This window comes from Ostrinia furnacalis, unplaced genomic scaffold (assembly GCF_004193835.3).
Source record: "Ostrinia furnacalis isolate ACB-3 unplaced genomic scaffold, ASM419383v2 OfSCF1491, whole genome shotgun sequence".
In the NCBI taxonomy this organism is placed as follows: Eukaryota; Metazoa; Arthropoda; class Insecta; order Lepidoptera; family Crambidae; genus Ostrinia; species Ostrinia furnacalis.
The window spans coordinates 260015-332103 of NW_021131730.1; the positions used below are offsets into that span (position 1 = coordinate 260015).

Here is a 72089-nt window from a genome sequence, read left to right on the forward strand (position 1 = left end):
TAAGTTATTATTAAAACAATTATGATTCGTTGTCCATTTTAAAGGTCGCTGTGTTTAATATCGTAAAAAAAATGTCGATAATATTAAAGGACCACGACGTTAAATAATTATGCCACATTCTACAAAAAGAAGTGAAATCCCACCAAAACATTCTGTAAAAAACTAGCCAAGTCTCGATGGAGCTGCTTGTTTATCTCTAAAAAGTAATGAAATCTAGACAAAGTCGTGCCAAGTCTATGGTTCTTTACTGCGATTTCTTTATTATTATAGTTAATGTTGTGTGACTTGGCCGTTGAACAATCTTTATTAAGATAATCAATAATCATGCATAAGTATTATTGAAATACGCAGCTTTATTAAGCCTACAATTGACTGGTTATTAAATCAACGTTTTCCAAGTGGCAATTTTCCATCGTCAATGGGTAGCGGTTCTGGCAACAGATTGGTGCAATGGTGTCATGGAGCACCTGGTTTTGTCACCCTTCAACGGCCAAGTCACACAACATTAACTATAATAATAAAGAAATCGCAGTAAAGAACCATAGACTTGGCACGACTTTGTCTAGATTTCATTACTTTTTAGAGATAAACAAGCAGCTCCATCGAGACTTGGCTAGTTTTTTACAGAATGTTTTGGTGGGATCTTATATTTACGTTTTTCCCCGAAACGGCTGCTCGAAGATGCATCTGTTAAACGTAGGTCTGAAAACCTTTCTCCGAAAACCCTCAATCAGTTCACATCCGGCCCTACAGTTCTCGGTAACCACCACCCTACCAAAATTAAGGAAAACACCATGATTTATGCCATAGGCGGCGACGTTGAGCCCTTTTTTTGGCGAGACCAGACCACTTCAAACGTCAAGGGATGTTTCACAACCGAAAATCGTTCCTTGAACTTCGAGGTCGATGCCCTCCCAAGTGCGTCAGACGAAATAGTGCATAATTTAAAGTTTAATAAATCAACCTGTTAGACGCAGGCGCGGCCCGCCTTTGTCTTGGCGAATTAAATTTCTTTGAATTAGGCGCAGCATTGTATAGCTTGCAGCGAAATCAAGATTGATTTCAGAAAAAAACCTTTAAAAAATCTTCGGACAGTTTTCTGTGAAAGAATGTTAGCTGAATTATGTTTGTTCTCAAAGTAAGCTTTTTAAATTGGATTTTGGGCATGTCGCTTGGAAGGGATTTCTGTGAATTAAAAGCCATTAAAATTATAAAAAGTTTGAAAGCAAGATTTTGGATTCGGGAATTTATGCTTGTTATATTTTTTTATTTACCAAATCAACGTTTCAAATTCAATGGAATCACCAATTGTGAATTGCATTACTACGATATTATGTATATAACAATCTAATTCACTTCACTAATAAAAGTTACTAAACTTTTTTTCTGAATGTGCCGTTTACAATAAGTGGTAGCCGCTAAGTTCTAAGAAGGCTTCTAACATCTAACGCTTTAAAAAAGTGATTAAAAACGTTCATCCCTTTTATTATTTTTAATTTATTTTTGAGAGGTCAAAGATGTTTGTGAGATATTGAAAAGAGTTAAGGTTAAAATTATTTGGGTTTTTAGTCAGTTGGGTTTTTAAGTTGTTAGGAAATTGAAATCTAAAAATATTTTGAAGGTTTACCTTCAGATAAGAACCCAGAAAGAACTTTAAATAAACCCCATAAGTAAACTTATTCTTAGAAATAACACCCGCTACGTCAGCGTGACGTCATATCGTTCGATCCTGTTGTCTCTGTCTTAGAGAGGGAAGGCACGAGAAACCGGCCGCCCCGCGTGCCGCCACACTTTGCTCGGGCGCTTGGCTGTGACGGACGTTCTCTCGGTTCAGGGACTGTGATATTTGTGACCTAGATCATTATTTCTGCCATAGGCATATTTCTTTATTACGTTAATTTGATTTGTGGAATTATTGGTTTCGGTTATGTAATAAATCGATATCTGCTGGTGCCGTACATTACTTTTAAAAAAGCACTCTCACCTCTGATCCTTAAGATCAGAAGTGGGATTGACCACGCGTTCTAACCGTTTTTGCCATCTATTTTTGCCTTAGTTTGTGATTATCAGTGCAGTGTTAAAAGTTAAGATGACCAGGCGTTCGTCTAGATTAAAAAACAAATACGGCCTCTGTCAGTTTCTGGCTCTGTCCAGGCAGACGCCGCGGGTTTTTAATACCCAAGGCGTAGTGTTGGCATGCAAATATGGCCTCTGCTGACGGCAACGGGGTAGTAAGCACATTATGCAAACTTTGGGCCTCTTTTGTGCTTACTGTTCTAACTTGTCTACGGAAAATAGCATTCTAGAGCTAAATATTATTCGTAGGACTAGTCATTTATTTCCCACATTTGTAATTTTATTTTCACTAATTGATTTTTTATTATTCACCGTCTGAGTTTAGTTATTTTTAACATCAATTTTGGATCTCTTATCGCAATCACATGAGTGCACGCATGGGATTGTGCTAAAAGGCTGTGATCTTCCTAATATTTGTGAATTTTAACTTCAAGAAACGACGGTTTCACTTCGGTTCCTTGTAACTGTCATACATTGAACATACACCACTGACATTCCAGATGATAACCATGGAACCGAACATGGGTGAACCAACCTGGTGAGGGTCAGCCTCAAGCTGCACCTCAGGACTCCGAGCTTCAGCTTCCTGCGGACCAGGGCTGCGATGACCAGCCTTTGGCGGGTTCGAGCTGCGCAGACCAGTTTTCAAACGTCGGCGAGGTTATGCTGCGCGCTGAAGAAGCCGTGGCTGATGGGGAGCAGGCAGCGGTCGAGGACGCCGCACGATCAGGAACGGCCGTCTTAGAAATAACACCCGCTACGTCAGCGTGACGTCATATCGTTCGATCCTGTTGTCTCTGTCTTAGAGAGGGAAGGCACGAGAAACCGGCCGCCCCGCGTGCCGCCACACTTTGCTCGGGCGCTTGGCTGTGACGGACGTTCTCTCGGTTCAGGGACTGTGATATTTGTGACCTAGATCATTATTTCTGCCATAGGCATATTTCTTTATTACGTTAATTTGATTTGTGGAATTATTGGTTTCGGTTATGTAATAAATCGATATCTGCTGGTGCCGTACATTACTTTTAAAAAAGCACTCTCACCTCTGATCCTTAAGATTATATTATTAGATTGTGTGCACATAAATAAATAATAAATAAGATTGAATGCATACATACATTATACGAGTACATAATCCATTCGATCGGCGCAGGCGCAAGGTCGGACGCGCCCACGCTCGTGACGTCACGTGGCGACCTAGACATAGCAGGCTCGACTGAGATTATTGTCCTCTTACAGATAACATAATACTCTATCTTACATAATTTGTCCTTTGTTATGTTGATAATTTGTAGCGCTTTGTTGATAAAGAATACCTAGTACCCGTTTTGTCTAACTATGGAGAAAATACCTATTTCAATGAATAAAAAATTGTAACCAGAGTCTAAGTTTGATCTTGTCGCCTAAAAGCAAGATTTTGAGGCTGTGTTGAACACTATCGACGGCTATGTACCTACTTACACTTTATTATTAGTAACACAAAAACATTGAACATTATGGTGATGCGAATTCCTAACGGTCATGGAGAATTTTCCCTCAACGATCTTTGTGCAAGCCCATTCTTGTTAATTACTGTACCAAAATAGCTGCATTGTTGATTCAAACACAATTAACCAGTCAAGGTGTGTCGCTGACGTGGAGCAAGTAAGTCACACCTACCTACAGCAAAAGACCTGTGTTGTAAAAACGTCGGGTTTTCCGCGGAAAGCGGCGCGCGCGGGCCCGAGGAATTACCCGCGCTTTCCTGAGGCAAACCCGCGCACGCGCGATCGCCGCACGCGCCGCTTGCGTAACGTTATGTTGCTGGTTAGGCTGCTAATGGCGCTAATCGGACAACGACCTAGGGCAAGGAGCCGAGCCTTGATGGCTCTTATCATGTCATGTCGTTATCAAGTCCCTCATGTTGACATTGATAATTTTGTAGGTTTTAAAAAGTAGGCTTTTGTTGCACTGCATTGTTAATTTGTGGTGCAATATTGCATATGGTTAAATATTTTCCTTTTAGAAAAACCTAAAATGAGTACTGAGTCATTCTGCTTGTCTAATTTTCTAATCCAGAATGAAAAAATAAGAAAGCGAAATTACACTCTAATCATTTCTACAGATAACTAACCTGAGATTAAGAAAAATAAAGTTAGTACGTCAACGTAAAACCAACCCTTATAAACCCATTAATGAACATTTTATATGCGTCAAGTTTTAAAGTTTCATGGTGAAAATATAAGAAAGCTTGGCAAATCCCACTGCAGGACTAAAGATTGACAATTTGGTCAAAGGTTTCCACAGTTCTTTAAATTCCATGCTTATTTTATTGTGAATGTCATATGGAACATAAATTGTAAGTATCCCAAAACAAAATAAAATACATGTGGAGAATTGACAGTTCCAGTTGCACTTGCTTACAGAAAACGATCGTGTTCTATAAATAAATCACTTTGCATAAAGAATTATTCGCATGTAAATTACAAACAGAGCAGATTATGCGTTCGCGTTGACTGCAATTGACGTCAAACATGTACATTACCTTTACCGAAATACTCCACATTGTTGAGTATTTGCGTGTCGGTAAACCATGGAAACAAATAGGTCTTGTGTCATACCTACTTCAAATAGTAGCGTAATAATTATTTTTAGAAAGAACCAGTGGAAATAATACCTACACACAGGAATAGTTCTAGTGTTAGCTACAGAAAGGTCTAGGTAGGTGACATAAAATAAACCCAACAGAAAACCTACGTATTAGAAAAGCAATAAAAACAAGATGGCTAACACTGTTGCTAGGCCAGAGCATGCTAGAATCCAAAGACTAAAACCTAAGCTAGCACCATTAATCTTTCGCCAACAAGTTGGTTACTTTTCCGCTGAAATATTATATCAAGAAGGGAACCGCAATTCATCTAATTCACGTTACATTTTTGACAAAGAGATAATGGCAAAGTAGACGACTTGTAATTGAAGCTGATCAAACAATGACCTGCCACCTTGCAGTTTTACGGTGGCAGACTGGAGAAATTGATTTTCACGTCTGCACTCTTCACGGATTTCCCGTGTCGATGACCCCGACACCCTTTTGCATGAAAGGTTCTAACTAAAGTACGCTCCTACCAGACTTGTAACGAAGGTAGGGTTGCCAGGTCCAAAAACACAAAACCGGACATTTTACCCTAAATGCCAGACATACATAGTTAACTAGTATCATAGCTCATGAATGAGTACTATCAACTACCATCCTACAATCGGTAGCCCAATACTTAATCCTGATACGCGCCCAAGACAAGACAACCGGACAAGTCCGTAAAAAGCCAAACATGTCCGGCTAAAGCCGTACACCTGGCAACCCGAAACCCAACAGATTGGCTTGAAAGACAACATCGAACTTCAGTTGAATTCGACTGACTTCAGCCATTAATCGATATTAATTTAAAAAAGTTATTAATAAATGATGTGTTGTGAAAGGTAATGGCTCTGCTTTCTACGTGTACTGTGCGGTATAAACACGGATTAATTGTTATCGCTCAGCGTGCTCAGATGTGGGTAATTCTTCCCCCGACGGGAAAAACCGCAGGTTTGCGCAGGTGTAATACCTAATCTGACAGTTAATTATATCTACTTAACTATTAGGCGGGATTGTGTTTGTTGAAACTGTAATTATTATGTTTATTTAAAGAAGTAACTGTTTAATTTTAACTTTAACTAGCTGACCCGGCGAACTTTGTTCCGCCTTAATGGCAATAAATAAGCAGGGCCGGATTAACCATCTCGGGGCCCCTAGGCACAGCTCGTTTCGGGCCCCCCCTTTTTTTTTGTCGCGGAATAAATGTTTTGCGCACCGTCACTACTGTCGGGAAACAGGGTGATGAGTGGGACTCCCGCCGCCCTAAAAAGGGCGCTGCTCCGTCCTGAAAAGGACGGGGTATACCCACTAAAACCTCCGCGGCGTTCCGTCATCGCCCAAGTGGGGGTGTCGCGAGAATCGGGCCGTAGCCTTAGACTTCCGCGACACCACCGGCGACAGCTCGCCTACACGGCGGACCCTACACGCCCCCCTTGTGGGGGTCCGACGGGAATGGCCCGAAACGCCAAGCCGTTCCCGTCAGACGGAGGTGACAAGGGTGCCCCCGCACTCCCGGCCTGCTGGCCGCCACCTGGGGGAGAGTAGAACGGTCGTACAACCGCCTTCTCCACCCCCTTCTCCGCCTGCGGAGCGATGAGGCGAGATGATCGTTCTCCCGCTCGCGCTCCGCTGCCTCCTTCTGAAGGATGACCTCTTCGCAAAAGAAGGCAACCGCCATCCAGTATCCTTCACTTCCCAGCATGGCGTTGACCAGGCTCGGAAGCGAAAGAGGACACGGCACTGTTCCCTGTGCAGACCGCGAGGGTGTGCTGCACCGTGTCATCCGCCGCGCCGCATTTGTGGTACAGCGGGGATTCCTCTCGCCCGATCCTATGCAGATACGAACCGAAGCAGCCTTGCCCGGTCAGCACCTGCGCCAGACGGAACGTGAGGAACCCGTGCGGTCGTTCCAACCATTGCTGCATTGGTCCAGAACAGGACCAATGGCGTCCAGAGTGCGGCGGCCAAACTGCGCGCGAGTCATGTCTTCCTCAGCGGTCGATCATGATCTCGCGCTCTTCCTGCCTGACGGCGCTGCGCTCTGGTCTGCCATTCAGTGATAGATGACAGACAAGACCCCAGCTTTTAGCTCCCAAGGAGGAGTACGAGCGAGAACGCACGCCACAGCGTGCCCTACCGAGCGGTAGGTCCTTGCGACTTTCTGCGCTATGGCCCGCTGGGGCCTGCGCAGAAGGGCAGCATTCTCCCTCTTGTTGAGTGCGTCCGCCCAGATTGGGGCGCCATACAGCACCATGCTCCTCAGAACGCCGGCATCAAGTCGACGACACCTCGTTTGTGGCCCTCCCAAATTCGGGAGGGGCCAACTCAGTGCGCCAGCTGCCTTGAGGATGCGTGGCGCTAGCCCGTTGAAGTGCGGGCTAAAATGCCACCTCCCGTCAAGTGTGAGGCCCAGATATTTCATCTGGCCTTTGACGTCAATCCTAACGTCCTCAACCACAATGTGGGCGTCGGGAGGGGTGCGCTGGCGAGGCTCCAGAAAAAAGAGGGCCTCAGTCTTCTCCAGCGCGACTTTCAGGCCGAGGCGTCGTATTCTGCGAGCGACTAATGTGCCGCCCGCCGACGCCGGCGCCGAATGTCTTCCCCCGGGCAGTGACCAGAGTGTCATCCGCGTAGCATATGACACTCATGCCCGCGAGAAGGATGCCCCGGTGGAGTCAGTTGAAGCCTAGGTTCCACAAGAGTGGACCGAGCACCGAACCCTGCGGAACCCCGCTGGCTACGCGCCGCGCCGTTTGAGCTGGCTGTCTCTGTTAACATACAGGACTTCGCGGTCCCGTAAGTAATCGGCCAGCAGCGCTCGAAGCTACTGAGGCACTCTGTGATGTTTAAGTGCCTAGAGTATGGTGGAATGAGGGATGGTATTGAAAGCGTTGGCTATATCGAATAATACGGCCAACACTCCCTCACCCCTCTCCCTAGCCTCCGCAGTGAGGCTTTTTAGCCTCTGAAGGGCGTCGACTGTCGACCTGTCATGTAAACCAAAGCAGTAATGCCAACGTTACAAAAATGAAGTAGGTTCCACAATATCGAAATAATATGTATGACGATCGAATGTGTAATCCAAAATAAGGCGAAGTTTTGAGGTGGTTTGAGTTTTGTTGCATAAAAATAATCTTTAACATTTTTTTTTTTTTCATTTTTTAATCGGGAGTGCTGGGCCCCTGGTCATAGTGGGCCCCTAGGCACTGGCCTAAAGTGCCTTATGGATAATACGGCACTGTAAATAAGCAGACTTTTTTTATTTCGAATGGGATAAAAAGTATCCTATGTCCTTCTCCTGGCTCTAAACTACCTCCCTGACAATTTTCAGCTAAATCGGTTCAGCCGTTCTTGAGTTATAAGCGAAGTAACTAACACGACTTTCTTTTATATATATAGAAGATTAAGATTAATAAAGCTTTAGTTAAGATGAGAAAAGAAACTAAAATAAACGGCAGTTACTTAACTTCTTATATCAAAATCTGCTGTTTATTATAAGAAAAGTAGGTTAAGTGTTTTATATTGGTGTTTGCCTGGTGGAAATAAATAATAAGATGCTCTTTTTCTGTGGGCGTCCAACATGGTACAGTCAATACAATGTCATAAGGATTAATTCTTAAAACTAGGTACTTACTGCAGATTCGGGGTGACGTCTGCCGCCCCGCCAGCACTCGGTCACCTTCGTCACGTTTGCGTTACATGATATCTACAATGTAAAAAAAATATGGATTAGAGAAATGATGAACAATGATTTATTAGGTTACAAAAAAAAAGAAAAGATTTCTCGAAACTTCACCGTAGTGGATGAGCTACGATTAGAGGGAGCAGACCGGATGTTTGGGCACAAATACTAATTTACATTACATCCACAAAATGATAAAGGATCAGGTAGTGTAAAAAAATGGCAATTTACATAGTGGGCGCCCAACATGGCACAATTTTTTTTTAAAGTAGGTACCTATAAAAAATGAAAGTCAAATTGAATGTTACCTATTTGGAAATTGAGTATGAGAATACATTTTAAAAACTCACTTTTTTTTACTTATAGTGCAAGTCCAGGAGTGTGAGACGTCTGCTGCAGCGTCAGGTATTCCATCGCCTTCGACGAGTTACACGATATCACACATCTACAGAAAATAAAACACACGTAAGTAAGTTACAAAAAACCTATTGCTCAAGTCAAAGGAAAAAGTTTCTCTAAACCGCGCGGTGCTTTACAGAAAGAATACAGATTCCATACATAAATTCACAAAATGGTAGGTTAAAGACCTACGTTTTGACATTAAAATTGCTTTACATAGTGGGCGCCCAACATGGTGCAGTTAAAATGTGTAAAAACAATAACCACACTGGAATCTATTTTGAAAATCACCAACCTTATGTATTTATAAAAGTCAGGACGAGCTGGTGAGATGTCTGCTGCGCCATCAGCTTCTCGGTTGCCTCCATCGTGTTGATGTTACAGGATATCAGGTGTCTATAGAAAAAAAAACACGTATTTTAGCGAATAAAAACGAAATCAAGTAGTACCTACCTACAATAGGCGATTTTTCTAGATTTCGCCATGATGGATGTAAAATTATCTTACAAATAAGCAATCAGTCGGTAGAAAAGTCATGCCTAGGAGGCAATTTTAACTTGCGTAGGTAGGTTCTGCAAAATGAAAAAGGATTCCCTTTGTGAATCTTAATTCATGTTCATATCAGGCAATGTCTCTTCTCGAGGGTTGTGTTGATGTTTGCAATAGCCCATTAAAATTTAGACAAATAGACCCCATAGTAATTATAAAAACTTTCAAAGAACTAAATATAAAAAAGACAGAGGATATATGGGGCATATCAACAGACATAATAAAACCCATCATTCCTCTTATAGCTCCCCATTTAGCTCATATCTTTAATGAATGTATTAACGAAGGTCAATTCCCTACCCTGATGAAACATAGTAAAATCATACCATTATTTAAAGCAGGAGACAAAAGTGACCCATCCAACTTTAGACCTATATCGATACTACCTGCGCTCAGTAAAATATTTGAAAAAATTATTTTCAATCAACTACTGTCTCATTTTAACTTAAATAAACTGTTTCATGAAAAACAATATGGGTTCACAAAAGGGAAAAGTACGACCGATGCAGGGGTTGCTCTTATCAAACACATTTTCGATGCTTGGCAGGAGAAAAAAGATGCTATTGGTGTATTTTGTGACTTATCGAAGGCGTTTGACTGTGTTGATCATCAAACTCTGTTGTTTAAGCTAGAACATTATGGCGTATCAGGCAAGGCCTTAAGCCTATTACACTCTTACCTCTCAGACAGATTACAAAAAGTAAATATTCACGGAACTAACTCTTCGGGCGCCCCCCTAAAAATGGGAGTGCCCCAAGGCTCAATACTGGGACCATTGCTCTTTCTGATTTATATAAATGATCTACCTTTTTATTCAAAGGACCTTTGTGAGATAGTATTATTTGCTGATGACACTTCTTTAATTTTTAAAACTGACAGGCGTCAGGAAATATTTGACGACGTGAATAATGCTCTTTCCAAAGTATTAGACTGGTTTACAACTAATAATTTGCTATTAAACGCAAAAAAAACCAAATGTTTAAAATTCACTATGCCTAATGTCAAACAAGTTAATACTAATATTACAGTAAATAATGAACGCATTGAACTGATAAACTCTACTGTCTTTCTAGGTATTACCCTAGACTGTAAATTACAATGGGGCCCCCATATTGCTGCCTTGGCGGGAAGACTTAGTTCAGCTGCCTTTGCGGTGAGAAAGATCAGAAACTTGACTGATGTTGAAACAGCAAGGCTTGTATATTTTAGTTATTTTCATAGTATTATGTCTTATGGTCTTTTACTGTGGGGCTCAGCAGCAGACATAGAATCAATTTTCATTTTACAGAAAAGAGCTGTTCGGGCAATATACGGTCTTAAACCACGTGACTCGCTTAGAGAAGTTTTTAAAGAAATCAATATATTGACTGTGGCTTCGCAATACATATTTGATAACATTATGTATGTCCGTAAACATATACATTTATTTACTAAGAAAAGTGACGTCCACTCATTTAACACGAGACATAAGAATAAACTTGCTGTTCCATCATTTAGGTTGCATAAGATAGGTAATTCATTCTTGGGGAAATGTATTACCATATTTAACAAAATACCACACAACCTTGTCGAATTGCCAATAAACAAATTTAAGATACATATAAAAAATACCCTTATGTCCAAAGGGTACTACAAGGTTCGAGACTATATTGATGACAAGGATGCGTGGTCAGTTCAGTCTGCACATATTTGATGTACTTAAATTTGACTATTCTTACCGTTAGATAATTCCTGGCAATAAGTGGTGACTGAGTTTGTTCCGGCGTTTCTTCTCAGCACTTGCCATATGTTTGTCTCGAAGCGCTGGTAGGGCCCAAAAGATAAGGAGACATGTAAAGTGCCCCATAAGGGCTACCTTTTTCTTTTTTTTATTATTTTCTATTGACGTTCATAAGTGCCACTTGTGGTCTAAACTGAATAAATATTTTTGATTTTGATTTTGATTTTGATTTTGAACATGTTTTTTCTAATAGATAAAATTAACTACTTATGTGCTTTTAGGGCACGAAGCCTCGTTATGTAGACTACCTAACTACTTAAGTACCTAACGTTAAAAACGATTCACCGATCCCATCGTCCTCAAAATAGGGAAATAAAAAAACACCCTACTTACCTTTCATCTCAGCTTCTGTTCATTGTCTTGCAAATTCCCAAATCCATAGAAGCTCTGCAATTCCCACCCAAATGATCTTCAATCTTGATTCCGCTCCACACATTTTATAACTAAATTAGCAAACATTTTCCGGTAAAAAAAATATTTAAAATCATTAATAACGGACGGGCAAGATAAAAATGGCTACCTGCTGAATCTTTGTACTAAGGGTTAAACGACAAAATTAAACTACCCTCACCTAACGATAAAATTATATCCGAAGGCCCCCGAGAAAATTTTTACGGCAAGAAGAAAATACATGTCAATTTTCATTTCTACTTTGCTTTGACATTAATTAATTATTACTTAAATATTCTATCCTTTGACACCTAATTTCGTGCACAATAACTCACAACAAATTAAAATAGTAGTGAACTGATTTTTTTTTGGACCGACGACATACCGCTTGTATTTTAGAAGAAAAAAAATGGTGTCAAGAAATACATAATCATGCAGCTTTCAAATTAAATTTTGACCGCACAAATAATTAATTATTATTTGACCTGAAATTATTAACAAATATTTGCAGAAAGTTTAAATAGTTTTTTTTATAATATTATAGTTTGTTCCATTTTTTTTAAGATCACCACCAATCGGTGTACTTTTTATTGAAGGTTTTTGAAGTCGATTGAAAATAAAAGAAAATAAAAATAACAATAAAAACTTACACGTGCCAATTAGGTATTTAATAGGCAAACCGAAAATAATTAAACGATATAAAAACCAGTCGACCTCATGTTTGTCCAAAATCGCCCATGACGATGACCTCTCGGGTTTAAATAATGGCTGCTATTTTAGATCTATCATATTATCATTTCAGCCAATGCCTGTGGTGCACGGCCGCCACAATTTCCCGCCTACTTCTTCTTTTTTGTTGGCAATACCACAGAATAATAATAAGTACTACGTAGCAATACTCGTAAATTTCCCGCTTTTTTTCTTTTCTGAATTACCTACCTTTAAAATTAAAATTTACATTGCATGTAGCTAGTTATATCAGGAAATTCGAAACATGATTTATTATTTAGATTTTTGTACTGGAGAAGCAGAAAAGCTTTTATTTTGTATTTCTGGTATTCAATTTAAACCTGTAAAAAATAACGACAAGTGATTTCTTTGCTATGCTAAGGCATTTTCCCGCGTATACATCCCGTTATTTGCAGGATCCTGTTTAGTAGTAAATATACGTCTTTTAAAATTAAGGTCCACACGGAGAGGTAGACCATATAAGCTTTTGTGCTTTGTTTTACGTCTTCTATGCGATTCTTGCAAGAAAACAAGGAATAATGAGGGCTATCGTTTTAATACTTAACAGTTGGCACCCCTGGCGATTGACAGGCCTTACTCTACAGTGGCGCCATCTTGATGAGTGCAAATGCGATAGTCCTCCTACCACTTAAGCGCTCACAAGCTGGCGCCACTGTCTTCGCGACTAGCAAGTGACAGGACCTTACTCTACAGTGGCGCCAACTGGTGAGCGCTAAAACGATAGCCCTCATTGAAGAAAAAAAAAACTCGTCGAAATTATTCTGTGTTGATAGCGTACTTTTAATTGGCTCTAGAAAGTTAACGGTTGGTCCACAGATGAGAGAGAGTATGGGTTGGTCCTAGAAAAAAAAGTTATCTGAAGATTAGTCTTATTTTTATCTATTCTAAACATTCCCGGCAAAAAAAGCCAAAAATTCCAAAAAAATTTTTTCATAAAAAAATTTCTAAGTCTCGTGCCCCATAGCGCCCCGTTTCCTATTTACACTGACCTACGAATCCCGTTTGCAGTGTCCCGCAAAAAACCGAACCGCTCGAATTTCAAATACACATGTTTATGTGTGTTCACACAACAGTTCAGTTTTGTGCTTTAGACATACTCTCTCATCTGTGGTTTTGTCCTGCATTAGGTCCACTGGATTGCAGTGGGAACGAGAATAGATGTAAAAATACTTTTTTCTTCAAGGCTCTCGCGGGTTACGGACGGTATTACGTTTATGACGCTTTGTGACTACTTTACTCGTCATGATTACGTACTGGCTATTGGTATAATGTACTGGTCCCAGCTGATTCAACATTAATCTATTAGCTAATTTGCACACTGAACTTACCGCCTGACTCATTGTTAGTAAACAAAATAATTGAGCATGTCAGCTTGGAATGTGAAATTATATTTAATAGACAATAATTATGGGGAATCGCTAGCATGTCTCTTATTCACCACCATGAGCACCACGATGTCGTTGAGTCAGAGAACATGATCTGATAATTTTTATTGAAGTGTACGGCTTTTTTTAGAGAAATATTAAAAATAATAATTATGTATTTACCAATAACTACTTTCGTACAAATAATTTTATTATTAGATTAATTGTAAGTACCTATATGAAACCTTAAAATAAATTATTCCAATACCAAACGTGTAAACTACACGTAGGTAAACTGTTTGGTAACTTAAGTATTCATAATAACATAGTAATAGAATACTAAATAAATGCCTATTTAATCGTTATACATTATGTATTAGTTCACTGTGATTAATTTTAAAATTAAATTAATCAAGAATGTTTCTTTCCAGACCTTTAGCGCCATCTATCAATCTATAATACATAGTAAGAAGTTGAATAACAATTTTGCCAAAGCAGTTACGAACTAAGTTAGTGTAAGAAAAATGTAACAGATGGCGCTTATGTCATCATCTAAGAAGTTCATCTCGTATGAGCTCGTATGATTTTATTAGAATACCTAATTAATTAATTACAATTAATTAACTATAAATACAGCTGCTGCTTTGTATTTCTGACTTAGAACTCCTTTAGGATGATAGTTCTTTGAGGTAGCAAACACAAAAGACGTGCTCGGTTGAGGATAGTGTTAGTAAAATATTGATTAAAACATTATTAATAGTATTGAAACAAACGTTATTCCATAAAAAATATAAGATATATTCCAATCTGTTGGCACTTAAATTACACCTAAAATACTGCTTCTTGTCGGACATATTAAATATAAGTTTTTTAAATAAAATTAAATCCATTCAAAAGTACTTCGTTTGTGCGACAAAAATGAACAGTTTATCTATAGGTACTATTAATAGCCTTATAATAGAAAACATGGTTTACTGTATTTTAAACGTTATGATCATAATCAATAATGCTGCATTACATAATATTTTGCTATTAGAGAGTTATCATAGAGAGCAAGTAGTAATAGGAATCCTTATTTTCATTTGATATGAAACGATTAAATTGCAGAATAAGTGTTCCTGCCTTATTATTTTTAGTATAGTGGCTGTTTTAGTCCAGAGGACTCACTGCAACCAGTTTCGATGATGCTACGTCACAAGCTGATGTGGTACAGGAGTTGCCGCTTGTCACTCGCCCCTGGTTATGCTTGATGGTCGTCAATGTAGTAAGAGCTGGTGAGTTGGCCTTAATGATCATTGGTCATCTATCGTAGTCGCCAATTTGTTACACACCGCTTTAGCTAGTTCCTTTTGCTTGAGGTCTCTGTCGCGACCGCCATTTTGTCACTCCCTGTCGGTACGCTGTATATGCGTTCAGTTGTGCTTTAAGGTCACTGCTGCGGTGGCCGCTTTGTCACTCGCTGTGTTTAGTTGTGTTTGAGAGCAACTGCACGCAGGAGGATTTAATTAATGCTGCTGACAACGCCACTCTAGTAGCGGAGTTTTGGGCTCATACTCGTACTGTGTAGGTTTGTTGTCGACATGATAAGAAGGAGAAGAAGAATGGTCATTTATCCTGGCCGCTGCTTGTTATTGGCTGTTATGCTTGGTGGTCTCTTTTGCGGTGGCCGCTTTGTTACTCGCTGTCTAGTTGTGCTTGATGGTGAAGACCTCGTAGTCGCGCACGGTGAAGTTGTAATCTGGCGCGAGCGAGGCGGGCGCGCCGTCGCCGTACGAGTGCAGGTTGCTGTAGCTCTCGCTGTTGGCGTTGCAGTTGTTGCTGATCAGCAGGTCCGCGCCCGCGCCGAAGATTGGACCGCAGCTGGAAGGTAATAGGGTTGATTTTTGAATGTCATGTATACGTCAATGTTAAGTTAAGAAAGCAAACTACAAAAAAGTTTCTGGGCCAAACATTTTTGGAACAGACAACAGAGCCTACTGCAGATATGGCTGCAATGACGCTTTAGTGTATAATTGCTATTAAAATATCAGCAGGCATATATTTTAGCTTGATTTTGGTGCCAGTCTCATCGTCAGCTACAGAACGTCCACTGCTGAACATAGGCCTTTCTCAATGAGTTCTACATCACCCAGCGGTTTGCATCCAGCGCCTTCCTGCTACTTTTACATATATTCACTGGTCGATGCAGCGATGGGGACGGCCAGTGGGTTATGTGGGATTCTTCCCGCCTGCTCACTAAAAGCGAGGCCTACCCACTAAAGCCCAACGGTGTCCACCAGGGCCTAATGAAATGGAACCGCGAGTTATTGTTCTAGATTGGACATTCATCCGCAGCAAGAGCATGACTTGGGGGGTGACTTGTCACTTCTTATTAAGCTCTGACGATGCGGAGTGGTCACCAGGTGTTTCTCTGAGAGGTTTAGTCTAGCCAACACCAAGTCTAGTACTCACTCGGGGTGGTAGCACAGCGCGAAGGGCTTCTTATTAAGGTCTGACAATGTGAAGAGGCCACCACTTGTTTCTCAAAGTTTTATGCCCGTTTTCACCATCAATCCCTAATATTTAAGCGACACATTTATGATATGAAAATTCCTGTTATTTGTTACCATAGAGGTCACTTAAAAATTAGGGATTGATGGTGAAAACGGGAACTATAGTCTGGTCCGCTCCTTATCGCTGGCGCGTAATTATATTGCTGTCGCGACTGTGCGACGGGCGCCCGCAGTGAGCGTGCGAGCGCGACAGCAACATAATTACGCGCGAGCGATAAGGATGGGTAGCTTGGGGTCATTGGACAAAATTCTACGTGCTCGCGGACCAGACTATAGTCTAGCTAACACCAAGTCTATTACTCACTCGGGGTGGTAGCACAGCGCGACATGGGCTTCTTATTAAGTTCTGTTCTGACAGTCTGAAGAGGCCACTATTTGTTTCTCAGAGGTTTAGTCTAGCCAACACCAAGGTGTAACAACCAAGCAACTGCACTCAGGAGGATTTGATGAGTGCTACTGACAACGCCACTCTTGTGGCGGAGTTTTGGGCTGACACTGTGTAGGTTTGTTGTCGACACGAAAAGAAGAAGACCAAGGTGTAGTACTCACTCGGGGTGGTAGCACAGCGCGAAGGGCTTCTTATTGAGCGCGTACCGCTGCGGCGGGTCGTGCAGCGCGAACAGGCACGCGCGCTCCGCCGGCACGTAGCCGCCCGCGCCGCCGCCCGCCCAGCCCGCGCAGCAATAGCCGCCGATCACCTCGCCGCGCGATAACTGATCGTAAGCATATACGTTTAAGTTTCAAAATTGAAGAGATAAGTAGACAAAGGTGTTATCTGACAAAACTGAAGAATCGACTTTTTTGCATGAACATAGGTTTTATTAAGTGATGATAAAATCGACTAATGAGCTCAAAACACGCAAATTTTATTACGTGTCAAAAATACAGACCTTAACAAAGGTGTTGTCTGACAAGCATTCATACCAGATTAACTTTTTCAAACACTCATAATGCATTTTGAACTTTTTGTTAGTTAAGACCTTTGTCCACTCAACCTTTCAATTGGTTAGGCGATTATCCCGCTGCACCGCATTCCGGCGACAGATCAGGCGCGCGTGTTTTCTACAGCAGGCCCCGTGCGGAGCAGCATTTTACTGCAGATGCACGTAACCCCGCACTACGCGACGGAACACGGTGCAGTGTGATAATAATCTTAGCTCGACATTCTATCACGTTATTAAGACGCTATTATTGCTATTAAGACATCGTGATAGCGACATGGCACGTGACGACAATATTTGCTCTAAAAAACTATGTCTTAGGTAGGATTGGTCACCGCAGTCTGGAGGCATGGAACGCCATGTCTTATGTAGATAGTCCTGCGTACCAACGCAGCAGTTTTTCCAGCAGTTGAAATGAACAAATCAGTTGGCGACACTAGAATACGGTCCTGTCACTCGCTAGTGGCTAAGATAGAGGCGCCAACTGGTGAGCGCTAAAGTGTTCGGAGGACTATAGCCTTGCACTTACCAGAATGACACCACTATAAAGTAAAGTTATTGCCATTAGTGCCAACTGCTACTTGTACGACAGCCCCCATTGTGTACGTAGTTTACCTGCACCAACAGGAGTACCGGCGCGATGTTGTCGCAGTGCGAGTGAAAGGCCTGCGCCGAGAAGCCGTGTGTGGACGCGCGGAACACAAGCCGCCAAGACTGCTTAGGTGTGCCGCACCTGGAAACATTAAAGATTGATTAGTTATGAAGAAATACTAATGTTTACATTTAGCAATCCTACGGGCTGTGGCGGTCACTTAGTTTTCTCCTGGATCCCTCTCTCGATCACACAAGAAAATTCTGAGCATAGTATAACTGCTGGACAAAGGATTCCCCCAAACTATGGTAACATCTTGATACTAAGGATGGCAATATTGTTTTAAATTTTCATGGTCACTAACATAATTATTATTTATTATTATAGACGGGATTGCTACCATGTACCTCAATTTCAACTCAAAATTAAGGTACATGGTAGCAATCCCGTCAGTAATAATTTATACTATAGGCACTTCTGTTGTGTGAATAAACAAATGACGACCTTTACTGGTTCGTTAGGGAAAGGTAAATTGATGGCAGTAAACTCACCAGTTGTTGATGACGGCTTGGAAGGCACTCTTGTCTTGCTGCAGGATATGAGACCCGGCGAACATGTTCACTGCCAGACTGCAATTTCATAATTAAGATAACATGGATGAAAATCGTTAATAAAGAGTAGGTATGATGATGGTGGTACTACGTCTTTGATGCAAAGAAATTCTGTTTTCTTGACTTCTTCTTATGTAGGCTGTAAAAACTAAAGCCCGAATACTGACAGATAACAAGGTATGTGGTACAATTTTAGGGCATTAAATTATCATCATCTTCATCATTTCAGCCATAGGACGATAGGACGTCCACTGCTGAACATAGGCCTCCCCCAATGCTTTCCACGTTGATCGATTGGTAGCATATTTAGTATAATAATGAGTATAGCATCTTACCGTGGCTGCGTCCGCTTGTCTGGGTCTGGACGCGGCGCGGCGTGCAGCGCGGCGCGCCGGTAGCGCTCCAGCGACAGCTCCATCGGCACCGCGCCCGTCGGCTCCACCTCCTCCGCGAACACCGCGCTGTCTGCGGGGATAAACATAATACACTTAATAACATTTCTATTAGACCGGCAAGTCACCAAGTCTAGCTAGCTTATTTAGTATAGACTAAGTAACTAAGGCACTTGGTGACTTGCCGAGGGATTTCTACGCTCGTTAAATGCAACTATTGCTACGAAGCTTCTAAAGATACCATCATTTCAACCACACAAAGTCCACTTGCAGCCTTTATTATAAGGTCATTTGTTCACCTTGTGGATCAACCATCATCATTTCGTGAATAGACCTGCTTAGAAGAAGCAGAGAACTCATAAACTCATTTATTTTTGCAAATAGGCTTTTAAAAAGCATTTTTACACGTCCCAATATTAACCCTACCACTGCTTCGGTACAATAAATGGGCCAGTGCTGAGAAGAAGCAGCGCAAGAAACTCAGTCACTATTGTCAGCCTCCTTTTCAAGGGTTTACAGTCTTTAAAATATACAAATTAATTATAGTCATAAGTTGTATAAACCTTGTGCGTCATCATCAATAGATCTGCTTAGCAGCAACAGTGAAGAACTAAGCAGTGATAGTTACCGATGAGCAGCAGCCGCACGTGCTGCATGAGCGGCTGCAGGTGGTGGCAGACGCGCGCGCGCTCCTCCTCCGTCCAGTGCGCGGTGGGCTGCGTCACGCCGGCGCGCTGCTTGGCCCACGCTAGGGCGCAGCGCCACACCTCTTCTTCTTCAAGGCATAACTAGACAATGATTGTTATGCTTTAGTATTCATTTGGAATGTACGAGGCAATCAGGCAACTAGTAAGTTACCCGACATGAAAATTTACTTGAAACAAAACTAATTGTAACTATGTAGTACATATGTAAAGTGCTTTAATCACATTAGTTGTTCCTCTATCTAGATTCTCGATAAATATTACTCTCGAGAGTGATCATGTTTATGAGACAAAATCAATGACCACACACATAATAGGTATTAAAATAAGAGAGTTGACTGGTGGACATGTAGGTAGTTAGCAAGAAAAACAAAGAAAAATATTAATACTTACAAAGTCTGAAGATATTAGCTTGATGAGTGCTTCCTTGGGCAGATTGAGGAACGCATTTGTCTTGACACAGTCAGCAGCATTGTCCCCGATGAATGCAATACATCGCTCCATAAATGATGATGCACTCTTGCCCCCTGAAATATTTATCTATAGGCTGCAGAATACTGTTTTCCATTTTACTAACTTCTGCTAGTTGCCTTGTATGTATGTCTTTAAAATTCTTTATATTATATATTTATTTGAACGGCCATCTATTTTTTAATTGCATTACTTGTCTCCATGTAGACATATGAAACATGCATAGCCAACTCTCATTTTCTACCTGATCATAATATTAATATTGAGAGTAGGTTATAGCATGGCCTACTTAGTATAGTAAAAACTATTTTAAATATCATTTGAGCAGAATGACTTTCATATGTTGCATTGCAGGAAAATTTATTGAGTTGTGTGGCAATCAAAATAAATACCAGTTGGTGTGCAGCCTTGAAACTACATTGTTGTTGTGTGTTTAATAATTACAATTACAAAAAATGTTTAAAGGAATCTTGTAAAGTAGTTTGAGTGATCAAAATCTTTTTAGTAATATCTACCCGAGATAGTTGTGAGAATTAGTTACTAGCAGTTCTGGTTTATACTGCTCACAATTACAAATCATTCTAAAAGCTTTCTTATTCCCTAAATTACTGATAGGAATTATATTGAACTATTTTTGACATTATATTAACCACTAAACTTATAATTTGATGTAAGGGTAGACTAAATTTAATGTTCACACTCAATGTGAACATAATTAAAACACAGTATAGTAAAATCCTAAGTTTTAATTGGGACACTTAAAAAATAAGTTGCAGCTGACCCACAGTTGAAACATTCACACTTATTTACTAGGAATGAATACACGGTAATGTTTATAACCTTTTCAAATCACGTAGAAGCGTTTGGATTCACATTTTGGATTAGAGTTATATTATCGCCTTTCATCATAATCCTTCCGATTGGTTTTCTATTTTTGGTCTTCATGTGAACTTCTTCAGCTTCGTCCAAAACAATGTTCATGTATTCATCAAAACCCACGATGTGACCCTCGATTCTCAAATTCACGTTCTCGTACAACCAAATCTGCACCCGACTTCTGTTTTGTAAATATCTGAAGATGAGGTTGATGGGTTGCACCATCACCTTCTGGACTTTCGGTGGGCCTTTGTAAGCCATTTTTGGATTGTATTTTTCTAAAAATCCTTATTTTCTACGAAATATAAACCGCCAAAGCCGGCTTCACAAGCGTTGCGTCGCCTGTCAAAATGTTCTGTCAAAGACAAACAAGATGGCGGCGCGGCTTCGTTTTATGGGTGTGTTCACTATGCGTTTATTTTGTTTTAGTAAAATCACTATTAAAATACTAGCTCCACAATAAAGTATATAACCGTGGCATTAAAATGCCATTAGAAAACTCATAGAACGTGTTTGTTTGATTCCTTAGCCCGCTTTGAAAAATTGTTTCTTTTTTTACAGTTGGTTTGTTTTGCAGTGAAATTTATGAATATTTTTTTGTTTGTGATTTTTTTATTGAAACCATTTTGAAACAAAAAATCCCTTTAGTTTTTCGTTTTGAATGGCAAAAGTGTGCGATGGCCGGGAATCGAACCCGGATCAACTGCTTGGAAGGCAACTATGCTGACCATTACACCACCATCGCAACTGATGGTGGACGCGAAAATTTTCAACAAGGTTACCTGGTCGATCCTGTATTTCCATGGCTGCTGCAAGAAGTGTGCAGGCGCTTTCCACGCTGAGGGTCGAGGTAACGTGGTCTTCGCAAGCCGCGCGAAGGTCCTCCACTCCCAGATCAGCTGAGAGGGTCATCATCTCAAAAACACCGGAATCTTGAAGAAGTAGCTGTCAAAAACAGGTGAGTCCATATTTTGAGATCTTTTAATTGCTTCTACCTATTACATTTTGTGCGAATTTCTACAAACGAGATAATTATGTTTTATGCATCATCAATTTGTAAAAGTAAGGTAGGTACCTACCTACTACCTAACAAAAATGTTTTGCAAAAAGCGATTGTCAGATGTTATTTATTGTTATTGTTAAATTTAAAATTTGATTTTCAATAATTCAAAATCAATGCTAAACACTGAGTTAAATCGTAGCATCAATTTGCGTGAATGTTTTCCCATTATCATTTTAAGTTTACCATCACACCACACAACAAATAAAGTTTCATGAACCCCCAGAATTACACAGGTGAATGACACTTTGTACATAAAACAAGCGATAGATGGCGTTGCAAGTCTCTCGTTTTATGAACCAAAAACAAACCGATTGGGCGTCACAGTTTACTAAAATAAATTTTAGAGAAGTAGAAAGCGAAATAAAGGTTTTTTTTAACTACAAACCTTGCCGGTGTAGACATACTGTATAAAGAGGCGGAACGTATCGGGCTGCACGTGCGGCATGCGTATGGGGGTCGGCTGTGAGCCCACAGATGGCGCCACCGAGCAGCCGGGGATGCGGCACACCTCGCCGCGCTTTGTGTTTTGGAAGCTTTTACATCTGGAACAAGTGGAATAAGTATCTGGAATAAGTACAAATTAGATATTTTACTGATTAATGAACTTTCATTAATATTTCCAGCCGCTTCCGCCGCACAACCGCTTATGGCTGTATTTTTTATTTTAGGTAGGTAGGTAGTTTTAGAGCAAATGTTTATTGCGCGATCATCATGTTATTCACAATAATTAATCTATTTTGTTTTATATTGAATTAGGTTTACAACTTACCTACCTACCTACGTAATTTTTAATGATGATAATAATTGTGGAACTCCGTATAGGATGACTTTTAGGTCGCGTGGATAAAGTTTTTATTAGACTAAACTTTTGTCAGTACTTACTAAAGTGACTAATTTAAATTAAACTAAGCTGTGGGCGAATATTCTAATTTCTATTAAAGATTTGATAAGATTAAGTACCTACCTAGCTGCAGCGAATTTTGGCTGAGCGACTTTAAAAAAGTCATTATTCAACTAAGAATTTTTATTTTTATTTCAGAAAATACATGTCACTGTGTTTCACGCAATGAAATATATTGATTTTTAAAAGACGTTTTCAAAGGGAGATGTATCGCAAGAGATTGAAGACCTCAGTCATAAAAATTACCATTTCAAGATTTTCAAAAAGTTTTCCCTCAGTCGACTATTGGCCACCTAACTTTGTTATTTACCTTATTTTTATTATTTTTAAAGCAGAAAAAAATCGCTCGCACAGAGTAGGTCGTTAATGTGTTAAAGAGCCGATAATTTTGTAGAAACACAAATTGTGTTATAAACGGTCCTGCCCGAGGAAAAACATAAGTTGTCAAGCACTCGCAACTTCGCAAGTCGCAACTTATGCCCCGACTTCTAGGACTAGGGCCACCATGATTTGCGTTTAAAATAGTATATTTTCGTAAGCATGGAGTGGCTTTTATGGACATGGAAAATGGTGAAATTCCACATATCTATAGGAGCCTTTGGGGTTCATATCCATTTCTTCCTCTTCGAACATAGGCCTCCCTCCTCTTCAACCTTCCAAGGATTTCTGTCCCCGGCCACTTGTATCCATTGCCGGATGTTACTCTGTCCATCTTTTATACGGTCTTCTTCTGCATATTACTAAAATATTATTATTCTTTGTCATCCACATAGTTACCTACCTACAAAGTTTAATTTTTTATGAAGTCTGAAACGATAAAAAGACGTCCTTAAACTAAGTTTACTTGGGGGGTTTAATGTTGTAGGTTGAGATTTATCCCAAAATTAGGTAGGTCCTACGGACGACAGCACGTCTAGGTAAACACTGTAGTATCATCTTCTGTATTGTAGCTACTACAACTCTCTGATGAGCTGTTGTCTGTACCTATCTAATATTCACAGTGGAAAAAGCATAAAAAAATATCAATTTTAAGATTCCAAAGAACTGCTTGGTATTGGTGTCCCTACTGCAAAGTGCTCTCCGCTCGATAATAGCGTCTAAATTTATTTAAGTTCCCGATACCGGGACCGATAACTTGCGAGCTGCAGTGACAGAGCACTCTTTGATGGCGAACACCGTAATCGCATCAGATGGTCCATTAGAAGACTATGATCGGGCACTTCGCAACTGATTCGGTGGCTGAGCAGAAATTGAGCCGGATAAGCTTGTGGTAGATAGGAAATTCTGTGAGGCGACATTCGGTATTAATGCCAAAGATTTAAAGGTTTATTAAGTGTTATTTTTTTTGTTTCTCTAAATAATTTGAAATTAATATTGAGCCTTGAGAATAATCTGATAACTATGGACCTATTATAAGTCCGTGCTGATAACTTGATCTTTATCGTTAAATTGCGGAAATCTCGATCTTCATGAGTTTATTCTGCTATTACCATTATTCCTTTTTCATTTGGACGGTAAGAGTTTTGATTTTTATAATACTTACTTACACTGAATCATCTACAGCAAATTGCGTCTATTTCATCATAAACATTATTTGTAAGCAATAAAATTTTATGAGGTTGAGATTAGTTGCCTTGTTATTCTAACCCTAAACAGGTGAAACGCGTGTACATTTTCTGATACACCTACTTTTACGCGGATTGTTGACATCAACAATTTCCAATTACTCACTAACTTCATTAAATAACATGGTAGTAGCATATTTGATTCTCCAGACACCTTCATTAGAGTCAACCGCACGGGCCGCCCTTAGCGTGTCGCCGGCTGATTGGCCGATTGCTGGTCTAATTGGATTCCGCATACATGTCACTGCGTTTAATTAATTCCTACATCTGACAGTATTAAGATCCGTTTTAGTTCAAAGAGTTAATTGATCCATTCATGTTTCTCTGAAAGCTCTAAGGTCTAAAGTCTTTGGTCTACTTGATTGTGGGAGCTTAAATCGAAGCCAAACTGCATAAATTCTCTCAGGAGAGACTTACTTCAGCTGCAGGAGCAGCTGCTAACTTACATTTCACTATGATTTATCTAAGTATTTGTACGGATCGTTTAACAAAAGTTTCAGAGCGCTTAGCAAAGTAAAACAATGATAAAGCTCTCTAACTGAAAATTTTCAGTTTCACGATATAAAAGTCGACCCAATACTCAATTTGAAACTATTTTCATTAAGATAAATATAGAATAAGTTTGTTTTCTTATCCTCATAAATCCGGTAAGGCGATAAAACAGTTTACGTTCAATACCTTAAGTCTACTTTCCTTATTTTGAAAACCAATTCCCGCCATGAAAGAGGGTCAATGTAGCCGCTTTGCAAAATATTTGGACAATTAAAAAGTTTCGGTGCCCACGGGATTATGGGATCCAGAGCTTATTCCCACTTAATTGATTTATCGGCGCCTGCGCTGCGAGCGGAGTATCTCGGGACTAGGAAGACGGGACTTATGTTTATGCCCTAAGTGTAAACTGTAGGTACACTCGTTAAAAACTCGCAAATAACGATGAGGCAATGAATTTTATTTAATTTTTATCATGCTAAATATGATAGCTTCGGGAAATGAAATAAACGTCATGTAAATAGATGTAAGTAAATTCCAAGTACATACAATACAACCTGGATCACATGGGGCAATTTACTGTGTATTTTAGAATCTATAGCAGGGGTGGCCAACTTGATTAGACATAAGACCTACTGTTTACTAACGAAACCCTGGGCATCTACCACTTACATAGCTACTTCTTGAAATCTTAAATGAAACAGCATAGTTTAGTACACAATCATGTAGTATTTTTTGCCTTGCCACGATCGACTGGACTAATAGTCGCGATCGACCGGATCGGTCTATAGCTTGCTATTTATTTGAAATTTTATAATATATCCAGTTCATATGATGTTTATTAGATGGGCTGTAGGAATGTAGCGGGACTTAAACAGACGCTGCTAGAAGATGGTCGCTGCTCTATTCAGCAATGAGCCACGATAGGCGAATTTTAAGATCATCATCATCATCAACAGCGCTTTGGAGTCCACAGCTGGACTATGAGCCCCCTCTACTTACTATAGTGGAGGGTTTTGCCATAATTCCCACGCTTGGCAGGCGGGGAATTTTAAGATATATCTAACTGTATTATAAACCACTTAACTCAAAGGAGAGCACCATCTGCGCTTGCTTAATCTTTTGGAAGCGTTGTCTCCGCGGTAGCACGTTCCGAATTAATCACTTGAGGCTGCGATCGGGAATTTTGTACCGAATCCATTAATCTCCGTCGCGTGCGGTGCCTAGATTATTAATGAATTAGCCAGACACCAGCCCGGCTATGTAATAGCTGGTGGGAGCTATGTAATTAAGTTTGCTTAATTACGTCACTGACGTCCGACGCGAAATACAAACTGTAAGCAATGTAGCTTCATATTTTACGAGCGAAATATGGAGCTAGGAAATTGGTTTAAACGTGTAGGTACCTATTTCAGACAACATTTACTTTGTACCTAGGTAAATGCTGTTTAACTTTCATATATGGAAGCCTCAAATGAATCTTACCTATATTTGATTGAATTTATCGTACTCATTAACCGACTTCATACAAGATAGTAGTTAAAATTACTTTTCTACTACTAAGGGCTGAACAGAAAAAAGATTCAATGCTCAATACTAAATTCTTTATTCAACAGTGGGTAGATAGGTAGTTTAACTTTTTTTTTTATGGGACAGGAGGCAAACGAGCACACGGATCACCTGATGATAAGTGATTGCCGCCGCCTATGGGCGGCCACATTTTAAGTTTAACATAAATAAATATATTTGTAAGTAGGTATCAAAATGTCCTTTCTGCTTGTTGTTGTGTTACGTTATTTAATCTATGTTTGATGCCGCGCCGCGTGGCAGATGTTGATTAATGGCTTGCAAAAAGACCAGTAAAAATTACTTTCTCTCTTATTTTATGTTTACAACCAAAATAAACAAAAGCTGTTGACGCGAGTCAGAACCAGTTTGGGAAACTCAGCTTGTAGACATAAACGTGGAAATTTCAAATTTTGAAACAAAACCACAACTCCGTTTAATGTCCTAAAACTAGAACTACCAGGTAGTACGTTTTCAAACAAAACTTCTTCTACTTCTAGAAATAGTAGACAGTGGTGTAAGACTCGTGACTCGTGCTGAGTGAGTTTGCTGACCTCACGAAAAACACGCAGAGGCTATGTTAACAATAATTTTATTATAATTCATGGAAATTCTAGCGCGTCACACAAAAAGCAACTCAATCATTTCAGAGTTCAACAAAAACGTTTTCCTCTGCCCTGATTCAATTACGTGCCTTAGCTTTTATAAACCACGGACGGAGATGTAGATCTGTCTTTCAAAAGGGCCATTTGCATATCTTTTGTAACCGACTAGAGGACTTGACCTGACCCCATTCAGGAAGCCTTTTGTTTCTGACCAAATTCACTTTATTAGCTTTACAATTGTGTAATTGATTTCTTGTAGACTATTATTTCATGAAAATTGTACCGGAGTAACTCAATATTTTGATAGCAAGTCTTCTTCATTCTTGATTTCAGTATTTTCAATAAGATTTAAGGTCTAGTCAAATGTTGAATCCTTTTAAAACTCTTCTATTTCATGTTCATTATGATCATTAAGAATTACTTCTTCGGTAATCATCACTACTATTTCCCACTGACTATTTCCTACAATATTTTTCTTTGTGTGTCATGTCAAGTAGGATCTTATTGATTAATTCTTCTTCATTTCATTTGCTCCATCCTATATTATATTTTATTTCTTAAATCGGTTCCCACCTTCTATTCCATTCTACCTTAGGCACGTGAGATTAGTTTTGTAATATCATTCGCACAGCCAAAATTAACTTGTGATGTGTCGTGTCCAGCGTACGGGACGTTACAAGTAGGGTTTGCTCCCGGGAAATCCCGGTACTCATTTTTCCCGGGAATTCCCGATAATCTAATCCTTTATCTAGTTCCGGTACTGACGATGCAATTCCCGGGACTTTCGGTACTTTCGGGACTTCAATAATTTATTTTTAATAACAATTTTTTGACTAGATGCCATCATCTTTTTACGTACACACTACTATCCTTTTAAGACTGATTGTTTTATCTGATTGTACTTAGATACTACTTATTATTTCTTTCAACAGCGTGTTTTTTTATAAACCTAATTTAGTTAATTTATGTTTTGTCCCTAAGAGTAGGCGCACACCGTTGATTTTTCGTCGGCCGATAGTTTAGTCGGGCAGTTGATCAGTATGCTATGGGCATGTATGGGAGTGCGCACACTACGCCGATTCGATTTAGCCGATTCTTCATACAAATTAAAATCGGGCACAACTATCGGCCAACTAAAAATCAACGGTGTGCGCCTACTCTAACTCTTGTCGCTGCCAGTATTTGACATTGATAGAAAGTGAGAAAACATATTTTAACTAAAATAGGTTGGTTAAACGATTGTTGCTTTTTATGAATAATATGGCGGTTATGATTTTAAATAGGCATTTATAACTAGTTTTGTCGTGTTGTGTAACTGTTTGGACTGATTTATTATTAAGGTAACAAACCAATTGAACTGAACAGAAAAAGTTTAATATTTTTGTTAACCTATGTAAATTTTTATTAAAATTACGTTCAAATTAGGTAATTTGTTTTAATAAATAATAACCATTCACGGGGGTACCGAAATTCCCGAATTTCCCGGTTTTCCCGGTACTGGCTTAGACCTGGTACCGGGAATACTGTAACACTCCTTAGTACCGGGACTTGCAACCCCTAGACTTACAAGACACGACACCACCTAATTGACACCGACCCTTTTCTAGGGGAAGAAGAATTAATCAACAACTACCTACTCGAATCAGGGAAAGAAATTGATTCTCCGCCTATTAGATGTCACGACGGTGATCAATTTGCCTCTGAAACACATCTTCATCTCATGTCAGAAAATAAATGTAAAATTAAACCTCAATTCAAAACAATGGACTTTACATATTATGTAATTAATTGTAAAAAAATCATCGCCCATGTCAGTAGTGGATTGTCTCGGTATAGGGAGTACCTAATGGAAAAATATGCGCGGAATGCTATGGAATGCTACACAGCTATGGGCACGAATTAATTGCAATGTCTTCGTTGTTTAATTTCCCAGCAAATGCTTTACAGATCACCCCCGCGATTATTAGCGAACTAAACACAATTTGTATCAGCCGGCATGACTGATGACGCGACGCGACGCGCCGCGGTCTGCGCGCCCGCCGCAGACTGAGCAAGATTGATTGTCTTGCTTTTTGTTGGCACAACGTTTTGTGATTGTACAAGTTATTGTCAATTGCAAAATGTAACAGAGATACAACTTTCTGAGTAAACGCACCAATAGTTTCACTATCTCTACATTTTGTATTTTTCTACAGACTGGCTTTAATGTTAATGATAGACATAACAGACAGGCGGCAAAGGCATAACAATATACGTCCTAGGTGGCGCATGGTCGCCTCAATACGTTTCAATCACGATTCATAATATTTTGTCTCTCGTCCTGATAGGTAGGTACCTACTATGTAATATCGGATCTAACAATCATCATTAAGTTAATCTTAATATGGTTAAAGAAATTTATTCTCAAAAAAGACAAATAGTCACTTACATGAGAACATCATTTACATGAGTATTTAAATAGATCGTTCAAAACGCTTATTTTATTCATAGGTAGGTACTCATTTAGTGCATTCGTATTATTTTATTTTATTTTATTTTAATAATGGTCATAATACTTACATTTTTTCAGTGTTCCGTATCTCCTATACGGATGGATTTGGGCATTTCTACGGGGACGACCGATCGACCTACTGGGGCGTTAAAAGTACCTTTAAAATTGAAGTACGGACTTGAAAAAAATCACACGTATTTATAGGACTCTTGACTTGATGGAGAGCATATTTAGAAGACCGCCAGGTTTTATATCTCGCCTTGAAAAAATCCGAAAGTTCAAAAACGGGCGAAATTTGGCCTAAAATGGAGTGTCCGGTTTCCAGAATTTACTCGTTTTTGCTTCATAACTTTTGAAATAATAACTTCCCCATTATGAAACCCACATTCACAGAACAAGGGATAGTTAATAAAGCTATATAAATTAGTTTCTTTATTGCAAGTCCTTGGGTTTTAATACAGTAACACATTTAAATTTTGTCCGACGTGTGTGCCTTAATTCCGTGATTTTTACTTTTGTGCTCCTATATCACTAACAACGCACAATACGAACACCCACGCCTGATTCCCATAAACTAGCAGTTACACTCGAGTGGTCGAGCAGTATAAAAGAGGGATCAGTTGCTTTGAGGAGCATTTTTCAGAGGTTTGAAATCACTCAGAATTTTTGGTCACTGGTCATTTCTCAAACTATTTGAGTGCCATTTTAATCGTGTACAAACTGACGTCCTATATAATATCTTCGGTATAGTGTCAGGTCAATCTAGCTCTTGGGTTTTGCAATATTTGTTTTATGTTTAAGGTTAAGAATAAAATAACAAAGAGACCCTGTGTTGTGTATTTGTTTTATTTAAATAAAATTAAAATAATATATAAAAATTAAGAATTTATTATAGTTCCCTATTAAAAAATTAAACATAAATTGATTAGGATTTTTGTTTTATTCCATTGGTATTTCAGACACATAAACCTGAAATGAACCATCTAACTAATAGACCAGCAATCAGATATCAAAACGTTTTAAGTATTTATTATATTAATTATTGAAATACATTAGGTATTTCTTCATAATGTCATCAATTCTAAGTTTGCGGAGCGATTTTTATATTTGGAGATTCAGTTCTCAATTCCGTGATTCATTTTCTCAATTCGGTGCTCTCTCAATTCGATGCTTAACATTTCTCATAAACCACTTCACAATATTTAGTGACAATGCTATTTTTACATTCAGAATGCAGTAACATTTATTTTTTTGTATTGAAACTACTTAAAAAACTAAATATAAATTTTAGCACCGAATTGAGAAAAAATACACCGTACAGTAGAAATGCCCATTTACATTAGCATAGACACGCGCCTTAGTAGGTAATTTTGTTTAAAACTACCTGAATTTATAGTGCCGCGAATTCATGATTGATGAATCTGCGACCGCGGACCGCGACCGCGACGCGCATCCAGCAAAATGGCGCGCCCGCCGCAGCTGACGGGATGAAATTTTGGCGGGAATTAACTTAGAAATGGAAGGATTGTTATTCGTCTTTTGTTAGAAAATTACAGGTTTGACGGCGACGAGGACAAACTATATTGTTGTAATTCTTTAATAAATTACCACAAACTGTTGTAGAACTAAGTACCCATTCATAAATTCAAAGCACATTATCAAAAGTACCTTAATGAAAAAGGGCTACTATAAAGTCGATGATTAATCATCGATAATTTAAAAGATAAAAATGTTTGGGATGCGTTACTGCCTAGCTCGCATAAATATTTATAACATTGTACATTTTAAAGCCTGTAAACCTTTGAAAAAAAGGCTGACAATAGTGACTGAGTTTCTTGCGCTGCTTCTTCTCAGCACTGGTCCATTTGTTGTCCTGAAGCAGTGGTAGGGTTAATACTGGGACGTGTAAAAGTGCTTTTTTTAAGCCTATTTACAGAAATAAATGAGTTATATGAATTTTTTATTTGACTTTTAAAATGGTTTAAATCTTCGGCAGTTATCCTACAAATTAAATTGTTAAAAGGACGACGCACCGATGCATTAAGTACACCATCTTAATTTAGTTATACCACTATCCTAGGAAACTGAAATGAATATTATTATATAGGTACATAAGTAGTTTTCACATCCACCTAGCATTTAAAAGTATCTTTTGATCGACTATCGACGATTCACTCTGATGCATCAAAAATTACTACACAAAATGAAACAGGAGCGGCATTAAAAATATCTTCATTTACATTGAGTCGTCAGCCAATTCATCCTGGGGTCCCTACTCTGCAAGATGAATTCGATATGATGGCTTAAGTGTCTCTATCAGTCACGTTGGGTTTGTAATATGAGGGAGAGTGAGATGTGAAGCCTTATTGAAATAATATTCCAGAGTCGACCCCTTCAAAGTCAGATCGTGGCAGTTAATTCCCGCCATTCACACTCGCGCAAATTGTAGACTAGCTGGAGGGTAATTGGCTAATGAATTCCTATAGGGATGGGCTGAAATAAAATTATAAACATGGACGCTGACTGAAGCTATGAAAGAGAAAATTGGACGTTTAAAACAGATTCGCAACCGTCTCGAAGTTAGGTGGAAGATGTGTGAGATCTACAGTTAGATGATCTTTGATCAGGTGGAAATATCAAGTGGGTATTATTTTACCAAGAGAAAATCTTTCTGATAATTACAGTGGCAATAAGTTAGATATAAATAGCTAAGTAGGTATCGTTTATGCAGTGATAGCACAGAGTAAAGTTTGTTCACTCATGTGGTCATTCAGGTTAACTTTTAATATTTTTACCTAGAATTCTTCATTTTGCTTAGTATTTAACCAAACACGTTCGAGTCCTATATTAATATAATATTATTTAGTTTTCGTTCCAATAAAATATTTAAAAATAACCACAATTATTTTCAATCGTCAATATCTTTCGTCATCGCTGCGCATATTTTTCACGTTCTTTCAGTGATTTTAAGCGGCGGTGTCATGCAATCCGGCTGCAATGCAAATACTGCTGATTGCGCCATTCAAGGCTCCCCGTTAAAGTAATTTCATGATGCCCCAATCCGATAAACAGACATGATTAATATTAAAAACATGTTCGTTAAGAGCACGTCTGATTGGGAGGCACTGTTTGTTTTGGAAATAATGAGTATTATTATGTTTTTCCCAATCAATTTGATTGTCCTATCCACATACAATAAAAATATTTATTATAATATGCTTATGTTAAAACCAGCCCAGTCAGAAATTTTTGGAAGTTCACGAATTATTTCTCTCAAGTTGCTGACCAATTAATAGAAAACAATCTTGTTTCTTTATCTTGGTAGACTAGATAGAGAATGCCCCTCAGTTTAAAGGCACTATTATTTCACTATTTTCTTCGCGATAAAGTAGCATGTAATGAAAACAGCAAATACTTTAAAAGTGGACGTTATTAAAAATAACGCTGCGGCGGCAAACGTCAAGCGCAGGCGATGCGGCGCGGTGCGGTGCGATCCAATTTGCGGTCGCGACGCGCGACATACGTACTTATGCGACGCAACTTTGACTTAACGAAAGTTAGTTCCAGTCTATCGTAAAATAAATTATTTTTACGGGCGATTTTCATTGAGTCTGCAAAATGCTTCTGAAAGATCTCGGAATTCATAGGATCTTTTTTATATCGTTTTTCTCACAATTATTTTTCACTTCAAATATTTCTTAGAACGTTTTTTTACTGGCAGTACCTACCTAGGGATGTTCCGATACCACCTAAGTATCGATACCTACTCATTTCGATAATACTCAAATCTTTTTTCGATACTACTTAAATAAGTACTCCTAAAGTATCGATACTTACTGATATCGATACTTTTTGGAACTTTTATTTTGTTTTATTATTTTGAGGGTGCTATCAATGAACGTTGAAGGACAATAATTTAAACAAAATTGAGAAAACACATAATACACATAACACTGTTTACATTTTGCAACTGTATCGTTTGTTTTGGTAAAATGTGTCCATATTATAGATTTTGGTGGTGCCATGATAACATTGGAATAAACCGATGAATTTGATGATTACAATTAATAAAATTACTTGTAAACAATCACTTAACACTTTCACAATGGCGGAATGGCAAGATGATTTGCGGGTAGAGATGTGCCGCTGAGAAAGTTCTCGTTCCCGGCAATATTCCCAGTGAGAATATTCTCGAGAACCGAGAACGCTCCCGGGAATATTCTCAGTGTTCTCGACAGAATGCATTTAGTTTTCATTTTAATTTTGTTGTTTATGTGATATATCTGTAATGTTTCGATGTTTTATTAACTGGGCGTTAAGACTAGTCGTTATAAACAAGGCATGAAACGTGTGAGTGAGATATTGCTGTCTTGCTCACTCTTTTCGTGGCGAACGCGTACCGCGGCTTTAGGACTCGGCTACGGTATTTGAACATCAGTGTGCCTCTGAGTTTTAAGGCCCTTGCCACCCTAGCGGATTGCAAGCGGATTCAAAGCGGATTCAAAGTGGATTTAAAGCGGAGTGGCTACGCGACGGAGAAGGAGCGTGAAAATATCGTAAAGATTCCCAAAGGCTGCCCAGCCGAGCTGGATTCGATGATTGACTTTTTTTTCGAAGTTGGACCTACCTAACTGGACTGTTTGTCCCAGGTATACATTATTGTCAACAACCTCGAGTGTAGAGTCTCCAACTTATAGAGGAGTCGGTGCAACACGGTCTTTAGACATGATTTTTAAATCTTGTCCATGTTCATTTTGAGACCCACTTGTTAAGAGACTCTGTTGAGGCCATCGAGCATTGTGCCTAGATCTTCCACGATCTCAGCCATGACTACGATATCGTCTGATGTGTGGGTGATGTACTCGCCGTTGATATTTATGCTGAATCCGCTCCAGCCGTCTCCCTGTCTCACCCCTCGCTGCAACTGGATAGGTTTCGGGTCCTGATCTTAAAACGGACTGTCACTGTGGCGTGTTTGTACAAGCCTTTCAACTCTTTAATGTATCAATAGTCAATTTGGCACAGTTGAAGAGACTGAAGCACTGCCCATGTTTCAAACGAATCGAAGGCTTTCTCATTGTTCACAAACGCAAAGTGGCTGATTATATTCCATGATCTTCCGTATAATCTGCCGTTGCGTATATTATTATGGTATATGGTAGTTACTAAAGCCTTTTCGGAAACTGGCTTGTTCGGGGGGCTGAAAGTTGTCAAGCCTGCTAGCGTGACAATTCGTAATGACTATCGAAAACAGCTTTTAGACATGGCTCAGAAGCGAATTGGGTCTATAATTCTTCAACAAGGTTTTCTCACCTTTTTTGAAGAGGAGTATTACCATTCTTCTAAGTGTCGGATCAATCTAGCTAGCACTTATTTTCTATAAAAATGTGTCAAATGATCCGTCAGACAGGCTATCCACAACTTATCCAGAAGTGGCGAAACAGTCCCTTACTAAGCGATTGTGAAATATGCCCTTAATGTCAAATAAGAATAGTTTAAAAAACTAATAACACGCTTTTAATTACTAACAGCACTAAAAAGCCAAAAAACATCAGGACCCTGGACATCATCTAGCATTAAAGATCTCGAAAAGACATCCAATGAACTTAAAACTCGATGTGATTCCGCCGTTTCGTTTAGGAGTTCTTTTGACCACCTTCCAGTCCCATCATCAGACCAGCTGGTACCACAATATTGTATTGTCATTTCTTATCTACATATAATTGCCAAGTTTTATGATGATACAATACTTAGAAGTGCGTGTAATTCAGATTCTAAGATTCCATTACATAGTTAGTTACATACACGACGACCTAATAAGAGCGTGTTAAAAACGAAAAAATGGACAGTTACATTATTTAATTACGTGTAAAAAGAAATTTCTGTCATCTTACATATCATTAAAACGACATTTCACGACGAAAAAAATAAAATATAATAAAGGTGCAGTTGCCAAGAATATTGCCGAGAAAGTTCCCGAGAATATTCTCGGGAACACTGAGAATATAGCCTTTCACTGCAAATAGAGTGTATTGTTTAATATACACTTATCTAGTGACTTAATTTAATACTATTTTACTTAAGAAAGTTTGTTTATTTCCATTTGATAAACATGATTCTCAACCTTTCTCACTTAGGAGAACGCTCCCGGGAACGATCCCGAGAATATTCTCAGTTGAGAGAGCGTTCTCGGGAACGGCACATCAATATTTGCGGGCGGGTGCGGGTGTCTCCTTCTCTCGCTTTCGGCTCGGGCTCGGCTGAAGTCGGACGAATTCGCCTGGCCCAGCGCGAGACAACGCGTCACTCACGCCGCCACGCGACGAATACCGGTAACTCGGTAACCGATTAAAGCTGAATAAATGACTGTTTTTGCTCTCTCAGTTCTGTATGATGCGTTCTCGGTTTTTTTTAATTGTTTTCGGTTGTTTTGCTGATTCGATTCGATACCAAGTATTTTTGTTTCGATACCGATTATGTATCGCAAAATTGATTCGATACAATAAATACTTGGTATCGAATCAAAAGTATCGAGTACCTACTCGTATTTATTAGTATCGGAATATCCCTATACCTACCTACTGGTAAAATATTTACAAAAAAACATACACGTATAAAAGAATAGGTATCCTACCAATTTTATTGTTCGGTTAAAAAAAAAGGATCATTTCCTAAAATGAAAATAAATTAGAAAGAGTCAGTATTGTTACAGACACAATAGTCAATTAAAGTAGACAACATACTCGTAGCATCGTAGCAAGGAAGCTAATAAGCAGACCCTTGGTCGGAGACATGTCAAAAGCACGCGGCGCGTCGCGCGGTGCATTGAGATTGCGATCTTTATTTGACATGAACAATAACCGGAAAACTAGTGTTGTTTTGGGGGGAAAGATGGGAAATTGGTTTTTGAAAGGCAAACAAATTATTTAATTACTTGTCCTTGATGAAATGGGGGTTATGTTTTAAACTTTATCTGGTGGTTCTAGATCGAATTAAAATATTATTTCAAGATTTCCCAATAGATTTATTCGTATCGTGCATTATTATTTACATTCCTACCAACACCATTACAATTTGAACACGGTGATTATGATAATTAAATCAGCCATCAAATATTGTTTATGCAGATGAGTTGAGTAAATGTTGGTAACGGGCGGCTTCGGAATCTAATTGTACGATTATTTCCATACTAAACGCCTAAGATAAGCGTTTTGGGTTTAGTTAGTTTACATAAGTTAGGTAAATAAATTAATGAATTTGTATTTTTTTTTAATAAAATACAATGCTAAATACTAATGCTGTATAACTTTTCAAAGTTACTTGTGCCTGTACCTTGCAAGAGTTTCAGGCGAAAACTTAAAATAATTCCAAGTTAAAGTTCCCACTCGCTAGGTGTATGTCGCTGCGCCATGGAAGTTGCCACCTCCATCCGCGGCGCTGCGGTGCCAACTTCGCTCATTTGCGATTGCGACAAAACAGTTGAAAATACATTTCAAAGTTAATCACTTACTTTTTCAATAGAACGGAACAAATGAAGTACTGTTTCGGCTCCATTGTTTGATTTCGCGGTTTAAACGGATAAGTTCGGAACATACGCGACAATGGCAAAGTTGGTAAACTCATTTGTGGGACTGAAGCGGATTGTACAGGTATAATTTTATTATACGTTCACTTATTGTTCTTACGAGTCTTATTCTGAATGTACTAGTAAGAGAACGTTGTTATTTAAGATTAATTAATTTAAAGGAAATTCATATGGACTAACTCCGACTTTTTTTTGTTGTTCTACATTGTTTGTACCTACATTAAACGTTTATAATGTGCAGAGATTTCAACTCGCGTCTTCTAACGTAGGAGCCGAATGCTATCTCATTTAATTGTTGCTGTAAAGACTAGACTACATCTAATTCACTAAACAAATAACCATAATCTGAAGCTGAATATCGCAATCTCACCAGCAAAGCAAAGCAATAAAACAAACAGAACAATGACATGATTTCCCTGCAGAACCGAGCCGTTAGTTCGTCGTTGTTTAGCCGTGTGTATTAATGCCACAGCATTCTGTAATGAAACCATTCATCCCGCTCACAATTAGAGCGGAGCTATAAATTTGAGCTGAGCAAGCGAGTTGTGCTTGTGACGCATCGATCACCTTTCACTGTGGAAGTAATATCCGTAAGAATCTCGAAGTTACAGGAATCATTTATACTAGGTATACGAGTACAATCTTCGACCCTAGATATATATTATGTAGATTTTAAAGATGATCAAAGTCTCTTGATTGACTCTCCTCATCCAACAAATTAATACCACCTTCATTATACAGGATCTTAATGCCTGAATTTATAATTGTTTTTAGCCCTTTACTTTTATATTTTTTTTGGATCACTAGCATACTCATCATATAAGTGCGTGATGTTTTAATCTTGTACGAGTACATGGACGTAAGATCCTCTACGTAGTGGAGTCTTCTTGACCCCCTTACAAAGTTGTCATATCAGCAGGAAAAGATTGTGTCAACTATTACATTATTACAGCAGCGTTAATGAGAGCATTCTGAGCATTAATACGCGTGCAATTAGACCGATGCTATAAATTGAGCTGAGCGAGCTGTGACGTCAGCGGGCGACACATTGATCAACTCCCTCTGCTGCGGAAATTGAGTAACGTGCTAGCGTAGTTTAGATTTTCATGATTTTGTCAGGAATTTTTGCAATCGCAACGGTTATTGGGTAATTTTTGTTTCGAATTGTTTGTAGTAAATTCATACATTTTATTCGGGCTACCTGTCAACCCGATCGCAAGTAGACAAACATGTGGGCATAGTTTGATAAAGATTTACACGGTTTTGTTCCATGTTTATTGCAAAGATTTCTATTTCGTATCGTATCGCAAATGAAGTCGACTTTAGCGCATCTAAAGTTTAGTAAAATTTTGTGTTCCTTCATTTTGTCCATGAAAAAGATAACTTGTATTATAATTCCGGCTTCTTGAAAAATCTGCCTGCAATATCATAAACAAAATTTCTCGTTACTCCAGCGGTAGAACCTGCCCGGTTTAGGTTTAAATTAACGATAGCAACGAATGATTTAATAACGGAGAGTTTATCGTGAGACGGATAACGGAGACGCAACTTTGCAGATAAATCTCGGCTCGCACCTGGGGCCGAATTACTTGTTGGCTAGACATTACTTACACTTTAGAATATGGAAAAATGTTTTGCTTTGATGAAAAATGAAGTAGCTTAGCAACCTTCATATTTTTTACCTTGTTCTAGTAATTTTCAGATAAGTAAGTAGTCAATTTAGTTATAATACATGCTAGGTGTAGTAGTAGTTGTACATTTTTAAATGCAGGTTGTTTTTACCCGACTGCGCCAAAAAAAGAAGGGTTATATTTTGTAAAAATGTGGGAAATATGATATATATTATATCATATTTCCCACATTTTATATGTTATAGTACGACTACGAGTAAATAATTAGTCAAAACATTTACCATTAGTCAAAAGCTAATGTTCATTCAAATATAAAAAGAAGAGAAATAAATTCCAAGCAAAATGCTCGAACATCCAACTTCATAAGTTCATAGAGAAAATGTAGCCAATAAACTTGACTCCCAATGAAAATGATATCTGCCAGCGCACAAAATCTAATAAAAAGTATCAATAGGATAAACTAACGTCGTATATCAAAGTAAAAGAAACTCGAACCCTCGCAAACACGAAGTTATTTCCCGATCTTTTAATAAATACATTGGCCAGTCGAAGTTTGCGCATAACTTTTCTCTCGAAACGCTTTTCCTAAAACCACATGTCACAAAACATGGCTGGCTTTTTGTATGTAAATTATCTTCAGGATATTTTGTTTGCTAAGACGCAAAAACTTTTTGGCTACATTTTATTTTCGTTTCTCAGAAAAAAATAATTTTGTCAGACCTGACGACATCTATGTATGCTACTGAGCAACTTTAGTTTGGCCGTAGCTCAATAGATGGCGTTAGTAGTCCATCAAATTGCTTAAATTAGAGTTGAATGGTAACAAAATGATGTGGTATGAATATTAAAATGCCCTGTCTTACCCCCGTTAGTGCATTAGTGAACACGGTGGGTGTCAGCAGGCAAATTACGGGGACTTCATACTGTGCGCTATTCATTTGCATCAGAAACGGAGAATTTAGGTGCAATCGTGAAGGCGCAATTTTCTTCCCAGCACTGCGCACAAAGACTGTGGTGGCTTTAACTTTCTAAATGCTTTCTGTTTTACATAATTGCACACTTTTAAATTCTCTTTAATTTATTATTCCTCGCTTACCTTCAATTGAAAGCATGAAATTAGTTTTTATAACTTGGTTATTACGCTTCTGTTACTATCTGTAACAGCGAGTTATTTTATGCTATGTTTTGGGTAAGTATTTATGTATTTTTATGCAAAAAATTTACTCCATTAGTCCAGTGTATACCTCAAATTATGTTATAATATTTCACTATGATCCTCATCTCCCGTATGGTCTAGTGGCTAGGATACCTGGCTTTCACCCAGGAGGCTCGGGTTCGATTCCCGGTACGGGAATACTTTTTGTTTTTATTTTCTTACCTTGCAATGAGGATAATCTTGTGCGCGTATACTTTTTCTTCCGAAGTCCCAAGAATGAAGACTATATCAGCCGAGTCTTGGTCTTCGGAAAGTCTCTGCAGGTCTCGAAGGAGACCAGGGAGACCGGCTCGTTCAACAGAAGCGGCGCAGCACGCCCCAGGCACCCTGTTTGCCATCGCCGCTCCCAACACTTGCTTTTTACGAAAAATCGTGAACGCCTTTTACACCACAGTTAAAATAACCTCCTAACCTAATTCAACCGCAAAATAACACTTGAACTAACACAAACACTAACTACACTTAATGTTTTTTATTCAAATAACTCGGTGTTATCGTTAAAATCACTAACAAACCGATTGTTTACTTGAGAAACGAATGTTTTGCTCCGGAGTTACTTGTCAACATAACCTTAATCGCATAACTCAGCTTCCAGTAGAAATAACTTGAACTACGCTCTCAATTCGTTATCCAGCTACGTTCTGTGTCGTGGAATGTTCATAAAAACTTCGACACAGTGCGACACAAAGCGAACCTTAGTTCTCGAAGCTTGCCCATACAAGCCACTAAACTGGTTTTCGTTTTGCTCAGGTAAAGCTGCTCTATTCATATCTCCTTCCTTGTCATTTGCGTGTGATACAGAATGAAGTTACCGTTTTTTATTTTCGCCGCGTCAAGCATCGCCTCCGTGGCGCAATCGGCTAGCGCGTTCGGCTGTTAACCGAAAGGTTGGTGGTTCGAGCCCACCCGGGGGCGCAATTTTTTATAATTTCTAACAATTTATTTACTTGATTCTTTATGTTTTGAGTAAAGATTTTTGTTTATTCAATTTCGTTATGTAGTTTTATTAGGTAGGTTTATCTAAAAACAATTTTGTATACGTCTGATTCTTCATGTTTTTATTTAAAAAATTGGATAAAATATGTTAGGTCTAAGTTCTAACTAAGTATAGAATTTAACAAACTTCACTTACATTTCATTTGATTAAACATTAATTAATCTGCATGTAGTCACGATTAAAATTATATTTTTTAAAAGATACTTTTGATTCTTTCAAATAAATTTTGCCAACCCTGAAACGAAACCCGTAAGCACCATAAAGCGGATGCCGAACTGCAAACTGAAGGCTGGGTGTAGATAGTGACAGCGGCTCCCATACTTGCCGCTGTCATCGCTATCTGACAGATAGGAAATTGCAGCTCGTCGCGTGCACCCGAGGCCGAAACTTCCTCACACACGCTTTTGAAACCGTTTAAAAGTTGTGGGAGTGGAAGAGTTCTAATTTCGAATGTGTAGCTGGCCGAATACAATGGATCGTAAAAAAGAAAGAACACCATTTTGATTTTCCCACCATAAAACAGTTTTATGCTGTGATAACTGTTCATAATTTTTAACACGATACATAACGTTTTGTAGTGATAATAACTATTTGGACGGTACAATTTGACTCCGAATCACTTGTTTTTGAGTATTTTGAGATTTTAAGATCTCATTTCATAATTATAATTTTTCATTCTAATAGAATTAGGCTAGGTTGCACCATCTTACTAGAACTTTGACAAACGTCAAAAATCTGTCAAATTCCATATAAAAAGCACCGATCGTCATAGTTACCGTTAAAGTTAGGTGGTGCAACTCAGCCTTACTTTCATAAAGAGATACAAATTGAAAATTATAGAAAATAGTTATTTTGATGACTGAAAATACATGTTTACTGGAAATATTTGTGGTGAAAACACATTCATATCCTGAAATGTAAACAGATAATTATGTTTTCGAAACCTCATAATGTGGAATTTAAAGAGATTAGAACAACACCAAATGGATTTCAAACAAAATACCTACTAAGATATTGCGTTTGCCAAGTAAGCAGGTAATGTTTTCAAAACATAATTTGAGTAAAGAGATTAAAATAGCAATTGGATTTCAAAATACTAGAAGTTATTGCGTTTGGCACGGTTTACATCGGACGTACTCAGACACAAATATTGAAAAAACCCATTCCACATAGAAGCGGGCTTCATAACTCCAGCGGCTATTTGTACAGATGCCGTTCATCCAACGGGCCGCGGACGGATATATTGGCGTCTGGTTTCTTTGCCCGTCACCATAGATTAGTGCCTCACTAAATACCGATAAAGTAAGAGTGCCCTCTGTGTATAATAATTCCGTCAGTTTGTTTTTATTTCTGTCCGGAGCGAGCGCGGAACGGCCCCGCTGACAACGTAATTGGTTCCTCTTTGATTTTAGTTACTAGTTTTATTCGGTCTTTGTTTTTGTATGTCAAGGTTAATGCACACTTACGGGTTTATGCTGATTATAATGTAGGGATGTCAGTGGGCCCTTTGCCTTTTAGGAGTATCGATTAACCCAATCCCTTTGTTAGAAGAAACGGCGTCTATAGACTGTAGTCATGCTCATCTAGATCCTATCAGTAGTCATGTTCATAGATCAGAAAGCCTATCTACAGATAGAGGGGGCTTAATTATTTAAACATAAGCCTAACATCTACTCAATAATTTTGTATACCTACCCAAATAGCGGTTATTTCATGGCATTTTAATTTTATTTGATAGTCATCGAATTTTGATGTTTCAACCGATTGGATTCTAGAGGGGGTCGATGTTATCTGCTCGTCCAAGTAAATATGTGCGATTGTATCAATCACTGTCACGGGAGTAGGCGATAAGTGGCGTATTTGCTTACGATAATGCAATCAATAACCGGATTATTTCCTTTTGCTCCGCGTTGTAGCGTGTTTGCTAACACGTGTAGATACAGTCAATAAATATCCGTTCTGTTGTGGAAACGGTAATAGTAATAATGTTTGTGAGTACAGCCATAGTGGTGAGGATTACGGAGCGTTCTTCCGTTGAAATGTAGCAGCAAAGGGGATCGTTGCTTTTGTTGACAGCAGTTAGCAAGGCACAGGCAAGACTAAATTAGAGAAAGACTTCAGTTGATTTTCATCATCTCTTATTTACCTACTTACGAGTATTTCCCTATACCTACTAAGTAAGAAAATATTTAGGTAACTACTACAAACTATGTTCATTGCTCAGAATCACTTTAAGGTGGGAAAATAGGACACCAGAAAGGAAGAATTTAAAAGTAAGCGCATTGCAATAAAATAGTAGGAATAGATTGACGTTACAAAGCTTTTCAAATTTAAGAAAGTAGATACCCAAGTAAAGCACACACTTTTGATTCGGAAACAACGAAGTAAGAAAAAGCAACATCTACTTCGATATTTTAGGTCGACCAAAATAAGTAAACACCAAAGTAAGATAATTTCGAAAGTTTCGTCACCACTGACAGAGACAAATTGAGTCACGTTTAGATTATTTCGCACAAGTATCTACGTGATCGGTCAATTTCACAGCGGGGATCGCCAACAAAAAGTTTACCAATTACAACCGAAATAGGAATATTCCAAAACTCCGAATTTAAATCTAAAAACATAATTTTATGACAATGCCATTTGAGTGAATTGCTTTTTACTGAAAAACATGATTTATATTTCATGTGATCACGTTTAATACTATTTACACGTACATATTACATGATTTTGTTAAATGTAAGTTTGAAGTAAGTGGTTACTTCAAACTGCTGCGCTGCGCTGATAGTGGTATCAGCGCACTTCTTCTTGTTGTGTCGACAACAAACATACACAGCGTCAGCCCAAAACTCCGCCACAAGAATCACCATCAGCGCACTCTTTGTTATATTTTGAAATGATGTACCAATGTTATGTACAATTACCATGTTCCACGTAAAATACCATGTTCCTCTCTCATAATGTGCCATTATTATCTATCTTTGTAATGCGACATCAATGAGCTAATAACCACAAGTGCCCAATCACCAAAACATAAGGAAACCAATTAACCCGGGTCCTAAACGTCATCTAACTGTTGAATATTGATGCACACTCGTGTGCAGATGCGATCTCGCATCGCCCCACAAAGGAATCAATTACGGCCCGCCGCGGAACAGAAAGAAAGACAATATAGCACCGGCTTGTCTCTCCACTTCTGTGCCTTCGCGGGTGGGGCTTGCGACGGATAGACATGGCACATGAAAACATCTTACCTGAGTTAGCATCACTATTAAAAGAAGAAAACAGATATTATTTGCATTAAGAGGGGATTAAAGTAATAAGAAGAGGGTAAATTCATAAAGGCTGAGTTGCACAACCTAACTTTAACCGTCCACTATAACGATATCCGGTGTTTTTGTATAGATTTTGACAGATTTTTGACGTCTGTTAAAGTAAGATGGTGCAACCCAGCTTAAGTAGTGGAGTCTTTTCTCACGTGTTTGAAAATTGTCCATTTACCTACTGAAACTGTATCAAATTGGGGCTCCACCAAAGCAATCTGGAACTAAAGTTTTATGAAGAGGAGTTTAATGCAAAAAAGGAGACGATCATTACAGAATCATGATTTTATTAAAAAGGAGGCAGAAAAAAGTTTCAGGAAGTACTTATTCCGTAGCAAAGGATCTGTTTTAGGAGTGTATATTGGGAGATCATTCAAGTTATTAATTTAGTCTTCCGATTAGTCTGACTGAAGTTCTTCGCAGGAAATTAGACTAAAAAGATATTACTGTTTTGGCTATCTATTTTTATTGCATTTTATCATTTTATTAAAATTTAAAAAAACTCGTAGGCCGAGAAAAAATCGGCCGGTCTACCCAAACTTAAGCTATAGTCCCGTCTCGCGGATCGGCCCTCGTCGCTTTGAGCGAGATCAAAGCGCACGCGCGTCTATTAGCCCTGATTACAGGTGGGGTGGCCAGCTCTGCTAATTACAATCCCGGACTATCATCCATGATTACATACCTGAACGGTTGGGGTCACGAAAACAGCAAAAATCGACACAGTTAACGCTTGCGTGAAGAAAAAAAACATACGAGCAGTTTTTCGGGTCAATGAATCATCCGAATTTTTGCGGAACCTTGAAACAAATGCGGTCTTCTGTTTCAGTTGTGCATGATCTGATAAGATAAGGTTTTGCAACGTGCTTTTTTGTCCTGGATACTGATGATTTTTATTTTTGTTTTGGTCGATCCTGTGACTGTGTGTAAGGTGTGTCATTGTCGTCATCATCAATGCACACGAGCACACTCTCTAATTTACCAGAGACAAATGAAAGTTTTGGCCTACACTCTGCTGATAGTCCCTCGATAGTCCCGTAACGTGGTCGCCACACACTCGCTGCCCGCGTGCCGCGGCCGCGCAGGCAACATGCGTTCTAGTGCCATTGCAACTTTAATTGGCTTTGATAGTGCAGCGTTTGACGAGTTCCTTGATGCACTTACTCGTAGCTTTGTCATCCTTTGTTGCGTTTCGAGGGCGCGTCGACGAAATTGAGAATGTATGCTTGTTTAGAAAAACAACGGTTTAAATTAGCATTAAATTAAATTTACATTGTTTATGCGTTCCGAAATATCAAGGTATATTTTGTAAGGCAGCAGTTTGTCGCTGCTGGAAAAACCTCACACCGTGAATCGAACAGAGGATCGCCCGCGTTCAATAAGATGTGTCATTGCGCTTGAGCGTAAATTATGATTATTTGTTCCAACTATCACAAAAAATATTATAATATCAACTTAATTTCGTTAAAATGAACCATAGATGGAGAATAAAATAAAGCTATTGGTTACTTCTATTTTTATTTAAATGGTATCAAAACAATATCATTTCATTCATGTCATTTCCTATTTATGATTATAACCGTTTTTATAGCTCTACATTGCGTCATTTCGTTATCGAATAGCCAAAGCGTGATTCTCTCAATATCAAGTGCTGATAATACAGAATGACGCGACGGCAAAATATAATGTAATCAGTTATTTCGCCCGTCAAGCATGTGGCGTTGGTGGTGTAATGGTCAGCATAGTTGCCTTCCAAGCAGTTGATCCGGGTTCGATTCCCGGCCAACGCACACTTTTTGATTTTTTTATTGAAATTAATAAACAAAATTATGATAATGTATTTTGTTTCATAAATCTTTATTGCTTGCTTCCTTTATATTGGCGAGGAGAAAAAAAAATCAAGGTATCACTCGCCATAAAATGAATAATAAAAAAATAATCTTATGAGCCAACGTGAGTACGTGTCACAGAATAGAACACAATTTTATGTGTCAACAGATGTCGCTAGCGGTATAAAATGCAACGCCTCTCTCTCCCCTCTTTCAATTTCTTCAAGGATTTCTACGCGCGATTGCGATTTGGAAAGCAAACACTTTAAAAGCAATTTAGGGGTTTTATTACGTTCTGGATACCTTGGAATAGTGTTTGATTTGCTCGTGATAGGTATTTTAAATTGTCTGGGCAAAACCACAAAAAATCTAAGCGACTGAAGTAGGTTTTTAATTTAACTGAATTAAATATTTAACTTCACCCTCAATTTATTTTATTACGGGAGTTTCTTTTACGGATAAATTCTTCTATTTTATTTATCCTGTCGATTTAATTTAGTCGGGAACGATTCGAATTATCTACACATTTTTAAAATATAAGACTTATCTTAAAATTCTATTACAACTATTACTGCGAATATTGAAAATCTAAATAATATATAAAAATAAAATAATCATTTTCCTTATATTTAATTTATGATTGATTTTGACACACTTATCTATACCTACTATGGATGGCATGTATGGTGTGACATTCACCTCGGCTTCAGGGACAGATCCTGTACTTAACGAGTATAGCCAACATACGCCGCGGACCCAAAACAACTATCATCGCCTACAAAACCATTATCTCTCAATACCGAACACGCACGTCAATATTTAGACTACCCCTTGTACTTGCAATCATACACAATTACGATCTAAGAAACGTTTATCTGCCTCCTTCTTCATCAGGATATGCGAACTTAAATCCTGTTACAAAGGGATAAGGTTGCTAGTATTTGTGTGGAGTGATAAGACAAGTTGGTGGCCAAGGGTACACTCGCCCTAATATTGACTGTAGGAACAATTTCCGGGAGGAGCAAACAGGAGCGATTCCGCACAATTTGCTCCTAATTGCAGAACGGGACAAGGAATAAGAGGATAAGGAAGCTGACGTGGTCTTCGGATTAGAGATAATAAATAAATAAATATGAGTCGGGTCCATTTTCGTGGGTAGGAAGTAACGTTTTGTGCTCTAACGTTGGATTTTACCAGATAAAGACGCCTCGCAGCTGCCATACGTGTGAGATTTCCGTTTCCGATTTTTCGTTTCAGAGAAACCGTTAGAATAAGAATTATATTTAAGTTTAGTCGATTATATATGTCACCGTAAAATTGTGAATTCCGTCAGATTATAATCTGACGTAGTTAAATTATAATCTAACCTAACCTAACCCACTGTTAGTTTACAATCTAATGCGATATAATATAAACTGACAGAGTTCACAATTTCACGTTGACATAATATATAAGCAATATATCTTTCAGCCATCTGGTTACCAGTCTTTAAAAGTGTGTTTCTCACTAGAATTGCAAGAAGTTTAACTTTCAGTGTGTAAATGTTATCCAAACATTTTTCTCTCAAAATTTTCCTAAACAACAACGCACTGAAGCAGCAAAATCAATTTCCGCAAAATGTGCGTGCACCGTGAGTTCCGCGGTAGTTCATCAAAGGCTGCGCGCGCGCCCCGAGTGTCCCTAATTGCCTCTAGACACGAGTGGCGGCTGTCCGGTGATTGGGCTCGAGTCGGCTGGCTTGTTTTAAAGCGAGCTGGAGTGTTGTCGTGGGCTAATTTGGGAAATTCTCGCCGTTTTGGTGGTGATGTTAGAAAGTCATTTGGTTGCATCGTTTTTAATTAGGCTAAGCTTCTGGCAATAATAAGATCAACTTAGGATTAGAAAAACCAACTTAATTTTATTGTTTTGGTAATGATTTTGACACGATACACGATGTATTGTGAAATTTTGCAATTGTAATACTAACAAAGAAAAATTGAAATTTCTTTTTTCACAATCGTGGGAAAAACTCGAAAGACACGAGAAAGAAACTCCCAGAAAAAACGATTTATGTGTTAGAAATGTGGCTTCTAAATATCAACATAACAAAGAGACTGAATACGTCACTGTCGTGTGTAGCTTTCTTGTCTAGCCAACTGTCTACAATAGGGCGCCTTGAAGGTAGAAGATATTTACAAAGTTTTTACACTTTTTGTTCCTTTTTAACCGAATCATACCTACAAGGCGTTGTAACGATAAACATCAGCCGAAAACGCGTACGTAGATATTCAAGGCATTTTTGTCCCGTAACCTCTCGTCTAAGAAGTTGATATCAGATCGTCAGTATTCATTAAGGCGGCGTTATCGCGACGTTTGAGTCTCGCAGGATTGCGACGGCAAACATAGATACGCAAATGCACTGAAAGGATGTAGGTCGCGCCCGCTGGCGCCGCCGACGCACGCGGACGTATTCTGCTGGCGTCTTCGGTGATGAGGGACTGTCTTGAAAAGTGAACTGATAGTCAGAGGAGAGGGCTTTGTAGTTTTCCATTATTAGACCTCGTACTTTATATTTGGCAGTCGACAGTGACTCTACTTAGCTCAACATTTTCGATGTCCCCATAGGCTCCAATGATTGTGTATTGAGTCATGGCAAGAAGCAAATGATTGTGTGTTGAGAACGAACATTTCAGCCGGAAACATACTAGGTATTTCATGTGTACTTCTACTTATCTACATAGTTCAGTATTTCATTCGTTACGTTGTTGTCATAATGCAAGCTCTGCTTAGTTTGGTACCCAATAAATATATACTATATTTCATTCTTTCTCTCTCTCATTATATCCTAGAGCATTTTAGTTACTTCGACATCATAGAAATCTGTGTGAGTCTTAGAATCTTAGATGTTGGTTTATCTTCGTTTCAAGATCGTGTCTTGGCCCCAGAATAAGCAGCGAGTCGCAACACTAATCTCCGACCGCAAATACAGCCGCTGTTTGCAAACAACTCGCTGTTACTGAGAGTAAGTGAAGAATCAAGATCCAGGAACCTATGCTAAGAACTTTTTCCTCTGATGCTCTTTGATATCTGATCGAAATGTCTTGGTGAAAATGGTGATAATGTGTCTCTGTTTTAGCTGTCGATATATCCATCTGCTCTCAGCATCTAGGTACGTCATCTTCTTGCGTAGTTACACCCCATGCATGGTCGCTTCATGCACCTCGCGTTTGTCAAGTATGAATATTATCGTTGAGGGTTAATTGGGTAAGCCTATAATACACAGTTCTTTTACACTTTTTATACTTAGGTGACGACAGACGTCATTGTAGAGCGGACTTTGTGGATAAAGGGAGAGAAATTGGCTGTAAAATGAAATTCACCGTATTCAGATGTTTTTATAATGTATTTGGATTAATGACTAAAATCCAAATGCGATTTTGAAGATTTAAGGTTCACAAGAACGAAGTCTGAGACTTTCTTTAGTTAGTTTATATTTAAAGTATCACTTTGTGTCGAAAATAGAAACCCACGTGCAGCTCGCTGCTGATACAGTTCGATATTCAGTTTCCGCGCGAGCGACTTGCCAAAGACAGTTTTGACGAAGGTGCGACGGCTTTGAGGCGACTCTTACACGACTTACTCACACTATAATTGCGAGCAGTAAGTCAAGTTGTATACAGAACTCGCTATCAACATCATGAAAAAGACTGTACCTATGGGTTTTATACGTTGGCGGATACTTACCAACAATATTCCTGAAAATAACACAGTTCGTTTAAATTTTCGTAAGTTAACTGTACCTCAATTAATCGAAAGTCTATTTCTTATTTTCTACTATCAGTAAGTTCTTGATTTCCTAGATATCTTTAAACAACTTCACACAGCGCCAACTTAAGTAAGATTATGTTAAGATTTTATCAGCCTATTTGATTTCAGTAATATGTACTTATGTAATAAACTTATGTAATAAATAATAAAAAAGTTCGCCCTATGGAAAGCTTTTTAGCTTTTGATAAAACGCTGAACTAAGGCGCTTTAGATTCAACCTAACATGGACGTGTTTATTGTCTCTCTGACGCTTTTTTGATGCAGACGCAATTAGCTACTATTTCAATTATTTTTTAGCATCTCTTATGGAATTCAAACAATTTACTGCACCTTTTTGTATTGTGGCCCAGTTCTGCGACTCGGCTGGCGTGTTCTGTGACCGGTGGCCCGGAAACGGGTTCGATGTTCGACACAGCTACTATTTCAATTATTTTTTAGCATCTCTTATGGAATTCAAACAATTTACTGCACCTTTTTGTATTGTGGCCCAGTTCTGCGACTCGGCTGGCGTGTTCTGTGACCGGTGGCCCGGAAACGGGTTCGATGTTCGACACGTGAAATGGACTTGTTGTGTCATGTCTTTTTAGCTTTTGATAAAACGCTGAACTAAGGCGCTTTAGATTCAACCTAACATGGACGTGTTTATTGTCTCTCTGACGCTTTTTTGATGCAGACGCAGTTAGCTACTATTTCAATTATTTTTTAGCATCTCTTATGGAATTCAAACAATTTACTGCACCTTTTTGTATTGTGGCCCAGTTCTGCGACTCGGCTGGCGTGTTCTGTGACCGGTGGCCCGGAAACGGGTTCGATGTTCGACACGTGAAATGGACTTGTTGTGTCATGTTTGCCTTGTGCTCTCTCGCGAAAAACTACTTTTTAGTAGCTACGCTTGTCATATTTGGGTATCTACATTGTTCGGGATGTTTTCCTTGACGAAGAAGTAGGTAACATATTTTTAGATGTTTTGATATTGATACACTTAAATATTGAAAGAAACCATAAATGTTGTTACTTTTTTACTGGTAATTTTTGTAAAACATCACATACTTAAGGTTGGGTTGCACCATCTTACTTTAACTTTAACAAACGTCAAAAATCTGTCAAACAAAAAGCACCGGTTATCGTAAAAATTACGGTCAAAGTTAGGTGGTGCAACTCGGCCAATTGTTTTTTTGTCACCCATATTTTTCCAATTAATTAGGTCAGCATTTATAATTACTTGCTGTGTTCGGTAGAAATTTTCTTCCGCAAAAAACAGTTAGAAATCCACCCAAGTGCATACGCCGTATATGTCAGGTATCCGCGTAATATGAAAACACTTTTGTCGCTCGCTCAGCGCAGGCCTTTGAGCCGGCACAATTCTTTGATGTCCCAATCCGAGCTAGTGTTCAGGCACTCGCGGCCGCTACCAAGACACGCGATAATTAGCCGTGAACGCTCCCGCGCTCGCTACTTGCGACGGAATTAGCCCCTCGCGATCGCTTTGAAGGGCGCAGGTGTGTACGCAGGCTGCTTTGAAGGGGTAGTCGTACCTTAAACCTCTACCTTGTCACCACAGTAGAATTACCTCACATAGATGAAAAAAACCTATCATTTCATCAGAAGAAACACGGCAAAAAAACAGAATGCTATGATCAAGAACTTACGCATGACCCAATAACTGATGTTTCCAAAGGTAACCACTGCCATGAGTATGAAGATATGCCATATCAACTAGCTCGATCGCTTCTTGCGATAAGAACTACCCATAACATAGACTTTTCATGCATTTTTCATCATCATCATCATCATTTCAGCCACAGGACGTCCACTGCAGAACTTAGGACAATTACTTCCACATGCATACATAGCGCCTGCATCCAGCGCCATCCTTCCCTACCTTTATGCATTCTTAGGTCATCTCTCATCTAGACTAGAGAACACTAAGATCTGAATTCTTTACAAACTGGGGTGCTCTAGCTGAGTAATTGACTAGTAATGTCAACTACCCTATAACTTAGTATATTTGAGTCCCGGTGATCCTGGATGCATCCCTGCCCGCGGCCTTTGTTGCAACACAAACGCGGCCGCCTCGTCTGTGTTGATTAGATACGCTTTCAGTACCGACGCTTTGACGTACGATCGCATGCGGGGGCTAAGTATGTGGTAATTTCGAGGCGGGTAAAGAAAGGGTTAAAAAATCAACCGCGAATGTGGAATCTATTAACTCTGTGTGTGACAAAGACAGTTCCTAAGTACCTAGGTGCCTACAAAACGACATAACTTCTAATTATCCTGCTTTCGCCTCCGAGATTTATTTTACCATGTAGTACCCCTGTACGACAACCCAATCCGCACACAATATTCAGCGTAGTAGTATTAAAAAACAAAAGAGCGGGCAACCCCACCCCTACCACGCTGTGGGCTCGGTGTCCGAGCGGTCTCATATAAACATACTTAAATACCGTTTTTATATACATAAGTACATATTATACATAGTAACACCTAGACCCATCACAGAAATTAAAATGTATCAATTCAATTTCTGCCCGGCCGGGGATCGAACCCGGGACCTCTCGGCATAGTAGTCCGTTTTGAAACCACTACACTAAATGACTGACAAATAAATATTTTTACAATGCTCAATTACATCATTGTACCTACCTTACTCTATTTTCTTAGCATATTCTAAAGTCGGGTGCATCCTATAATAACATTAAATAACCACCGCTTAGCAATATCGTTAGTGAAATCATATAATTTATTGAAATATATAATTATTTAAATAAATAATATAATTTATAGGTCAGGTTTCAAGAATCAAAAGATTGCTATTAAAAGGTGCTATTAAATAGAAACCAAACTTTTTCCTCGCAACAGTGTTACTTGGAATCCAAATTAATACTGTTTTGGAATACTGGTCAAACTGTATCCAAATAAATTAATAAGTTTTAATTAACCACATTATTTATTTATTAATTAAAATGCAAGTGAGCTTATGTTTTACAACAATCAGAGTGTTAGCTTTGCAGTCACTGTGATCGATTCGGTGTTAACCACTACCGTCGTCAAGCTCAGTTCTGAGATGAAACTGGATAAATATAGGAAAGGAGTGTCGACACGAGGGTGTTCGGCCCACACAGCACGCGACACGCGGCAGTATTGCCTGCGGTTTGCGCCGCTGTCAACGTTGATTCAATTAGCCAGTGTGCTGGATAGACAGGATGCTCTGTCAACTGTCTTGGCAACTTTTTACAATCAGTAGTCGTACTTAACAGTTAATAGAAGTACAAATAAATGTATATAATAATACTCTATAATGAACAAAATCTTGTTGAGACCGTGATACTTGTTATTGTTATGAATAAGTGATGCAATACGATTATAATACAAAAATATTGCTTTATTATGTATTTAGTACATTGACATTTACTCTCTTAACCATTTAACATGGACATTGATCCATGCTCTAAACATCTACATGGTAAAATAAATCTCGGAGGCGAAAGCAGGATAATTGAATGATCAAACGAACTTACCAAGTGAAGTTCGATCTAAATTATCCTGTTTTCGCCGAAGAGATTTAAGGTCCCTCCCAACCCGAAGATTTCTATATCTTCTTCCCTGGAGGTAAACGTCAATGTCATCTCTTCTCTAAATATAATGAGACCGCTCGGACACCGAGCCCACAGCGTGGTAGGGGTGGGGTTGCCCGCTCTTTTGTTTTTTAATACTACTACGCTGAATATTGTGTGCGGATTGGGTTGTCGTACAGGGGTACTACATGGTAAAATAAATCTCTTCGGCGAAAACAGGATAATTTAGATCGAACTTCACTTGGTAAGTTCGTTTGATCATTCAAGTATTGATTGTAATAGGGCCCGGTTCCTGAATAGATATTTCATCGTGCTCATCTTCTACTCATGGATACATTTAATATGAAAAGTTCATACTTGATGAAAAGATGAGCACGTTCAAGCTGAAAATCTCAATTTAGAAACCTATTAAAATTTGTCTTCTATTAGGCTTTTTATTATTAGGTATTATCTTTGATTGGTGACATAACTTAGCTGCACCGTTAATCACAAATTAGTAAATAACAACATACACCTGCAAATGTAAATGTGGGTGGTAGGTGTATAGAGTGTGTTTATTGAGGGCACACCGGTCAGTCGCCCACTTTGTTGTAGTTGTTTGTAGGTCGCGGTCAGTGCTGTCACGGGCAGCGAGGTTACGTAGCATTGTCTATTCTGTGACACTGTGGTTGAGCTGGTATTACTGAAAAGCATGAAATGTTGAAATATAGTGGAGGCCAATAGAGGCAATGGTTCTGAACATCTGAGTTCGGCTCTCTTGACTGGTACTAAGAAATATTTTTGCTAGTCTTATTTGATTTATAAACTAGACAGTTCAGTAGACAAAACATATGTGACGGGTCTGGGTTTTAGTATGTATAATATGTAATGTATGTATTTAAAAAAAAGTATATGAGTAGTAACTATATCCGTTAAGCTAGCACCCATAATTTATAAAGAAACTTATAATTTAAAAGACAGTAAAAATCCTCACTAAAACATCACAGCAGCACTAAATCAATACCTTTGAATATACCTACCTACTTGCAAAGAAATACATTCACTAAAATATTAGAATTTTCCAACAAAACTACGATTTTCCGCCATCAGATACTCTATGCTCAAAGACCATAGTCAATAGTTACAAGTGGGCAGTCGAAGCGGCGCAATCAAAGGCGGCGGCGACATCAAAGGCTCTGTAATGGCTTTTTAGCGGGGCGCGGGGGGCGGCAACTTCAAGTAGTTAGGGCGAATTGTTGCGTACACTCGTTTTTGTTTCGGCTCGTTTTCTAATGAATGTCACTTGTGACGGCGCGTCGCGTCGAGTGACTCGACTGAATATGTATGTGCGATTTTTGTGGTCTTGGGTATTCAGTGTTGTCACGTGATTTTATTTAAATTGATTCGCTTTTGTTTTAGAATTATCCCATTTTATTATCAATTTATCAGACTAATCGATCCACCTGGTTTTGGAGGTCATGAGGAATAGCACTCTCTTTGTATTCGTCACTCTGCATAAAGTCTTACATGCAATAAAATCATTTGAATTTAAGTAAGATTCTAATTCTGTTTTAGACGCATAAATTCACAAGCTAGCAAGTGAGGATGGACTTTATCTGTCCATTGTTTGCCAAACAAAAGCAATATCATAAAGTTCAATGTAAAGCAAACCCAAGCTTAACATGGAGATAGTATGATATATTCCATTTTATTATCAGTTTATTGTGGCGCCCTGGCGGGACTCCAATTGGCACTATGGAGTCCTAAAGAGATGTTAAAGTGAGCGTTCTAAATAATGTTATCGCTTGAAATCTTTTGGCTTTCAAAGCTACGGAGACTACGAAAAATTGAGGCTACGCGGCTACGGCGTAGACGCTACGGACGACGATAAATGGCTACATTTTATTGTAGTTCTCTTTTGAGAAATCTTTTGCTATATTTTTAGAAGTCATGAACGATATTTTTTTAAAAGCAGCTTTGTTAAACGTAAGATTTGTAAATGCTTTATTCGACACAATATTTTTATGGTTCCGTAGTCCTGACAAGGACCCTTATTATTCTTTCAATTGAAATAAAAATCTGTAGTTTTCTCAATAAATAAAAATAAAATAAAAGATTTTTTTTTAGTTCGATTTGGTGAGTACTTACTTACTAATCGAGTATTGAGCATTGTTTCTACTAGCCTTATTTAATTAATATTCATAGCTTTTTCAATGAGCATAACTTCCAAGATGTTTGTGTAGAACATGATACACGCTGAGTAGGTGCCATTTTGGGCCAATAAATTCTGTTAAATTATTTATATTGTGTGAACCAAATACATTTTTTTTCTTTCTTTCTAATATCCCTATATCCTGCTGTGCATCCGCGACTCGCTATCGAGGCCTACCTCAGCATTCACCGCGCTCATCGCGGATTCCTTTTGCCGAGGGCAAACAGACCGCTTTGGTTTCGGCGATAGCTCGTCTCCAGTTACAGATCTGGATCAGTGGGGTTGTTTGGATTCTGTTCTGATGATATTCGTGAGGTAATCAATGAGATGTAGGTACTTTTGTAATATGGGAGTTTCATGTGTTTATTTATACGTCTGTTTCCAAGAAACAGTGAGAGTTTATTTATAACGGGTAACAAGAAACGAACGACGAAATAGGAAGACAATCTTTCAGGGAAGTACTTATAGACTAAGAGCTAGTGAACGCCAGACCTACGTTATTTTATAAAGGCTGAAAGTTTGTCAGCGCATGCTCCCAACATAGCTAAGAACCATGGCCAAACATGAAGTTTGGGTCATGGTGGCTTTGGCAGACAAACGGTACTAAAGGTGTGTAAAATACCAACTTAATTACGTCAAAGTATAAAGGCTGATTTTTTGATATTTCCTTCAAAATGTTATTAGAAATGACGTCATTAATTGACAGACACCTACCATGGTGGCAGCCCTTAGCCAGACGCTTTAAAGTTCATGAAAATGTAGCCCTACTTANGCAGACATAATGCAAGTTTGTTATGTCAAACTTGCATATACTTTATAGAAACACATTAATGCAAGTTTGTCGCTCGGAAACTAGAAAGTTTGATTTAAACTTGCCTCAAGTTTATATACTTGCCATGGCAAATTTGAAACAAAGCTTCATTTTTGATACATCAAACTTATTGCAAGTCAGATTCAAGTTTAAATTGTTATCTGGGTACATTACGGAGCCTGTGGGGTGGACCTAAGCTGCAAACTTGTATCCCTGACCTCAAAAAGGCTTTGTAGGTCTAATACAAGGCTTATTAATTAATTATTTTTGATGTTTTACGTATTATCGTATATTAATTTTATCTTTGGATTTTTAGGCTTGGATAGTGGATACAGATAGGAGAGTTGATCACCATCTATATTTGTTTGTAAAACTTTAATTGCAAGACTTATGGTTGAATCAAGTTTTTACATAACACAAAATCAACAATGTCTAGTAACCGGACGACATAGTCAGCACTTTCTGCAAATTTTTAATACATATTTGGTATATTTTTTTGTGTGAAATTCGAGTTTATTTAAGCTCGATGTAAGTATATGGTACACCGTGTGACCGTAGACTGTAAACAAGTATAACCAGGTCAGCAAATAAAGAGGGGACGAATCTGTCCAATCGACATACCAATGGAAGTTAATTAAGTCTTAATTATTTTAGACATATTTTCTATACCTTTCACATAAGAATTCTTGAAACCAATATTGTACCTTTTATACGTAACATACCACATTCCTTTCAAAGATATTACCGGACGAGATAATTAATTTTCCTTACCGCGTAGCTTTGTTTACAGTCTGCCTTAGATATGGGAAAAGACGCTCCAACTTACCTGTAACAATATCAAGAAAAGATTAATCTTAGTCACTGGGTTTATGGCTTTATAGGTTAGTAGATAGAGTACATTATTGAGCCACTCAAGTATAGATTTATTTTAGTAATTGATTTCTCAAGCATAGATCTGATTCTGTGATGTGATAAATATTAGCAATATTTAGACAAATCACAGTTTTGAATCTACTCTTGAGTAAATGTTTCTAATTGAGTGTCTTTTGAGAATATGGGCGTTAGCAGCGTTAGTGAAAATCGTCACGTCTATTATAAAAAAACATTTTTTTTTGGCATAGTCCAGCCAGGTGTTTCAACTTTTTTCAAATAAAAAGAATGGAAACTTTTTTAATCTATGGGCCTATTTTCGTGTCTAATGAAGACTCAAATAGTCGTGTTTCCTGTTTTCGCGGTAACGGCCACAGATTATGCAACTTGTCAACGTGCCAAGCTTTCAGGTGTTGTGACCTTTGAAGACGCTCATTTGTTGACACACCCGGTGATTCATACACCTAACACGTCATTTGTTTCTAATAGTATGTAATGTTGTACGTAATTTTCGTACACAATAAGATTCAATGTCATGGTGATTCAAGTCTTATAAACTTTGGAGGACTTGAAAGCTCCACATTAATGTTTTAAGTGCCTACTTATAGTTTCTAAAAATTATTTGTTTGTAGGTAATTGTTATTTATTTATCATAGAACTAAGGATGGATTACCAATATCTAAAAATACCCACTCTAATTTTAATGAGTCTCGTTTTTATAATAATCTCGATCCGTCCCTTTATTCTTTACTCGTTTAATTTCGTCTAAATAGCGCTGGTGTTGACACACATACGTGTCTCGAATAGAGACAGCTATTTCTGTCGGTCTGTGGGCTCTCTAATGACCAGAACTATCGTTCATAATAAATTTGGAAGATCATTGCGTAATAATATCTACTTTGAAACACTTAAGTTCGTCTTTCATCGACTCTCCCTAACTCTATGCATGTAAATTTTATCGTAATAGAAACTAATTTTGTTTTGATTGATAAGACTGCTAATCAAAAACATATTGGAAATGGGAAATAGTTTTGAGTTTGCCTATTATAGCAATGGTGCGATTGCAAACTTACTTTGCACTGTAAAAATAATAATTTGAAAACATTTTCACTATTTAAAAAAAAAAAAAAATTGCAAGCTTGGTGAAATAAGAGTAACGCTCGACTGTGGTGAAAAAAGATTAAACCATGACACCTAATTTTCAGCATCGCGCTTCTGATAATTTTCCAATTTGATACGAAATCGAATGTATTACAAATAATATGCATAATTCGAATCATTTCGTTTGAGCCAACCTAATATAATACAAATCTTGTCAAAATTTCGATATAGCGTAGTAAACAAAAATCATAAAACAGGAATTGGAGTTTTAACTGGTTAGACATAACAGCGGAATTCGTTTGACGTGTTGTTTGGCTTTCGTAAACACGCGGGATAGGATGCCGAAAGAAAAATGTGATGAATGAACTTATAAATAATCTCAGTGACTTCTAAAGACTTTAATCTTCGGACGCTAGACACGGACGATTCCTTCACGTTATTATTGTTCCAGTAATGTACAGACGAGGGCATATCAAGGTAAACATTGGCTACTTAATGTAGTTCGATCGTATCAAGTTCGATTTTGCGACTTCAATATGTTTTCAGTCGCTGTACCTTCTTTAGTCTGGCATAGTAAAATCATCTACTAAGGATTTACACACCTTTAAAACGTTAATAGGTACATTTTTTTGCTGTTGCTGTAATGTAATCTCACTGGCAGCAAACTACACTATTTACTCTTAGGGCCTCGTGGTAAATGTTTGTAAATAGGCACACAATATCAAGTTCTAAGTTCCAAAACATACGGTTGAAATTTAATCATCTGATTACCCAATATAGGCAATATTTAAATCCAGGCCTTATCCTGCGCCCGAAGAAACTGGAAAACAATGAAGCTGTGGGTGTTTAATATTCAGCATCTATGAATAATTAAGCGGTAGCCTGATAGAGCCCAGTTAGCGCTGAATTCACCAAAAACTGCCGGTCGGCCATATCAGACTGCAGCTCTAGTGTTGTTCGTTGTTATCGAATATCGATGATAAGGAATAATCAAGCGGTAGTCTGATAGAGACCAGTTTGCGCTGAGTTCACCAAAAACTGCCGGTCGGCCATATCGGACTGCAGCTCTAGTGTTGTTCCTTGTTATCGAATATCTATAATAAGGAAAGATTAAGCGGTAGCCTGATAGAGCCCAGTTTGCGCTGAGTTCATCAAAAACTGCCGGTCGGCCATATCAGGCTGCAGCTCCAGTATGCTCTAGTGTTGTTTAGTTTTATCGAATATCGATAGTAAGGAATAAATATTAAGCGGTAGCCATATATTAGAGGCCAATCTGCGCTGAATTCACTTAAATTGCCGGTCGACCATTGCAGACTCAGCTCTAGCATGCTATAGTGTGTTGGTAGTGTTCGTGATTATCGATTGTAAGTAATAATTAAGCGAGAGCCTGATAACGGTTCGCGATGAAAACCACAAGAAACAAAACTGCTGCTCGGTCATTGCAGTCTAGTGCACATGTATGCAGTGCTTCATTATCAAATATTGATAACAACGCATAATATCCAAATTTTTTATCAGTTGTGCACACTTAACTACAAGTGCTAAATAAATCACTGTCACTGATAAGGCTTTACGTCGATCCCCGATCTGGTAAATAAATCCTTGTTTCTCGAAATTGTCTACTAACTGAAATAGTTAAGTAAATATTTTTATATTTGCGACGACGAAAAAGATAATTTTTCAAAATTTTCTCAATTTTAAAATAGCTATAGTGTATTGAATACTATGTCATAAGTACTATCGCACACTTCCCACCAAACCGTTAGGTGAAAGAGTACAGAAAAAGTCAAATCTAAATCTATCGATAAAATCGTCGATAACTAGGCATCACTAAACAAAGTAGAATGATCAGAATTTCAATGTTGTTCCTATTGTACGGCATCGTGGCAAAGATGCTTGCACCGCTGATACGTTTCGACCAACCATGTCTAATATGCGAATCAAAGCGAATTTCGCTAAATGTACGGAATACTCAATATGGTTGCAATGTCATACAGATTTCAGTGTAGTTTAGATGCATAACTCTGGAATATTAAGATAACCTGTCTGGCAATACAAGTAGCTTTGCAAGTTATATTGGGACGTGTATGTACCTTGAAAAGGGCCTACATTTGAATTGAGATTGACCTCGACAAAGAGCAATCGAACCTACTTATTTTCTATTTAGTTTCAAGCACAAAAATAAGGGTGCTTATAAATAGGTACTCGTAACTAAAGAAAAATCGAACAACATATTACTACGAGCTTAAGCGGCGGAATACAGCAGTTTGTTTTTCGAGTGTATATTTGTGAATCACGATAAAGATATTTGATAATATTTCCACTCTATTTTTATCCTAAACTTTTGGCCGAAAGGTCAAAATAATACAAATATTCTGGTATGCATGTCCGCATTTTTTACTCGACCCAATACTTATCTATCGAGGGAAAATTACATCTTAAGTCGTTAAGTTTTACAACTGCCCGGTAAGGAATCAATTGAGTCGTTAACAGAATCTTCAGGGTCGCATTAAAGGATGAGACAATGTCGTATTTGTTCGCAATAAACGCTAATGTTGTGTGAAACACCGCGATTTTACAGCGTACAGCGTTATAAACCGCTGTAAGGTCGCAGGGCATCTGGCGTACGAGAACATGTGTTCGCTATTTTTATCTCGCCCATTCAGAGCTCTGATATCGCATGCCTTTAAAACGATTAAAACACAGTTAATGTTACAACACTTTGTTGACTTGCAGCAATATTGCCCAGTTTTTGGACACGTCTGTATCAGTTTTATCAAAACGGTATTATAAAAAAAAATGCTAGCCGAAGATGTCCTCGTAGATTTTGATAAAACGAACGTTATTAGTCCAGTATTTGCCGGAAGAGGTAACAAACATCTATCCACTCTAACAAACATTAGCGCTGTATGCAACGTTCTGAATTCACATAATTTAGCCTAAATGTGGTGTTGTTTATTTTCCTATAACAATGCTATTTGATATTATTTATTTACCTCATGCAAATTGAGCTTTAGCCAATCATATTGTTAATTTATAAATTATTACTGCAATCGGCTCTAAATTCCCATTAGTAATTTAATTCTGGGCCTAATCACTAAATATATGGGTATTAACGCGCTAATTCTGCAACAATATGATGCATTGCTGCATAAGCTGACTTGAGAGAATGCATCGTTACCTAGCTATCAAGTCTTGGCATTAGCCTCAGTATCCAGGTATTACCCTGAACGTTCTGTTATTCTATGTAAATTCCAGAGCATCATATCTTGGTAAACATAAACAGCAACTTGGAATCTGGGCGAACACATCTTGTGTTTGACAGATGTCCGCTCCGTTGGGTTTTAATCGAGGGACCGTCTGGGAATGCAGCGCTGTTTTAAGAGCCTGAATATGTGGGTAGACACTAAATAATTCATTCGGATTTTGTATAGGCACGAAGTGCATCAACATTGTGCTGATCTAACTTATTGAATGGAGATAGACGATTCTACATAAGTATTACTAGTACTAACTGGTACTACCACACCGATTATGTCTATGGATATATTATTATTTGTAGTTGTTGCAATGAAGGCTATCGTTTTTATTTAACAGTTGGCACCCCTGGCGATTGACAGGATCTTACTCTACAGTGGCGCCATCTTGATGAGTGCAAATGCGATAGTCCTCCTACCACTTTAGCGCTCACAAGTTGGTGCCACTGTCTTCGCTACTAGTAAGTGACAGGACCTTACTCTACAGTGGCGCTAACTGGTAAGCGCTAAATCGATAGCCCTCATTCACCAAGATGAATGAGCTTAACATGTATGGTGGCTATCGTCACCTATGGTGGTGGCTCGCTACTGTTTGTTTTTCAAAAGTTTTGACAAACTAATGTTTGTCAACTATCGTTATGTGCATGTACACGTACATACACAAGTAAAGCTCACTCGACTTCGTGAGTTGCAAGAACTATAAGTAATGATAAGTATTCTTTGGTACTACTAAGTACTCATATTGGTGCCTATAATCCTTTTCAAATTCGTACTTTGTACCTGTATAAAATACACTGAACCTATTCTGCGATTGTTGATCTTCAATTTCTCAAAAATGTTACGTTTATCTAAGGAACCCAAAAAGGCTACAGTTTTCGATTGCCTCGCTTTTAGTGAACTGGCGGCAAACAATAACGGTACAATAGAGCTTTTAGACAGACTGACGCTTTTGTCTGCCGGGGGGAGGGGGAGTGCCTTGTAAGTGCATTATTGACTACCCCGAACGCCCACCTGTATGGGAATATTCTTTTCATTGGTAAATTTTATTGAAACTTTCCTATTGATCGTTTAACGAGTGTCGAAGGCTACCTACGCCAGTATTTTAGAATCCAATTTCAATGCAGGTATATGTTTTCTTGTATTTGTGTTCGTTACTCACACTCCAATCTGAAAATAATGGCGTAATTTTACTTTTTGTATTGTTTTCCATGCTTACTATTATTATCTTTTTCATCAAAAATGTAGGGAAAGAGAAAACTATGTAGGTACATGTTTTATTTCAAACCTCTCCATCCGCTTGAAATGTATGTGCCTGGCTAGTTGAAATGCTCATCTTCATTCATAAAGCTCTAAATGGAATTTGATTCGAACCAAAGATTCAAGTTTCCTCCAAAAGCAAAGCCCAAATACCAATACCAACAAACGATTCCAGTTATTACTTCCTAAACATTTATCAAAATATACGTCTACCCTTGTTGTTTACACAACACGAGTGTACACGCAGATTACGCTGGAGAATTTTCATCGGGTTCCATTGAAGCGTATTTCTTCGTCAAAGGCATTTTTCTCGGTGCGAATCTGTGGCGTAATGGGAAAAGTTGTAACAAGTATTCAGAACGTTCTGTATAGGGTGGGTGGAAAATCGCATTTAACTATAAAGCAGGTGATTTAATGCAGATACAATAACTAAGGCCAATTTCTGATTGGGTCGGTTTGGTACCCTTGTGTTTTCTATACGTCTTTAAAAAAATAGAGACAGACATGGCCGTACCGACTGATTTCTATAACCATAGACAATCGGTCTACTTCCACCCTGTCATTTGTTATTTAGTTATTTATTAGAGTTGCATAGGTCAATGGTTGGTTTATGATGATAAAATGCTATCATCTTTCTGCCAAAAGAACGCTCTTGGTGTGCGAACTTCAGCTTCAAGCTAATATTGGAAATTATCGTTGAAATTTTCAGGCAGTATAGCGTACGTAAAGCAATTTGTACAGTGAACAGGACATCATATTAAACATAAGATACCCCATAGTATGGCTTGATGTTCCATCACCCGAATGTACTTCAACAACGTTTAAGCGAGTTCGTACACCCTGTGTGCCATTAATATTCTGACGAGTCGCCGTCGAGGCAACTCTATAAAAGTTCAACGAATGTCACGCTCCGCACAGCTTATTATGTACACGAAGATAATTGCTTGTACAACCTGCATATTATACCGTAAACTAATTTATGTTCCAAGTGATATACGAACGAAAATAGACAAGCATCATTTGAAAAGAAGGATTTGAAAGAAAGTCACTTACTATCAGGTGAGATACAAGCCAAGGGCTTACTCGTTCTAGTTAAAAAAAAAAGTAAAGACCCAATTTTAAGATTGATTCGTTAAATTACGACGATGGTACACTGAAAGATAAACTGCAACGTATTGTTAACGTAACGTATTGCAACGTATTTAATAATAACTCGACTATATTATTCAGCAAACAGGCGGAATCTAAATAGTAAAACCATGTATTTGAATTGAGCTGAATCCGGTTTTCAATCGATGAGTGGAAAAAAATATTGGAATTAATTTAGGTGCGCTGTTAATTAAAAAATCAAACATCAGGAAAAATCTATTCTCGTCCATCCTAAAGCAATATTTACGTACGCATTTTTACCGCACGAAAAATATTGCACGAAAAATAATGGAATATTTTATTAATCATGTAACAAAGGTTATGTGTTTCTTTGAAATTGCAATAAGCCCGAGTTCTCCAATGGCTGTGGATACAAAAGATCAATTGGGAAAGAACGCTAAAAAAGGATTTCATACAAATGGAAACGTTCCAGTTGGAAAAGCCTTTTGTTTTTTCGCTGGCGAGGAAACGTTTTAGGAGTATGTAAACCGTTTTGTTCACTCTACATTAATGTCCATTCACTACTGAGTTCAATTTAATAGAAACCTTGTAAAAAGGTTCATGTAAAAATGTAGATTTGCTGGTACATTTATATATTTGAACGTCGAACAAGTCATTTGTTTTAATTCATTGACCAGTCTAATATAATAATCTGTCATTTAATATATTACTATCACCTTTTTATAAACACAAACATTTCTTTGCAAGTGATAAAGAAGTTTTACTTTTCGATATAATAGAAAGTGTCTAAAAGCGAATTGCAAATCTTAAACGATTCGACGTAAGTATTTGTAGAGTACTCAGGCTTTACTTTAAATTCTTGTTGGTTGTCCTATTAAATAAATAAAATAAAATTCAAAATATATATGTCTTCAATAAACTGTTAAAAACGTTTAAAAAAACTTTCATTCCAGTCAAAAAACTTCGGTATTTATAATAGGTTGACCTAAGAAAGCGACAAATTAAAATTAATTTGTACCCCGAAAGAGGGTTAATAAGAAATTTTTGAGTAGCCAGTTTTGAGAACGCAGTAATTAAATAAAATTGACAGAGTAGGTACATTTACATCCTTGAGCATAAATTCTCACATTTGTGTGAATTAAGTATGACGTAAATTATTTACTACTACGTATACCTATGTATTATACATAGGTATACGTCTACGAGTAACATGTGAATAATATACTAAATATTATTATGTTGATAACACACCTATTATATGCGTTTTAATAATATGACGTTTTTATAGTATTAGCATTTAGACCATTTTTTTCAATAACAGGACAAAGTTGTAAAAATGAATTACGAAAATACTTTAATGCATTTTTAAGCGATGATCAAATAAACAAATAATATTGAGGCCTCTACAAAAAAAAAACACAAATTAATAAAGTTATGTTAACCCTTCACTGGAGAATATTTTTATTACAAAATTTTCTATGCGAAATTGACCCTTGACTGGTCAAAACTCACCCAATTTAGGGATTTGAGTGGCCAAATTGATTTTAGATTTTCTCATCGTTACAAAATAATATTCATTCACAAATTATATCAAGTTCTGGACGAATAACTTATATCGATAATTTGCATATTATAAAATGTAGGTAAGTAATTCATGGACATAAAAATTGATTTATGAACATAACTAAACAAGTCACCTGGAATCCTATTTATTTTGTATTAAAACTAGACCTTGTTGACAATCGTCAATGAAATGAAGTTGTTTAATGAATATTGAGTGTGCTAATGTCACCATAAAGATGGTAATTAGGACCTTGGCCGCCACTACGTAACCGTTTGCGAAGCGTCAACGATAAAATACCAGTTTTATCAATAAGGCGCAGGAAATTGAGAAATTTGTTAAACATCTCACCTCCTACACCGTATCGTGAATTCTTACATTTTCGTCTAAAACCAATAATATACTGTTGGCAATCCAATTTTTGTTTATGTATCGTTTTTCTTCATAAAATGACGCGTCTGTTTATAATGTAAAATTAAGAGATTTTTACTGTTTGTTCAAAATAATCTCTGGAACATAATGGACTTATTTTGATGGATTTTTTACTGATCATTGGGTATTATAATGTGTAACATGGGCTACTTTTATTTCAGAGGATTCCAGTTGAAAATAGTTTAATCATAAAATTGGTGTGATTTCCAAATTATAAAGGCAAAGTCACAGGCAGAAGCTAGTTATATTAATAGTATCCACTTTAACATTTTATAGGATTTTTAACCTTGATGCTAAGAAAACTATGTGATCTTGCCGAGGATCAATGTAAAACAGATACATAAATTCATTTTATGTCCCGTAAAATAACTGATTGATCAATGGGCAACTCATGAGATTGTTGTAGAAAAATCGCACCTATTACAATTTACAAAAGATGTAAAATGTTTACCTTGATGTGACGTATAGGTATTTCTGGCCTATCGTTAATATTATACATTTAAAATAGGTACTATCTCATCATTGTTTTTTTTTAACATTTCTTCAATGAAAAACAGTGAAGTAGGCCAGTAGCATAGTTTTCAGGATGTTAATTATTTTGAACTGTAAATAAATGTAAGGATGAAGTGACTACTGATCCAGTGAACGGAAGTGCACGGTGTGTGGTTTACTGGTTTATCAGATGATGTAATGTTTGATCTAGCGCAGCGTGGTCTCGGAGGCCACACGGTGTCATTGATAGGGTAAAGGGTTATTAGTCCGTAGAAAATATAAAATATGGCGTTCATGGGAACAGGGACCACGAGAGTGAAAAAATATTGTGTACCAAAATTAAATCTAATTAATATACACTATTTTATTCAATTCCCTCTCTATGTCCAACATACTTTGGAACCATTTTTCTCGATAGAGAAAATTATTACATTGGAATGGAACAGACATAAGAAAATATCAACGTAGCATTCTAAATCTATTCAACGATTGAATTCGGGATATTAATAGCTAGCATATAATTGTGGCGAAAAAGTATGAGGAATAAAATATTTATCTTTTTTCTTGAAAGCTCGGTTTACCAATAGATAGCTGCTAGTAGCAGTATTACTAGGTAGAAGACTTGAAATTCAATAGCATAATGCCCTTTTGTTTGGTCCTTGCTAGGTAGATACTGTTTAACGGACTTTTAAAGACTGAAAGAATCTAAATAAATATTTTCGATGAAGATCTGAGCCTTATTTTCCTGGGAAATCTCATTCGCGATAGCCTCACGCATGGGGCTACTTATTAAGCGACTTCTTTGCGTAGGTAGCCATTTATAACGTCATCTTTTCCCAATAATAAATCTTTTAATTACGTATTCATTGGGTAATCAAATAGTGGAAAAAAAATTACGCAATCGGCGCCATTTTAACTGTGAAATAGGACTGACGGTAGTTAGAACCGCAGCCGTGACGTCATAAGTAAACCGCATAAAATGTGCACAAGTGGCGCCTATTATTTGCTTTAACACAACATTTGCTCACCATATTTTATTACGTTAAATTAGGGACATCTAATTGTCTCTATTCAACGCTCTGTCGAGCGATCTCTCATAATTGTTTAATGCCGAATATAAGAAATCGAGAGTTCAGTTAAGACGTCGACCCTTCCAAGAATCTAAGCTTTTACTTCGAATACTTAATTCATGTACTTCTCTGGAAATTGGTTAGGTCATCTCAAAAATGCTTTGTGCAAAGTCACTAAAACGTTTCATAGACAAACGTTTGACAGAATAGTTAAATCAAACGTTTGAGCGAAGAGGCGCCATCATCATAGAGTAAGCAGAGTCAGCCCTCCGAGGGACTAATGCCCTCTTTATGATCCTGCCCTTTTATGGTTATTTCGGATATGATTGTCGCCGACCGTAAACTCATTCGCTCATAAGCGGGCGCTGTCCTATGTATAATAATTAGTGACGGAATTTTTGTTTGTCAGGAATCCGCGTTATTACGTTACGCAGGTAACGTTTATGGTAATGAGAGCCGCCCGTACGACCTTACAGTTTTATGTCGTGATAGACGTGACGATGAATAATTTGCTATACAAACGAGAATTATGAATTTGTACGAGCTCTTCTCTGAGTGGAGCACTCAGTGCACGGAGTTGAGCCACAATTAAGTATATTAATACGGCAGACGAGGCGAAGAAGATCGGCAAGACTTGGAGCGAGATCAAACACATAGCTCAAGACCGAACGCGATGGAGGACTGTTGTGGACGCCCTCTGCCCCATCTAGGGGACATAGGACCATAAGTCAAGTAAGTCAATAGCCAAATTAACGTTAGTTAAAACAACGACATAACAAATCCACACTTGAAACATCACAAAAGAAACGACAAACAAGAGATTAGTAAGCGCATCACTGACAATGACAAACAAAACTAAGTTATTTCACACAACATCGACTGCACTTCAAACAAAAGGATGTTTTTCGAATAAAACTGACAGTAGAGTTACAGGTAATTTAAATATTTTAAAAAACCTAAAAATGGTATAAATGTAGGTACTGTTTTATCGTGTTTCAAAGTTTCAAGGACTTTTCACAGCGTTTTCGTGTTAAAATTTTTATTCTTCATTGTTTACACTTTGGATATTTCCATTGTTAACATAACAATAATGAGTTACGTATTAACTATTGTATGTATTACGTATAAAGGTTAAAAATGAAAAGAAAGGAGCTTCAAAAGTATTATACGAGCATTAGCATTTTTTCATAATGTGTGAGGAATTATACTATGTATTAAGTATGAGCAGAACGTATTCCAAATATATGATATCATCAATCAATGGGAACTGGTAGAGCCCAAATCTCATCAATAGTGGAGACAGCTAAACTAGTCAAATGCCAGTCAGATCAACAATGATGATGATTGACTACATAAATAAAGGAATATATTGTTGAATGATCCTGTAAGGGACGAGGGACACGAGCCACACACAACACATTCCCTTACTGTGTACCTGGAGAGGTCGAGCGCGCCTTGAACGTCGGAGTGATCATGACGGTCTCTGAAAATCACAATCAAATCCATCAGAATAATGAAAAACTTCACCTACAATAATCAAAAAACCATTTTCAAAATTTTGTTCCTAAGTAAAAATAAAATACTTCATGTAACCTCTTTGGTCAGCCAATTCAGTTTCTGTTTCAGTGGATACGTTCTGGGTATAAAACTAAAAGTTGGTTCACATCAACCAAAATAAATAGAATTGTTAATTTCTTTAAACACTTGACTAATTCAGTCACTCCTACACACGATAAAATACTTTCGCTTCACAAAATTCTAAGTTCTTAAGAATTAAAAGGAGGTACTCATGGTACGACGTAATCAATTTTAACCACTTTCAAAAAATAATTTCTTGTAATGTGAATAATCGTTAATTTGGAAGAAAGACAAATACGAACGGTAATTTTCATCACGGAACTAAGCACTACACTTTTTGAGAGTGCAATAGAAATATGCTTGTCACATGTCAAACACGTGCGGTATTTCAAAATGTACTACTCCACTACTATCAATACTTATCGCTATGATAACATTATCGTACAACAATACATAGTATTTGGGACACCAAAGTTAGTGTTGCGGTTCGGTTAGCGATAAGTATCGTAAACTCGCAGGGTGAAGGTGAAGGATGTGGGTCACTCCGCACATGCGTCACTAAGGCTACCGTTCCACTTATGTGCGAGATGCTATGGAAAATCAAAAGTCTAAAATACTACCAGACTAACCTAGCTAAGAGGTGGCTATACCATTCAGATATTACTAAGATCTCTAGCTCATATCATTAGCTCGCATTTTGAGCATTCATCTTTTAGTTGAAATAAAAAAATTAGCTCCGTTAAATACTACTTTATCTGCCTTAATTAAACTTAACATTGATAGTGAAATAACTATCGGATATCATCATTATACCTCACATCCCTCGCTAAGTATAGAGCTTATCGTATTACCGGTTTCGTGGAAGAGCAGCCTAACTCACTAGTTCACGACTAAGTGTGCTAAACCAATATTGAATTAACGTGAACAGAATAATTGTGGAGAAAGCCGCCGACTTCCATTCTCAGCCAGCTCATCAGGCTCCGTCAATACAAACAAATGCCCGTTTTAATTATTAACACCCAACCTCATTCCATGTCATTTTCGTTTACATGCGCAATTGGTTCCTAGAATATTTGATAACGTATCCGAGTACATTCCAGTCTTTATCAATGGAACTTTCGATAAAAATTTAATTATGTATAAGCAATCAAGGAACTGTCAGCAGCCGATGGAAATTGGTTTCTATTGTGTGCGTGAATGTCAACCTATGAGATCATTTATTAATTTGATATCTAGGACATCTAGTTTTTTAACTTCATTCAATAGTGTCAAGGTTTGCATTGAGTAGCGAAACGCGATAAGCATCGCACCAGCAAATCTGGTGATCCCTAAGCAAATTATGATCTGCGTCTAGCAGCGAGCTAGGCGGATAGTGTTGGCATTGGCAGCGGTTGGTCCGTGAAATCGAATTGGCCCACAGTCAGAGACGAAAATAAGCAGGTATAAAATCGAATTCGGTGAATCGCGAGACCGAAGCTCAGGTGCACGCGCGGCCCAATGAATCAGCAATGGATTGAGAAATACGTTTGGGAGACGGAGTTACATTCCTAAACACGGCTCAATTACGAATCGCTGGAATCCTAAAGTATGATTTATACATTCTACATCGAACTGCACTAACTTTGGCCCGCAGCCCTTCTCTCGCGAACTGATGAACAAAGTTAAATTATCTCACGTGAAGTATCTGTGAAATTAATTTAGAGCGCAGTTTCGATCTAGATACCTTTTGTGTGTATCTTTGAGTCTAGATCGATTCGAAGTCGAAGGTGGCCTACTCTTGCTAAACTTAGTCGGGTAGGTAACATTACTAAAACGGCTACTATCACAGATTGTCACATAAATTAATTTTCTCGAAATAGACTCTACATTTTTTATAATTAAAATTTTTGGCTAAACTACCATAGTTACCTATACGATTTGTGTCCATTTAGGTTTTGAATACAATGCTCTAAAATAATTAATCAAAGTGTAGAAAATTGTGTGAAAATGTCAGTAAAATCAATAAGATCTGAAAATACTGAAACCAAATTCTGTGATTTATCGATGACGTAACAAGTTACACAATCCAATGATTGGCTATAATAGCTATAATAAGAGCACAATAACGGCGATCCGTCGGAATTGTTCGTTTTAATGTCTCCTCGTGTGTCGGGCGCGGCGTCACAGATGAGTTGCGCCGGCGCAATAGAGCCCAGATCCTGTGCTGTGAAGCGCGCAGGGGTGAACGCTTTTACCAAATTATGTTATTATGTTTATTTTTCAGTCTCTTATACGATGGAGAAAGGTTGATAACTCCTGAAGTTATTTCATCGTCATTTCAGCCATAGGACGTCCACTGCTGAACATAGCCCTCCCCAATGATTTCCACAATGGCCGGCCAAGAGCAGTATTTATTTATTCTCAAATCTCAAATTGTTTTCTTTGATAATTTTAATTACTTTCAAAATTTCGTATTATATTTTTTAAAGGTTATTATCGGAATTAGCGTTTTCTTATTTCTATCGTTAATAATTCAGAAACAACTATTAAAGTGTAATAAAAAACGCTTCGATTGTCATACGAGCATAATAGGTAAGTTTTTAATATTTACAGTAGGTACTTAAGGCCTGATAATACACCGCGAACACTCAATTAACAAATTGGCTGCGGCATTCATTAAATTGGACAGATATCGTTATCTTTTTCTTAAGATTATAATTTGAAAACATATGAATCAGCTATAGCCTAAACTAGCTAGAGTACATCAGAATCATCTAATTTAGACAGTCAGTGGTCAACCCTAGCAGTGGGCAAGCCACACCCGTTCACAGACAATGAGATTCAGTTTGCTGCTTGCCCGTATAAGCATGAATGGGCCCAACACACGACAACCAGCGCAAACGCACCAAACCCGCACCAGGAACAATTTTATTC

At 38.0% G+C, this 72089-nt stretch overlaps 2 protein-coding genes and 4 non-coding genes across 6 annotated transcripts; 3 read left to right on the forward strand and 3 right to left on the reverse strand.

Annotated features, from left to right (window-relative positions):
* Nucleotides 1–15289: 15289 nt before the first annotated feature.
* On the reverse strand, nt 15290–40622 carry LOC114352969 (uncharacterized). Its single transcript, XM_028304746.1, has 10 exons — nt 40078–40622; nt 22192–22348; nt 21526–21688; nt 19790–19923; nt 19321–19480; nt 18636–18765; nt 18241–18318; nt 17713–17830; nt 16706–16869; nt 15290–15464 (listed from the first exon to the last, which is right to left on the reverse strand). The coding sequence occupies exons 1-10, from the start codon at nt 40251–40253 to the stop codon at nt 15290–15292; spliced, it is 1455 nt and encodes a 484-aa protein (XP_028160547.1). The 5' UTR covers nt 40254–40622.
* On the reverse strand, nt 20596–21113 carry SmE (Small ribonucleoprotein particle protein SmE). Its single transcript, XM_028304747.1, has one exon. It carries the CDS (start codon nt 21002–21004, stop codon nt 20717–20719), a length of 288 nt encoding a protein of 95 aa, XP_028160548.1. The 5' UTR covers nt 21005–21113; the 3' UTR covers nt 20596–20716.
* TRNAG-UCC (transfer RNA glycine (anticodon UCC)) lies at nt 21417–21488 on the reverse strand. The gene has a single exon. It is a non-coding gene; the product is annotated as a tRNA-Gly (tRNA).
* TRNAE-UUC (transfer RNA glutamic acid (anticodon UUC)) lies at nt 39982–40053 on the forward strand. The gene has a single exon. It is a non-coding gene; the product is annotated as a tRNA-Glu (tRNA).
* Nucleotides 40623–40756: 134 nt separating the features above from the next.
* Nucleotides 40757–40830, forward strand: TRNAN-GUU (transfer RNA asparagine (anticodon GUU)). Its single transcript has one exon. It is a non-coding gene; the product is annotated as a tRNA-Asn (tRNA).
* A 5120-nt stretch (nt 40831–45950) lies between these two features.
* On the forward strand, nt 45951–46022 carry TRNAG-UCC (transfer RNA glycine (anticodon UCC)). Its single transcript has one exon. It is a non-coding gene; the product is annotated as a tRNA-Gly (tRNA).
* The last annotated feature ends 26067 nt before the right edge of the window (nt 46023–72089 follow it).

Bases quoted from the DNA above. Each gene is read 5' to 3' on its own strand.
- SmE (XM_028304747.1), bottom strand. From the start codon at position 21,004: ATGGCTTACAAAGGCCCACCGAAAGTCCAGAAGGTGATGGTGCAACCC.
- LOC114352969 (XM_028304746.1), bottom strand. From the start codon at position 40,253: ATGGCAAACAGGGTGCCTGGGGCGTGCTGCGCCGCTTCTGTTGAACGA. The intron at 19,924-21,525 runs GTAACCTTGTTG...TAAATATTTCAG, and splicing joins GGAAATACAGGATCGACCAG to GGGGCAAGAGTGCATCATCA. The intron at 16,870-17,712 runs GTAAACTACGTA...GCTTACGATCAG, and splicing joins CGGTACTCCTGTTGGTGCAG to TTATCGCGCGGCGAGGTGAT.